This window comes from Abramis brama (assembly GCF_963993115.1).
Source record: "Abramis brama genome assembly, chromosome: 21".
NCBI lineage: Eukaryota > Metazoa > Chordata > Actinopteri > Cypriniformes > Leuciscidae > Abramis > Abramis brama.
In genome coordinates, this window is record NC_139983.1 from 29,919,968 (window position 1) to 29,992,056 (window position 72,089).

A 72,089-nucleotide genomic window follows, 5' to 3' on the forward strand; every position below is an offset into this window, starting at 1 on the left:
CGCATATTCAAACAAGAAAAAGAAGCCTATATCTTAACATGCTCTGACCACACCTAGTTTGTTCAAAAATTATTCCCTGCTTTGAATGAACATAACTCTGACATAGTGAAAGTGACAGAAGCTTTTCCCAATACATACATGTCTAGAAGACACGCATGTCTGGAGACTATGACGGTATCGTTTTCAAGTTTGCATTTTCAGGTCCCTAAACACTGCTGTCGTGTAAATGAAGGGCTAAAATGCATGAAAAGTTGTTCACTTTTAGTTGAAAACGGTGTCGTGAAAACACTAAAAACTAAATCTGTTCTTTGATAGAGAAATGTCCTTTATTTAAACATGCTTTTTCAAGCATACCATAGATTAGAGTGTGATTATGCAAAGACAACCATAATTACATGAACTACTTTTTAAATCACAACCCTGTTTCCAAGACTCACTTTTTTCTGCATCTGAAACCCAATTAAAAAATAAAATCATTAAGAACGGCCATAGCTAATAGCCTCAAGTGTATAAATGTTCAAGTGGACTGAACAGTTTTTTTTTTACACTATTAGTGTTCAAACACAGAAATGAAAACACTAAAGCTCTGTTGTGTAATGGTTTATTGTGCCTAATTTTGCTGAAATTTACAAATGCTTACACATGAATTGTCCTTGGAATTTGAAGAGACAAAAAAAAAGTTTCACAAAATCCTTTTTGACGTTTTAAACAGAAAAACATGTTGGGCTTTATTTTCGTTAATGCTACATGGAAGAGCCTCATATCAGCATCTTTGTTAATTAACAGTAGCTTTGCTTAAGTAAATACACTCCCCATTCCCAGTTCATTCTGCTTGTGATTTCACAATGATATGTTTCAAGAAAGCAAAACATCCGCTCTACAGAACATCCCTCTAAATGCATGTATAATCACACCACAACAACTGCCTGTATATCCAGACAAATATATAGAGACAACAGAACATTTCAATAATTCATTTACAAATAAAATCTACGGTGATTTTACAGTGTTCATATTGGGTCTGAAAGTAACAGAGTGTGGTAGGAATCTTGGGTTATTTAGCTAAAACAAGCAAGGCCAGAAGGTTTGAGCATTAATTAAAGAATATCTGACTAATGACTGTTCACAGGCTGAGCGTGGACGCAACACACACACACACACTTCAATGAATGTTGATCAAGCGGATACATTCATACAGACGCCTACCACACAGTAAAGTACATACCTGAATAAATATATTAGTATCTGTTTTAAAACAAACAAACTGTACATGGGCTTGTGTGTGTAGTAAAATACTTTTCAGTGAGTAAAAAGGCTCTTTAAATGCAAGAGTTTAAAAAAATACCCCTTCAGTGTGCCTAAAAAAAGCTTCTCGACACCCCTGTAAAAATGTCTTTAGGCATAAGAAACCATCTCTGTATAAATTTTAGGAAAATAGTAGAATAAGTCATTTTAATCTCATTACAAGCTTATAAAACAGTTGAAATGGGATGAATTTTGACCAATGAGAAATGGTTAGCAAGCGATCACGGTCTGTCTTATGTGGCTCCTGTACGTCATAAACCTCGACCATCATTGTTTTCAATCTCAATCTAATAATTTTCCACGTTTGAGAAGACTATAAGCTGATTGCAGAATAGTCCACAGTTTTCACATCTGCTTTGATTGTACATCAACATGTGGAAAATGAACAAGTGGCAAGCAATGAACAGCACCAAAATATATATATTTGGACACACTTTTCAAGGAACTATTCTTTTAGTTACAAACTTATCTGTTAAAAATATTTGGCAATATCCTTTGTCAATTTTGTTACCGGTATGAATAAAAATACCTTAAACATCAAAGCTTAAAATCTTCGACCATTGAGACAAAAAAAGAAAGAAAAATGTGTTAGTTTCCAAATACTTGAGCTCACTGAAGTAGGTGAACGTGGAGGACTAGGCTAATTACATCTGAAAATGAAGCTTCCACTGATCGGTATTCCTGCAGAATCCTTTAGGAGTGTTATTTTGGTAGCTCTTCATGATAAAAGGATAAAATAAAACAAACTAAACGGAATCACCCTTTTTTGTAATCTTTGGAAACCGCCATTTTAGCATTGCAGTTCCCAAAACACTGCCTCCAACAAAGTACATCCTGGTAGAAGCCCTCAGTGGAATTTGGGATATGGGATTCTGACCTCTGGGAGTTCCCACACATTGAAGTACTTAAAATAATGGATCCTGCTCATGGGGTTCCGGACCATCCTGCACAGTTGAGTTCCAACTCGACACACTAGAACCAGAAAGTCAAGTTCTTTGGACATCACTGATCATTAAAGCAACAAAACTCCACAGGATCACCAAGAACCAAACGAAGCACCTCGAGTCTAAAGCCAAGAAATGTCCTATATAGAAATGTATTAAATATCCTGAGTGATGTGGTAATGCTGGGTGTGAATTGACATCTTGTGGGCCGGTAGACAAAATAACAGTCAGGAAATCATGACGAACACCTCCTGTCATTCACCATGTGATCGGAGCAAACGCGTGCTCTCCTGCATTAGCATTTCAAGGGCAGCTTCACAGCTTGCGGTATGAATCAGTCCTTATACCAACTGTCCTTCAGCATACCTGATTCCACTTCAATTACATAATCCACGGTCCAGCAGTTCATTATAACCTCCTCTATGCTGTCAGTCTACAGGCCCCTGAAAGATCAGCTTGGCCCACTTTTGCATCAGATTGAGTTGGGTGGCACAGAAGGGGCAGGCTGCATGGAAAGCATGGGTGCCGTGCGGTAAAGGGATCTCCGCCCAATATCGGGCTGACTTTTCAGAGCACACGTGACCGCAAGGTACAAAGGCATACGTCGGTGCGCCAGTATCTACGTAAAAGGCCGGTTCGCATCCAAGCCAGAGCGGTACGTAGGGGCCCACGGTTCTGCACATGGGACACTCTCTTTGAGCGTTGGCGTCTCGATCGGAACGGTGGCCCCAGTCGTGGTAGCCGTGAACGTGGCCACAGGCAAGGTAGACCCAGGGCTGTTTGTCCTCCTGGGTGGGTCCGCTGGACAGGGCACGGCTGCAGCGTTGCATGCTGGGAAAGGCCAGGGTGTTGAGGCCCACGGGGCACTGAGGCCGGGCCGCGTTCAGCTCCTGCCGTAAGGCCTCCAGGTGCTTCTGAGTGGGGGTGTGGAAAAGGCCGTCGGCTGTGCGCCAGAGCAGCGTGGCTCCGCAGAGGTCAACCAGAGAGCCATCCTGCAGAACGTTACTCTCACTCTCCACCTGAGCGGCACATAAAGCAAACATCTGAGCAATGCATTCATTACAAGCATTCCATCCATTTTCCAAAAACGTTATCCTATGTAGGGTTGCGAGGAGACCAGAGCACCCGGAGGAAACCCACGCCAACACTGGGAAAACATGCAAAGTCCTCCTGTCTCAGCTGGGAGTCAAATCAAGGATTATAGATGTTCAGATTATAGAATTCTAACTAGTTAACTGCACCTATCGCAGGTCTGAGGCTTGTTCTCATGTCTGTCTTGACCTTTGAACCCAGTTTGCCTTACAACAAGAATACCTGAAGGGCAAAAAGACATTTTTCAGAAATGTTTTTCCAAATTGAGCTGGTCAGCAAATTTGGATACAGGTTATATAGTTTAGCCTACGGTTTGTAATAATCATTAGCAGCACGCAGCCAGTACTGTTTGAATACCTAATCAGTAATGAATTACACCGTTAGGCTTTACAACCATAACTCTAGTAAGTGTAGATGATAAATTCATGTGCGCCAGAGCCCGTTCTTAAGCAGCCCGTTTCCACAGACTTGAGAAACGAATGGTTACATGATTCTGATTTAGTCACTCGCGCACTGTTTTATATATTTAGACTTAAGGAGCAATGTAGTGCAAGTTCAACACTACATTTCTCAACCCCCAGCTCAGTTCAAGACCAGCAGGTTTTAGTTTTTAGTTGAATCGATCTTCTGACCCGCAACCCCTTTTTTATGCAACGGAAACACGGAACGGTTCGAGAATTGGGACAGACCCGGGAACCCACACCCGAACCATATCAGTGGAAAAGTGGCATCCGTGTGGAGTTTGCATGTTCTCCCAGTGTCCTCTTGGTGCTCCGGTTTTCCCCACAACTCAAAGACATGCAACATTCTCACGACCCGACTGAAGGCAAGCGGTTTGATGGATGAATAGATATTGTTTTTCAATTTCTGAATCAGATACTCTTAGTATATGCCTAATAAATAATCAGGCCTCTACTAAGAGTATAAAGTAATGTACAGTTTTATTTAAATTGTGTATTTGTGTTTGTTTGCTTGTAATTTGTTTCAGTTTTTCTTATTTCTCAAGTAAACAAAAGTGAACAGTCAATACTACATCAAACCTCACAGATGTGTGTCAATTACCTTTAGTAGTGTGTTCATTAGCAAAACTGTTTGTTGTGTTGAAATTGGTGCTATGGTAACAATGAAAGAGTGCAGAACCACATTTGTGCTCTAGGAGGAGCTAGAGGTTCAAATACTCAAAACATACTTTGGGGCTTTTATAGCATGGCTCTTAATAACTAAAAATCAACCAACATTTTTACACTCCATTAAAAAAAAACAAAGTCTTTAACCCCCAAAATTCAAACATAGCACATAATTAACTATGAATTTCTAAACGCTGAACACAGCCAAACAAACATTGTCTGAATGAGAATGAGCTAGAGTGTCCTAGTCAGGGCATGGTGATGGTGATGACCTCTTGAATACTCAGCTTAGAGGTCATCCGTAACATGACTGAACCAGTACACCTCACTGCTACACTAGTAGTGCACCAACTTTAAAGTCTGGAACCTCAACAAGAGTCAATTAACTTCCTGACTGATCTTGATCTGCAGTTTAGATAATCACGTCTAGATGATTGCTTAAGGATATTCTCATCGTTTAATGAGCTATAATCCATCTCTGAGTCCATAAACATCTGGGAAGGCATGAGAGGGTTAGTAAATGAGAGAATTTACATTTTTAAAGTGGGGTATTCCTTTAAATTTGAGTTTGGATTTTTCTAAAATCTCATCTGAAGAAAGTCATAAACATCTGGAAAGGCATGAGGGCGAGTAAATAAGATAATTTAAACTTTTAAGTGGGGCATTCCTTTAAATTTGAGTTTGAATTTATATCACAAGTGTAAAAACAATGGTGAGTGAACTGACGAGTGAAGGAGAATGGCTACATTGTACACTAAATTGAGCAGCTGACGCACTAACCAGTTTGCCTCGCGTTTGAGCAGACCGTGTTTCTCTCAGTGTGTAAACATCTCCACACACTGATATCTCCCTCCACACACCAGGCTTGGACTCCTCTGTGAACCCGCCCCGTGGGTGCATGACTAGCACACCATTGGTTGTCAGACCGTCCATGTGACCATCTGGATTCTTCCATTTGGCTGCTTTCTCCTACAGAGAGAGACTCAATTACTATACATGAACAAAAAATGTGTGCACTCAGTTTACACATGGGTGAGTCATTCCAGTTAGCCTGACACACCTATATTTACCAGGTAAGTTTAGATCAGTTCCACTGGATCAGCAGAAGTGGATACTTACCCAGACAGCACATACACAAGCATTTATAAATAAGAGCTTAATTAAGCTTCTTGTATCTCCGATGAGAAATGCATCCCACAGACAATTCCATTTCAAGACCAGACAAGAAAACACACTTACTCCGAGAAATATATTCTTGGAAGAATCAAAGCCTGCAGCGTAGATGCGCGCCGTGTATGGCGGGTTACGTTCACACACCACCCGGCAGGCGAAGCGGGAGATGGTGCTTTGAGTGATGGGTGTTTCCTCACCCTCCCCTCCACCCGACACAGTGTCAGTCACCACAAAGTCAATAGGGCCCTCCGTCGATCGTCCGATCTAAGATACAAAAGAAGAATTCAAGTTTCTACAACTTAAAATATTATGTTCTCATTACAAACAATTGTCTGATTAATTATATTCTAGGTCATGAGAGAAAGAACAATATTAGGGAAAACCAATTTTATTATATTATTAATAATTAGAATAAACACTAAATCCTATAAACACCAAACTTTTTGAGCGGTTATGTTTTTGATCATCTCTTATGCTACCAAAAACACAGCGGAAAAAATAGCAGTTTTCTATTTTAAGTCAACTTTTACTCTGTGATGGCAAAGGTGAATGAAGACAGGAACAATGTGTGTCACATGATTGTTTAAAAATCATTCTAATATGCTGATTTGGTGCGCAAGAAACATTCCTTAACACAGCTAAAAATAGTCATGTTGCTTAATATTTTTGTGGAAACATTTTTTACTTTCAGGATTATGAGATGAATAGAAAGTTCAAAAGTACAGCATCTATTTAAAATAGTCAAGACTTATACATGGTTACAAAAATGGTCCCTTTTGAACTAAAAATAACCACATTTCAGCTGAAGATTCTGTAAATCTCCAGGTGTTTGTTTTGTATGGTTTTGAGCTGAGTGACAATTGTCCCTACACTATTTTGTCTCAACAGTAAACAGGATGGTTAACATGTGCCAGGGCTTGTTTGAAGAGCTTATTTTAGTTTTAAAAGTGGGATGGAAATTCCCAAAAATAGAGGGGTGCTTATTGCACTAAATCCTGTTTATAAATACTTGTACTGAAATAAAGATGTGACTGTCTCCACTTTATTTCCTTTTTATAGAGAGTTTCTGTTTTGTCCCTGTTGCTAGTTCCTGTTTTCGCTTTTCTTCTATAGTCAATCTATATGACTCGATCCCTCGTGCGCAGACCAGACACCAAAAAAAACAACCACACATGCGCAACCCTGTATCCGAGCACGTGTCTTGGGGAGCTGATTTAACCGTGTCCCATATACAGATCATGATTAGCTTTGGTGGAGGTCAGACATATTAAAGTTGGAGAAACAGATTTGCCAACTCCCAGTCAACAGGCAGACACTGAACAGTGGAGGAGATATTTCAGGGTGTTTTTTGTTTTTGCAGAACAGTACCTGGAACATGTCTGTGTCTTTGTCATGGCTGTACTCCACCACCACCGTCTGGTTTCTGGACAGCGTGTAGGAGATGCTGTGCTGGCCCTTACAGTTCACTGCCTGTCACAACACAACACAACAAAAGCGTCTGTCAGGGAGGGTTTCCTGCTCATCTAATACAGTGGCACACAGTTTTCACTTTCTGAAAATGTAGTTTGTATATCACTGCATTGTTCAAACCTTTAACTTTAAAACCTTTACAGTTTCAAATATAGGTACTGAGAAAGTGTCAAAGGACAAGGAGGAAAAACGGCATAGTCTTTTTCTATTTAGAATTTTATGAAAACTTGCTATGAATCTTTTTGATGCATGTGGAGCAAAAGGGAAGTCTGCAATAATATTTGCTATGGCCTCACATGATCCCTCTATATGCCCTTTACCCTCTAAAACGGAAATGTGAAAAGGTTAGCAAGCAGCACTTCTAATAACTTTGGCCTTTTTAAAATGTTTAAAGTTGATCCAAAATACCACTGTAACCAGCATGTGGAATTTTTAGTGTTTTGTTGTGTGTATGTGAAACACACCCCATCAAACATTCATTACTGAGACAGCTGTCATATGCGGCTTGTTATAAATAAATCATACATTATTCAAGTCAAGAGTGTAAGAGGAGGCAAGCATCACATGACTAACAACATGAAAAAGTATGGTCTGAGATCTACTCTTTATCATTTCTACTTGAAAGTAAGAAAATTAGCCATCGCAGATATGCATGCATGATCTGAATTGAGTTCACTTCAAAGCAGAGTGTGTGTGAACATTATTCTGGTGGCTTGAGACAAACCACAGTGTTTAAACAACCAATTTCCCAGCGTGATTTTCTCTCGCTTCCTGATTCACCCTTTCTCTCCTCTAATCTGTGATTTCCAAATTACCCACATCTGTCACGTGTGCTCAAAAGGGAGTGGAAACTGGGTCATGTTACTATACTGTGCAACAATGGAAAAACACAGCCGAGAGAGGAAGGTGGTTTGTTTCTGTACAACACTATTTAATGCATTACTGTTTTTAAAACTCACTGTCCGCTCATATGCCAAGCACAGGATTGTGTGAGTGTGCATAACACTGTTCTCAATAACACTGGAGGTCACAAGCAGTTCACATATGCATACTAAAAGCCAAAATTTCACGCCCCACATATGCCCAGTAATATCCCAGACTAAATATGAATGCTGGCTGAGTCTATATATTTTCTAATCCCAAAAAAATGCTCAATTCAAATTGATTTTGTTCAGAGAGTTAAACATTAAAATCGAAGTCATGTAAATGCGCTTTATGCAACTTTAATAAAAAAAGAAAAGGGGTGGGGGAAAAAAGTGAAAGTTTGTGTTCACTCGTATCTCACAACTCACAAGTATAAGAGTTAAGGCAGATATTTTAGAGTTTTATTCCCTTCCGCAAATTCAGTTCTTTAATGAATAGTTTAAATCAATGTAGACAGGATCCGAAATACGTTTAAGCATATAAAACACTTTGCACGTAGAGATACTTTACCCAATGCATAACTTACATTTTACAGTAATATTCTGTAAATGTTATGAATTGAAAGGGCTGCACATATTTAAACTTTACAAACTGTTATTCTTAACAGCAAGCAAGTTTGATCAAATAAATTTCAGAGTGCGCACAAAGTGAGTATTGCTCAACCAGACGGAGCCCAACAGAGAAAGGTGTGCAATACTTGACAAATTATGCATTTTTGATCAAATTTGTAAGCAGTAAGCATGTAGTACACAACAGAAATTAGTTTTTTTTTCAGTATATATAATGGATTATTTAAATATTTCATAAATAATAAAACGTAACACTATAAGCAAGTTTAACAGAAACTTGTAAAGAATATAAAGCACCTATATAAAAAATAATATAATATAATATTATATTATATATATATATATATATATATATATATATATATATATATATATATATATATATATATATATATATAAAATTGGGCAGGAAGAAATCTGATAGGCTGGCAAGTTCTAGCTGCTTACTAATGTATTATACTGATGCATAAACACAAAATTGAATATCATTAGTATTATTTGCATTAATAGTTTATCTAACTGGCTGTGGTACTTAGTCGTCTGAACAATTATGGATTCTAAGACAATTTGCCTTTTTAGCCATTTCAGAACAAACACACGAGTACAGATATACTGAGCATTGTCAAAAGGGAAAATGTCAGAATATTGTTTATTTTTATCTAACCCACCCAGCCTCAGTCCAAAGCTCTATCAATTATGTTGTGACGGGACTCATAGTTTGGTGTGTGTTACCGGCTTCCAGTTTAAAATTTTGGCCGTTTGTTGTTGGTGGCACATTCGTGCCCATAGTAAAGTGGAACAAAGAGGCTTGAGGGTGAAACATTAGGCAGCTCTCCATGCTCACTGCCAGGTCACAACAGGGGGTCCATCCAGCTATCCATCCCCCACTGCTGTTTTACAGTGGGCCACAAAAGCTACGAAAACACCCCAAACAATAGAGCTAGTGGAGCCGCACCCGTTGGGCAACAGGGTATTTGAAGCAGCTCCATCTGTGAGACGCCGGAGCAGCTTGAGCCTCGCGTTTGTCGTAAACACATGATGAGATGCCGTGGCCACCAACCTCAAGCCACAGGATCCAATTCAACTGTACCCTCCATCAGCACTGGACAGCCCACAATGCAAGTGGCAACAACTCTAACCTCTGAAACAAACCTCCAAGACATCCGTGAACAATCACATATTGTTCCTGGAATAGTTTAGTGACATTTTGTGACCCATTATCTGAAAGGAGTTCGTTGGTGCACTGTGAGTAATCACAGAGCCTGTTCTTTGTTCAACTTTAACATTACAATGATGCAGCTGCACTTGTGTCACTGCCGGAGAACTGGCCTTTTTATAGTTAACCCTTTCAGAGCGACGCCTGAAGACATGGAAGGCCTTCCACCTCAGATCGCTGTGACCCCAAAGAACAGCGTGATTCACAGATGACTCTGCGCTGGGATATTTTCAGCTCTGACGAGGCACTGCGGACGGATAATAAGCAGCCAACAGTAACAAAACATCCCCAGAAATACAGCATGCCAGCGAGTTTCATGGCGAGAAGAAAACATTCCTTGCGTTCATGGGACTTTAATAATGGAGCCTGGGTCTGTGTATAAAACAAACAATCACAAATATATCACATTCTTCTTTTTTCTTTTTTTTAAATGACACCGAAAAAAGACCACTTAAAAGTAACTAAACAGGGCTCTACAATGCGACATTTGCTAAATTAATGTGTGCGACTGAAAAAATATTTAGGTGCACAAGTGTGAGTGTGACCGGCTAAAGAACTTTCACGTGGAAATCTTTTCCAGTTCATTTATCCGGTACAGACTGTCGAGGACAGACATCACTGAGTAAAAACATGAACACACAAGAGAGCTGCTTTATAGTAGAAAATTAAGTTGTACTTCTGATGAAATGAGACACTGACATGGTTTTTCATGTTTAATATGGTAAAGCTCCTTGATTTGAAGCAATCTATAGTATAAAGCGTTATATAAATAAACGTGATGTGACTTTACTACAGTGCTGAATTGCAGAGCTCGTTCAAACATATCCACGTTGCTATGATCAGATGGTTTTCTTATGCTTTATTTAAATAAAAAAAGTTGTGTTTTCTCAAATTTGTTGTGCGTTAATTTTGTTGAGAGGAAAGCGTGCAGCACATATTTACATATTCATCTAACCGTCGCTCTCAACAGTGTGGGCGGCATCGGATGTTCAATAACAGTATAATCGCTGCTCACGTGTTTCGAACTTCGTTTTACACCCAAGCAAAGAACTTTTAATGGGTTTTTAATGTTTCACACTACGATTGGCTGTTTTTCCACACCTTTATATAACTGATAAAGCATTGAAGAGTTGTGGTTCATGTGCTTATATGGTAAGAGGGGGCGATACTTTTATACCAGTGGATTTAACTTAATTTAAGTTTAAAAATAAATGCAAGACTGTGTTTTTAACCAGCACTAATATCCATTTGAACACTGATACTGGTGAGATAATTAAGATATCATAGCAATTCTACTGAGGACTAAACTTCAGAAAACTTGAGAGAGAAGCAGAGAGCCCTTCTAGAATCAGGCAGGTAAAGATTGAGGAGTTAAGAAGGATAATGGATGTAAGGTGGCACAATGCCATGGCTATTCTCAGCATGTGACATTACGTAGATGCTCTGTTGATCATGGACCAAACAAGCACAATGAACAATTGGCCACTTGTAGATGACCTCCTTCAAGTTGGTTATCCTCTGTAAACGTGTTTGAAAAGGTCACTAACTGGGAACGTTTACATTGCATTGTTATTTTAAACTTTTAAAAATTACATATTTTACTATGAATTATTCAAATAAAAATGCCATATTATGCCCTTTTACAAAGTCTATTCTAGTAGACGCCATTCCTGAATGGCAACACAATTTGATGACGTAAAACTGAAGAAAGTTGCCGCTGACGCCAATGTAAACCATATACAGATGAGGCTTTTGCACCACGTTCTGCTTTGTAAGTTTAACATTAGTGAGCCATAGTAGATCCATGTCTCGATTCAAACGAGCCCACACAAACTAACATCATGCGTAGATCTTGAGAAAATCCTCCCGGAGTGACATGACATGCTGCTTGGCTGAAGCTATACGACTTCCGGGATCCGATCGTGTGGTGATCAGGACGCAGTAAACTGGATCTCGGGTGTGGTGAGTAGAGACGATGTGTAGAAACCAATCGGACACAGTTTTACAGCTGGAGCGCACTTGGATTGGATCGATCGCGGAGATTGAAAAGTCTTGATTAATCGTGCGACATAGAATAGGAGCATCATATGGAAGATCATCACTCATCAACCAGGATCTTATTAGTTATTCTATATAATTATAAATATTTTTATGCTTTGTGACCTTTACACATGCAAGTAGTTCTGTTCAGTAAAACACTCAGATCACTTGTTTGGAGAGGTTTTTGGACTCTTGATAAAAAGGCTACTATGCTTCCAAATGCCATCTTTAAATTGCTTTGAGATAAACACAAAATTTGGCCCAGATCCAGTTGACATGATTGTGAACAAGCCCAAACTTGATTTTATAACCAGTCATATATTCTTTCTCCTAATCATGTCAGGCATGAATAATAACAAAATAATTGCATTGCTTTTTTGGGGGGGTTTTTCAGCAGTGTTTAACATAACCTCACCTCCAAACATGATCAAATTTTTGTTTATTTTTTTGTTTAAATTTAAAAGGTTTCTATCAAGACCATGTAATTGACGATACCTTGTTTTTTGTTTTGTTATAAGCCATTTCTTTTAAGTATGCCACTTGAAATCACGTGAAATTGTTAAAAATGCCTTCAGGGTGTAAGCGGTTAACAGTGACAGTCAACAGAGAGCTTACATATCACTTATATGAAGCTTGAATGATCGTGATCGGTATCATGACGACAAGAAATCACTAGGCAAGGCAAGTTTATTTATATAGCACATTTCATACACGATGGCAATTCAAAGTGCTTTACATAGAAAGGAATAAAAATAATCCCAAAATAAAGGCAAGGAAAATTAAAACACTTCGAAAGGAATTAAAATATCACACTATGGCAATTCAAAGTGCTTTGCATAGAAAATAATCCCAAAATAAAAGCAAGGGAAATTAAAACAGTTATAAAAGGAATTAAAAGATAAATGATACATCTATAAAATGAATTAGAGTAAAATGAATTATAGTAGTAAAAAGATGATACATAAAATAAACTTCTAAATAGAATAAACCGCATATTTTGCATATAGTTTTACTCTCACGTCTGTGGCGTTTATTCGGCGCGCCTAAGCTTTTAATTTTATGGAAAAATCGGGTCCATCGGAGATGTCAAATGGAATTGACGTCTCCGATGGACCCGATTTTTCCATAAAATCGGACAGGAGGAGCTCTAGGACTGACTCAAGGGGTAACCTCTGGTTCTGCCCCATCAGTCCGCACCCCAAAAAAAAACATTTGTTCAGAAGCTCTAGGAATGTTTGTTGGTACTTGTCAGTATCAGCTGCAAAAAATCCTGACCGGAACATCCCTAATCCCCATGCCTTGACATGCGGTCTGGTAGGACAGCTCACTAGGGTTTGGAACAGAACAATAGTTGCATGCTGTAATGAAGCGGCTCTCATCGAGAAAGATCTCCTGAGACAATGCCGACTGTTGGCAGTTTTCCTTCAGTTGACTGGAACAGCGGCAAAAAAGGCAGTCATCACAGAGGAGTCCCAACCTCAAGTTAAGTCACGATCAAAATACTACCACTGTAATACTACCATTGGAGTCAATACAATGTGGGCTAGACTTGAAAGTTGTGGTCTGGCTTCTCAAAGCATTCAAAACGATATCATGTCATAAAAAATAAATAAAAACTTTAAGTGTCAAGAGGGAATGATAGTCTCTGATCCAGCTCCATGCATTTCACAATAACATCTGGAGATGGCCAAGTATCAGCACGGATTTGTTTATCGGTAGAGGCTGCTCTGAATGAGAGTGAACAACTCAACCCCACCCATGTTTAGTAAATGTTCCCTGTAAATCTCTGAAGAATGTCCCAGTAGCAACCATTTAAAGGTGGGGTTAAATATGCTATCGCAGCCAGTGTTGGAGAAACTAAAAGTCACAATACTTCTTAACGAAACACTGCATTGCGCAGCTTCACAACTGGGCAATAATCCAACATACTCTACAACTTCTCTCTGCTATGTGGAGTTGGAAAGTCTTGGGAAAGAATTCATTTCAAATTCCATGTATTGCTATCTATCTCAAAGACGCTCTTCTGGAGCTTGTCAAGTCCAGAATCAAGTGTTGGTCATGCGCTTGCATGGATACAGCATGGTTTAACAAACACAAATCAGCCCCTAAGCTAACCTTTCTCCATGGCCCACAATCTAAAATGAGTTGACACACCCTTGCTGTAAAATATAAACTGAAAGGCAACACCTTCAAAAGGGCAAAGCATTTGGTTGTGCCATTAATGTCAGATTATTTATAATAGTATATTATAGGGGTGGGAGAGAGGGAAAACAAAAATTGCATTTGGTTTCATGGTCGAAGCGAAATACAAAAGACAGTCTCAGGCTTCATTGCACAGAATATGCATTGTGAGAAAAGGTATGTCAGTGTTTTCCTTTCTAGATGCTCAATAAAGTTCAGGTACTTAAAGTACTTTTTGTTTGCTGGTAATCGGGATGGAGAGTGAAGGTAGGACCCCAAAACTCAGGCATCCAGATGTTCTCCATCCCCACAATGATCTCAGGCTCATTCAAGTTCACACTCAGTAAGAATCCATTTCTGGGTCCATATGTATAAAGCCGCTCTTAGTAAAATTTTAGTCTTAAGTGTGTCAATTCTAAGGGCCAAATTTACTAACAGCTTGCACCAGCGCAAACCCTCTTTTGGCATTAAAATACTGTCAGGATTTACCAAAGACATGCAGTTAAAAATTAGCGCTGAAAAGACGTGGACCGGGTGATTTTTGCGACTGACCTTATTGCATATGCATTTGTAGGAGTTTCCCTTTCAGACCAAATTATAAGAGGAAAGTATTTAAATGAATCATGCAAAGTGATTTACTAAGGTTTGCGCTAGTCAATTTACTGGGATTTGCACCATTATTTAATGCCCCCCAAAAAAGCATTTCTTAAACCAGATGTAGTAGTAGCCAAAAGTGATGTCCATGAGGGGATATTTGTTTTTAAATGATCCAACAAGTTCACTTAAACCATCAAAATATGAGGAAAATATATATTTTTTAAATGTTAAATATGAGGGAAGATCAACACACTAAACTTGGTTAAGGTATTTATCTGACAAAATTATTTGGCAAAAAAAAGGCAGTACAGCTACATGTTTTATTTTACTATGCAAAGAAAAAGAAGGTAGCCTAGGTTTCACAGTTATGGATGATATGTGATTACCTTGCTGGCTTGTGGTGTGTTAAGGATGTGTACAGTGCTGGGTTTGACACCGTTGGCTTTGGCTCTCTTGTACAGGGCAAACCGGCTTTTCCTTCGCCCTCTGTCTCCATTGGGAAGTGTACCATTGTACCTGTTTAAGGAAAGAAAAAAATAATTAGACAACACCATATGAGTAACTAGGGAAATACCACTTTAAAAGGAGTCAAACACAGAATATAATTTTCCAGAGCACATGAGCAGACCAACTGAATCCGGAAAACCACACAGATTTCATATGAACTGGAATGCCAGTCATTCAAAACGCGCTGCATAATTAACCGTGCCCCTGAACAATTATCCTTTATTAAACTCATCAGTATATTTTTGGCCATCATTCGGACGGGGTCCTCTACAGCAGGCTTAATAGTGTATACAAGCAATGACACGCATGTTATACCCGTAATTAAACTAAACTATACCCGTTCCATCTCCATACAGCATATATTCTCTGACTCTGTAGGCGTTATTGTCCGACTCCAGGTCGAAATGAACAGTTACTGAGAGTTTCTGTTTTGATATTATCATCATTCCGTGAGATGAGATTGTTCTGACACTGAGCGCGAGCTCGTGAGGCTCCGCCCCCTGTGCCGTGCAGCAGCAGCTCATTTACATTTAAAGGGCACACACTAAACCGGCGTGTTTTTCTGAGCCCCAAAAAGTGATGTAAAAAATGGTCTGTCGGGTATTTTGAGCTAAAACTTCACATACACACTCTGGGGACATCAGAGACTTATTTTACGTCTTGTGAAAAGGGGCATAATAGGTCCCCTTTAAAGAGTAGTGATGGTGTTATACAATCAGCACACGAGGAGCTCGTGATACAGTGATTCCTGCAGCCTCAGAGGTTCGCCCACCCAAACTTCATCTCCATGCACGGCTCGCTTAAAACGAGCATTAAATGCACTTTATCTTCAAATTTGCAACAATTGAAAGGTTTTTGCCCACAAGTTATGATACAAATCTAATAAAAAGACACCCTTTGTGAAAAAAAATGTGAAGAGTGCAGCATTTCACATTTAAAATGAGGAACTTTAACACACAGGCTCAAATATCTTCCGTCAGTTCTCCAACAAAACATAAATTAATAAAAGTTCTGACTGGAACACTGCATGCATGGTCCAGGTACAATGTGAATGCAAAGAGAACAGTTCTTTCTCACTCTTTTCAACACTTTAAGATCAAATGAGGTCTGAGATGTGAACACTATTACAGCACTATTAACAGGGTTCCCACATCTTGGTTAACTTCAAATTCAAGGACCTTTCAAGAACTTTCCAGGTCCAATATCCTCAAATTCAAGGACTTAATGTGGGGACACATTTCAAGTGAGAGCAAGGTTACATCGTGTTACCTTGTAAGATACATTGTTACAGTTTGTCTCAAACACAACTATGCAAAAAAACTTTTTTTGGCCATATGACAGAGGTCAGATATTCTATTTGTCGTATATTTCTGATTTGCATAAAACTGAAGAATATTCGGTACATCCTATACTGTATTCTAAAATGATCTGATATTAACTTTTGCATGAAACGTTGAGGTACCATCGTTGTAGTTTGGTGCGAAAGAACTTAATTGGAAACACTTAACATAATGCAAAAATGCACGTAACTAACGTAAATCAAGCAAGCTAGTATGCATAGGCCATGAAGTGTTGGCGAAATAACACATTAGTGGACTTGAAGGAATAATATGGAATTTTTTCCAGAAAACTTAACACAAAATAAATTCAAGCACTTTCAAAGCCCTGTATCTATGCATGTTTATTTTCAAAAACTTTCCAGGGCGTTGACTTTTTTTTTTTTTTTTAGATTCACAAACTTTCAAGGATTTCAAGGACCCGTGGGAACCCTGTATTAAAGTTGTTTCTACTGCACAATGAGCAAAACAACACTTCATTTGGAGAGAAAAGGCATCGCACGCCATTCAGAGAGCTGCGGTTTCATAGTGATGTTATGCCATTTTTGTTACATCAGCCTTACAATTCAGCCACTATTCAAGTTGTAGTCAAATAGAGCCCTTGAATTTAAATTATATAAATGTTCCTGTCTAACAGCAGGTGTAGTTCCCACAGTTACTTCCCTTGGGTAGTAACATGTAATCGTCACTTATTCATAGAGAGGAGAAATGTGTGTCATAAAAAAATACACTCCTTTTATACTTTTAACTTTTATTCCTTATTAAATGTAGTGAGTTAAAAAAACAAAACAAGTTATAAGTTACTCATAGATAAACACACTGTGGTGTTTATAACAGACTAATTGCGGTCAATAAAAAGACTTCTTCCCATTGAGTCCAGCTCCTAATGTCATCCAGTCAGGTTTTTGTTCTGCTCCATAAGATTTTCCTGGTAGCATCCTGGACCTTTTCATACAGCATTTATGAGAACATGGATTCAGAGTAAAATGCTAATCTAAAATCGGCTGTCTAGAGTGTGCATGATGTCTCAGCACGCACTTACAAGAGGCCTCAACATCCTGTACTGTTGATGCTTATCACTAGACATGTTACACAATTTGAGAAAGTATCAAGGCATGTCTGAATCAAATAAATATGTAACATCCTGTCTACTGAGATGTCTTTATCCGGCCAGACTTTGAAGATGCATTCTTCTCTGCCTTTATCCCACGATTATGTGCGAGCAGTTCGTGGAAAGAATGGTATCTCAGTTAAAACTAAAAGTATGACTTCATTTTTAGCAAGAAATAGCCATTAAATGCGTGCTTGTGACCAAAGCTCATTTGAATTTGTTCTAGATCATTAGACATGATGGTGCCATGGGAGTCTGTCTGTAACCAGTTCTCTTAGAAGGTGCCGATATACATAAAAGCAAAGCAGCTACTTCAGCTTTCAGATGGAGACAGCATGATGTCACACTATGAAAAGTGGCCCATCACAGTTTGATGGCCATTTAAGGACGTGTTTATCTGAAATGGATAACACAATAACATGTCAGGTTTGGGGGGTAACATTCTACTGCATGTTACATAGAAAAACTATGGAAAAGCAGCGCAGGAATGAAAAAATAAACAAAATGTCACTTCCAGTGTAGACACAGTGTTAAGAGCCATTCACACAGAACAAGCAGTGGAATAGAAAAAAAAAAGCCAAGTATTGAGATGCGTTTTTGTAACTTAAAGGGGTGGTTGATTATGATTTCACTTTTCTAACTTTAGTTAGTGTGTAATGTTGCTGTTTGAGCATAAACAACATCTGCAAAGTTACAATGCTCAAAGTTCAAAGCAAAGGAAGATATTTGCTTTTAAAGAAATCACTTTTTAAGGACTACAACAAACAGCTGGAAAGGACTACACGACATTCCTCCCGGGTTAGTGACATCATGAACCCTAAAATATACATAAACCGATTTATAGATTATCAAGACAGAATATGCTAATCAATGACTAGAAGATAACTACACATCAGCTACATAAATTCATCAACTAACCATTCAGAAACGTCCTGTTGCTTTCTACATGTCACTTCTTGAGTCTCTCCATCATTGTCTGAATCCGGTTTGAACATAAAAGGCTAAAAGTTTTTTTCAGTCCATGTCTGTGTGAGTACAAGCTGTTGAAGCTCCGCCCCCTGTGCTGGGAGCAGCAGCTCATTTGCATTTAAAGAAAGAGACACAAAACGGTGCGTTTTTGTTCACCCTCAAAAATTGACAACTTTAACATGCTATATAAAAATATCTGTGGGGTATTTTGAGCTAAAACTGGGGACATCACAGACTCATTTTACATCTTGTGAAAAGGGCATTATACCAGCCCTTTAAGCCTCAAATTTTTAGAAAGCTTGTTATGCGCAAGACTCTGCAAAAGCAGCGAGTGCAGAAGTCAAACATGTTCATCGAAGCGCATGTTTACAAAGAAAAAGCTGCGCGGTGGAATGGAAAAACCTGTTCAATGTTAACGGCCCTTACCACGACACCGTTTTCATGCGTTTTAGACGTTCATTTACACAGCGACAGTGTTTTGGGGGCCTGAAAATGTAAACTTTTGAAAATGGGTTTCAAAGTGCAAGTTTTTGAAAACGATACTGTTATAATCTATGTAAACAACAAAAATGTGAATTTGTGAAAACGGTGATGTCATCCACATGCGTATTATGGGTTCAGTCTATAGGCGTAGAGTTTTTCCTTTACAAAGTGACTGTCAACTACTGGCCTGGCAGCAGAACAGCGTTTTTAAACGTTTATGGGGATCTGTTAGCCTGGTTGACACCAGACACTTCTCAGTTGTAACTGAGAGTGGGTCTGGGGAAGGTTAATTCACAGCCAATTTCCAAAGGGGCGTCACCAACGGACGGACGTCGCTCAAATGCCTCTGGGCACAATTGGATAGACCTAAAACCAATCAGAGCGACCGTCATCGTGTAAAGCCCGCCTCAACGTTTGTGATTGGTGCCTCGATTTGGAAAAATCAGAAATGGGCTTGAATGGGCTCTTGGCCAGACGGACTAGCAGAGCAAACCTCAAATTTGCCGGAAGTTCGTCAGGGTTTCCCCAGGCTATGAATCCGTGGGAAAACACACGGAAAACGCAAAAAAATAAAAAAATAAAAAAAATTCTGCTTTTATCGTTCTTGTTGTGTAAACGTACCCCTTAAAGGAGAACTCCGGTCAATTTTAACATTGAGCTCATTTTTTTGTAAATTTGGAGTGCTGTCAATACAGAGAACAACGACAAAAATCGGTGTTGCCTACACCGTGTTATCCTCTTTTTAAAAGTTGCACCCTGTTGACTTCAATGGGGCAAGTTTTAAACCTGCTTTTAGCCTCTTAACATCCTTGATGTGTCATTACAAGTGACTGCAGTAGATGTGAAAGATATGAATAAAAATGATGTTATTTCAGCCAGCGCTCATACCTGTATTTATATCCTGTTTTCGGTCGAAGTCCATAGTAATGGATTGTCGAGTTCACGCGCATAGGTTTAGTTACCTAAGATCACGCGCGTGAACTCGACAATCGATTACTATGGACTTCGACCGAAAACAGGATATAAATACAGGTATGTGCGCTGGCTGATATAACATCATTTTTATTCATATCTTTCACATCTACTGCAGTCAGATTCACCCGTGTTCACTCTAAAGGAATCACTCACAAAGGCTGTGCACTTGTAATGACACATCAAGGATGTTAAGAGGCTAAAAGCAGGTTTAAAACTTGCCCCATTGAAGTCAACAGGGTGCAAATTTTAAAAAGAGGATAACACGGTGTAGGCAACACCGATTTTTGTCGTTGTTCTCTGTATTGACAGCACTCCAAATTTACAAAAAAATGAGCTCAATGTTAAAATTGACCGGAGTTCTCCTTTAATGCACAGATCTATTCTGACATCTAGTCTCAACTTATGTGTCTACAAACTACGCTTTCTGTGCTGTTAGACAAGCTACCCCTATAAAACACATTCATCTTTACATATACACTAAGTGTAGCCTATCATTTGTTATCACCATGTTAAATCACTTAGATTTTAATTACATAAAAAAAACCTTTACAGTACATCTGAAATCCTTTAGGTTGATCACGTCTTCCTTTCAGAGATCAGAGTTTGAATGATAGTGATTGTAAGGCTCTCTCAGTGAGTTTGCAGAAACTTTAGAGTCAGCGAGATCCATCTCCCCACAGCTATCAGTCACGGAGGAAAGACAACATTACAAAAGGTGCATTTTCGAGGTTTGTCGTGTCCCACAAAGCCTTCTCAAAAAGCTCAGTCAGTCTAATGAGAACAATGAACAGAGAGAGGAGGACTGGAGGCTCAGATCTGCCTGTGCCCAGATCAATAATGCCCTCTTTCAGCCTCTGCTCTGTGTGTGCCAGCAGCCAATGCCAGGCAACCCCAATGAATCAGGCCAGCAGAAAGTTGGTAGGTTGATCTCCTTCTCTTTTTTTAAGGAATATGTGACCCTGGACCACAAAACTGGTGACTGGTTTTGTGATCCAAGGTCACATATATGCTACAATAGGTCTGTTTGGTTAATACACAGAAGGCTTCAAATTCTATGAATCAAACACTCCAAGAACAGCAAATATTTCACCATACCATGTGATTCATTTGTGTAATACAAGATTGTTCACTTTACATATAAAAAACAAAAACACACTCAACCACAAAAGTCTACTGATTAATTTTAACAGTTACATGCGATTTAAGTCATAAGATGTGTTACCTTTTATAAGATACTGAAATGATGCTGCCTTGAGTTAGGCATTTGTTATTACAATATGTCATGCATTCAAGTTGGAAACATAAAATGGAAGCAGCCTTAAGGCAAACAAATTATACAGTGAACGAAAAACAACATCAGATTGCATTAAGAAAATTATTCATTTATATAATTTCAAATGATTTAAAAAGTAAAATGTTAAAAAGCAAACTGTGAAAGTCAAGTGATTAACTTCCAAAATTATTATTTACTACAGACTTGCTATCCACTTACTGATCTCTATATAGCCTATAGATTATTGATATATTATATTATCTTTAAAATCAACATGCCACTTGTTCTGATGTTGGAAACTTGTGTATCATGTAGAATTCAGTTTATTCAGCTGGTCATTCACGTACTCAGAACTCGCAATTATGATATCTCCACTTGAAGGGCATATTATTCTCATAAAAGTGGTCATGTCAGGGTCATTTTTGACTATGCAATTATATTCTTCATAAAGACAAATAAAAACTGTACTTGCACTCTGAGAATTAGGCTCTCTCATAAAATGTAATGCAGACAGGTTGGCCTACAAATTGGAGACGGAAAGGTTTCGGTGCTTTTAAACAAGCTGCTCCACCAAAAACATGTGGACCTCAGGATTCAAGAACACACGGGTCCCTAGTGTATCAACTCTCATTGCTATATTATTCCTGTAAAAGTCTGAAAATAAGTTTTAAAAAAAAAGGTTTTTAAATGGAACAGTATTTTGAACCTTCAGAAAAAATGTTTGAAACCTCTAAAATAATTAGTTTTTTTGTTGAATATCATTTGATACATCAGGCTTTTAGGGCTCATATAGAATAATAAAGTGAGAATATGGACCTAATTTGAGGCCCAAACAGAGTAAAAATATGTAATTTGAGTAGTTGCTGATATTTGTATGGCCAAAAATGAAGATGAAATGTAATGTAAAGGAGATCATTATAACAGGATAGCAGACTACTTGCATCAAATGCATATGGTCTAAATATCAAGTTGTCACTTTATGGCTGTTTCATAATTCCAAGAACGGACTTGCGTTCTCGTGGAGAACTTGCCAGGTAATCTTGAAAGAACGAACTCTGAAGGACAAGAGGACACAGAACGCAACTTTGTGAGAGTTGAGATGTGCTGTTGATCTTGTTACTCAACTGACCTTCGACCTTCCCAGCACATTATTAGTAACATCCAATGCACAATCACATCACAAATGTATTGAAACATTTATTTCACATTATAACAGGCATTTCATATCTTGTTTTATATCATTTTATTTTGCTGTGTGTAATTGTAAAAATCAGTATATGTTTAATGTTATGCTTATGTCAATGTTAAGATTATTTTAAATATGCCAATATAAATACTGCAGGCTTTCTTCAAGTCACTTTATTAAAAGCAAAACAAACAGACGAATGTTTACTTTCACAAGCCGTCACGTATTTGCTAGCTTGCAGCGACAATCTCTTAAAGAATGAAAATTCTGCCATTAATTACTCACCCTCATTTCGTTCCAAACATCTTCGAGACACAATCTGAGAGATTTCTGTCCCTCCATAAACAGTTGCGCAACTACCACTTTGACGCTTCAAAAAGTTCATAAAGAGATCATTAAACTAGAGCGATATAGTCCAAAATTTTCTGAAGAGACTCGATCGCTTTATATGATGAAAATATTTAATTTAGGCTTTAATTCACATAAACACTTATCAGCAGACATAAACAGAAGCTCAAACGTGCTGCGTAACAAGAATGAACCTCATTGGTTCTCACACGTCAAGCGAACATGTTGTGTGAATAAACCATGAATGTTTATGTGAATAAAAGCCTAAATTCAATCTGTTCTTCATATAAAAGTGATCGTGTCTCTAAAAGATTTTGGACTAATCCGCTGAGTTCATATGGATTAGTTTTACGATCTCTTGATGAACTTTTTGAAGCGTCAAAGTGGTAGTTGCGTAGCTGTCAATGGAGAGACAGAAAGCTGTCGGATTTCATCAAAAAGATCTTCATTTGATGAAAGATGAAAAAGTCTTATGGGTGTGGAATGACATGAGGATGAGTAATTGATGACAATTTTATTTTGGGGTGAACTAACCCTTTAAGTAAGCAAGCTTACAGTCCTCCAACCGCAGCGTCTTCTGGGATTTCTAACGGTTCGATTCTCTCAAGTCTGCATTAGATGCATTCTCGATATCAAGAACACATCCGGGTACTTTCACGCGTCCTCTGTACTTGCGTTCTTGAGTACTGGAAGTGAACAGTTGATGACGTAGAACAAGAAAACAAGGACGCAAGATTGCTTATATTGAGAAACGGCCTAAACCTCTCAATAATATAACTTAAATGCTTAGTTTTATGATCAAAACTCTGCTGTTATTATTGTGAGGGGCAAAACATATAATGCAATGCAATGATGATTGAGAGATGTACACAAATTTCATGTCATTTAATAATCCAAATTTAAAATATTTGTTTAAAAAAAAAAAAAAGTTAAGTCTGGATAAATCAAGTAAATCTAAGTTGCTTCAGTCCAGTAAGTGTTCATATCTTGAAATATTACAAGTTATTCTTACATTTAGTTTATCAAAAAGACTTCAAATTAAAAGGTGAACCACAACCTAAAGGGGGTCGTTTTAAAATAATACTAAAAGATGTTTTACTTCCTAAAAAGTATAAACCATCATTGTGTACAACAGGTTTTTCAGCAAAGTTGAGATCGTGCTGATAATTTTGAGGCCTTAGAAATGTGCGTATTAAATGATACAGTAGGCTTTAGGTATAGGTTTAAAATCCCTTTTCAGTCACACTAACCACAAAATCTTTTATAGTACACCTGAGATCCTTGAAGTTAAACATCTTTTATTATGTGACACATCCAGATCAACACACAGAGCATCTTCTAATGAACTAATGATGCAGACATCCATCATATGCGGTTCTCCAGGAATGGTCTGAAACCCAAAGCTTTAGATCACTGAACATTTGTGATTTACAACCCAGCAGAGCTAGGAGGGGGTATTGTAAAACAGAGACAGGCTCTTTGACAAGGAGGGGGGGACCAATAACTTTAGTGGGCTGCTTCCGAATTCCTCCACCGCCCTTCATCTCGTTATGACTTCCCGTACAGATGATGAACGAGCACCATGAGAAAGCCCCATCAAGACCCGAACACTGGGGCTACAATAAGAGTCTGGGATCAAACCAACTCCCAGCCAAAACCATCCACGATGGAGTAAAATGCACATCATAGTCAATAATTGTGTTTCTACATCATCGACAAGATCACTTTAGATGGCGGCTTTCGTGCATAAAAATAATAATAGCCTAAATGTATTTATTTATCTGGCTCCCGTAAGCTTACAGAGGGACCGCACGTGTTTCATTTGTGCAGTAACGTGAGCGCGTGAATTTTAAGAGCTGGGAGGTCTCGCGCACTGCACACCAATATTAAGTGTGTAAACAAACTATTTCCGTACTCTCTAAAAACGCGGTTATCCACTAAATAGCGGCTCAAAAATATGCCAGAGAGTTTCTGAAGAGCCCTGTTGTGAGAGTATGTACGGCAAGTGAAAGTATGGAACTTGGAAACACAGCAAATAATACAGCTAAAGTCGGGTGAACTCGTCAATATTGGACACATTATGAGGGGAAAAAAAGCTGCGCGTATGGACTCACCCCAAAACCACCAGTTCGCCGTACTTCACTGGCTCTTTGGTGGGCGCACAGTGCTCCTCTTGACCCGTTGAAAACATGAGGCTTTTTCAAACAACACAGCGCCCCTCACTAAATTACACGATCAATCCAGCGACGAAACGGGAAAAGACTTCAAAGGACGGTCCTAACTGCCATATTACCCATTTACCTGCTCCCAATCTTGCGTTGTACTTTTCTGAGGAAAAATAATCAATGAAATCGTACATCCGACAGAAATTTTAAAATTAAAGCCTTGAGTCTCGGAGACATTTCATCATGGGAACAGCGAATAACTTAATGCTTCCATCCGCTGAAAGAAAAACAGTACTCGTAGGGGGTGGACCGTACCATTCACTTATAACGACTTTACGCGGGGCAGAGTGGGAAGAAACTTTCCAATGATTAAAGCGAATATTCTAACAGTCATCGTCGATCAGTGTATGCTTACATACTTTTGAGGCCTGTGTTTCGTTTGCATGAACTGTTATGGAAAGTTTGATCCTAAGATATTTCACCTTTCAATCTAAAAAAATGCGCCCCCTCTAACGGCACAATCCAACACAACGGCGGTCTGAGGCGGCACCTTCAATTATGTAAACAAAGACTGAAAGTTAGACATATTTAAAGTGGTACACTAAATTATGAGCCGTTTTTCATTTTAACCTTATCCAGTTTTATGCACTACGTAAATAATAATAAAAACAACAATTATAATACTGTATTTTCCATAAAGGTTATATCAATTTGAAAAAAATGATTTACATTTTTATTTTTTAAGTGTCACTCCTAATAACAGTAACCTGCATATCAGTTATCCGTTTCCATGCTCTGATTTAAAACAAACCTCCACAACACTTTTAAAAAAAAGTTGCTGCCTTAAATTTTTAAGTACAATCAACTTGGATGTTTAAGTTATTTCAACTTAAATTCGACTTGAAAAATGAGTTGAATCTTGTATAACTTAGGAAAACAATTAATGATTGCTTAAATTATTTTGATGAGTTAAAGCAATGTAAAAACATATGTTGTCAATATATGTTGTTTTTACAGTGAATGAAGTGAATCATAAAGGGACAGTTCACCTAAAAATGAAAAAATCTACTCACCCTTGTGTCACTTTAAAGTTGTATGACTTTCTTTTTTCTTTCAGAACACAAAAGAAGATATTTTGAAGAACATTGTGGTCCTAACAACTTTAGACCCCTTTGACTTTAATTGTTTGGGGAAAAAATCGGACTATCTTTGAAACTAATACTTTAATTTACATTTACACACAATTTGCAGTGATCATAAGCTTCTGTTATTTGATTATTTTTATATTCTTTTAGATATGCTGGATGGAATTTTTACGAACAAATGATTAGCAGCGATAACTATGTAAACTAGGCCTGAGAATATAAACTGTTGACTTACTCTGCTGTAAACCATGAGCGTGTTAAATGCCATCAGTTCCCTCAGACATCATGCTGTTCTAACAGCTCAGTCCACATGAATGGGCCATTTGCTAGGAGTTTGCTTTTCTTATACATGCCTCCACAGCAGCACTCAGATTCTGTTTAAGTTTGATAATTAGGATTGTTGATTTATTTTTCCGCTTAAAGGATTCGTTCACCCAAAAAGGAAAATTCTGGGATCATTTACTCATTCTCATGTCTTTTGCAAACTTGTATGACTTAGTTAATTTCTTGCATGGAACAACAAATGAGATGTGAGGTTGAGTAAAGATGACAGAATAGCCTAATAATTTGTGGAAATTTTTTTTTTAAAGTCGGCATGAAATGGAAGTTGTGATTTTCTTCCCTATTAAGACGTATATCTGAGTGAAGCAGCTTTTTGAATAAGAAAAAATGAAGGGCGGGACTTGATTTTGCCTATCGAGAATTGATTGGATGGTTGTGGTTTGCTATTGGTGGATCTCATGTGAGTGACAGGTTGATCCCGCCCTCACGCCAGTAAACACATCATCAGAGAAGAGAAGAGATGTTGCTGCAAGAGGGAGAGGAAGTTATTTTGATTAAAGATTAAAGGCACATGAATTAAAAAAAATAATGATGTGCATGGATAAATCATTTATAGTAAATACTATATATTCCATAAAAAACAAGAATCGTCCATTGTGATTTCATGCTCACTTTAATTTCAGTTTGGCCCACTGGAAGAAAGTTTATTAAAAGTTTATTACATAAAAGTCTATTTTTTTCCACTGACAAATCAGAATGTTCTTATTGGAGTGAATGTTGTCAGTTCTCTTTCTCTGGATAACTGAAGGCTGAAAGAGTTTCTTATTGATCACAGCGGGGCTCCACTTGAGTACTGTTGGCCAGTCCTCCCGATCAGCACTCCTCCACGTACTTTGACGGCTCGTCAGTCTTTCACACGTTCCTGCTGAATGTGTTACCTCCACACGTTTGTAAAGTATTGTAATGTGCCCACACTGTCACCACAATCTGTCCTGAGCAATTGGGTTTTTGGCGAGGGTTTCACCTCCCTCGTCCTTAAAAAAAAGAAGAAAAAAATCATTATATTGGAGAATTTCACAAAAACTAAAAAAGAAAAAGAATGAAGCCTACTTATACTGTAATATATAAACAGACACACAGTATGACAGGATTTGTCATACTGCATTAATGATTACAGTAATAATGGGAATGGGGGCAAAGTGCTTAAATGTCATGAAAATAATGTCACAAAGCAAAACATAGGTTAAAAATTGCCTTCATTTTGCAATATATAGTTTATGAATGCATGTATGTATGCTTTTATTTGTTTGTTTGTACCATGATAGTAGTTGAACAAACTCAAACCAATCCGATCAGGCTTTGTTGGTACCATGAACTCAGACTTTGACCCTGAGGTCATGGAGCGCGTGCACGTGTAAGTGTGACATCAGTAGCAAAAAGCCAATCATATGCCTTGAAACCGAGAAACTGCATAAACTAACTGATATAGCAAGATATTATCTTCTTGCTGCGTAAATGAATTCATATACTTCATATTCAGGGGGAGTGACTTTATTGCGTCAGACATGTTACACGTTGCCCACAGCTGATTGGCTGAATTTCAGTTTGAGATCTCTTACCTGAAACATAACCTGCCACGGAGCGCAAGTTACTGTGGCTATGAACAACTTTCATGGTGCCTAAAACCCAGGGTTGGCACAAACTAAACTGAAACACACGTGGCTAGCCACCTAAACCGACTTCATGGAACAGGCCCCAGGTCAAATGTTTATTTAGCACCATTAGAAACAGTATGAGTAAAGGAAAAGTTTCAAAGATGTTTTCATCTGTGGACTCAACCTGTGATAGTGGACAACCAGGAGCCTCATTGGCACATATGTTTTAGAATAAAATAAATACTTAACTAAAAACATTATCAAGCATTATGGGAAGACCTTTACATCCAGATCCAGTCCTGGCTCTCTTTGGAGTTTAACGATATTAAAGGGTCAACCTTCTGTGATTGTATTTGTTATGCTTCTTGCATGAAGACTGATCCTTCTTAATTGGAAAAAAAATGTTTGGCGTTACCATTTTGTTTGGTGTTATGCAATATCTCCAGATGTTATGCATGTTAAGATGTTATGCAATATCTCCAGTTGGGAAAAAATAGGTTTGCATTTGCAATGAAGGATAAATTTTATAAGTTCTATGACACTTGGAGATATTTCATTGATTATTTTAAAAGTGATATAGCATTGTTTTCATCCAATATTTAGTCAATCAGAAACAAAGGCTCTTATGACACCCTGTTCTGTTTTTTTTAGGGAAATTGTGGGTTTAAGATATTCTTAAACAATGTTGTATACACTGTAAAAAGTGAATAGTTGGATCAACTTAAAAAAATTACTTCAATTGGTAACACCTAAAGAAATTAAGTTTTCTCAACTTAAATTATCACGTTTTATCGTGAGAAAACTTAATTTCTTTAGGTGTTACCAATTGAAGTAATTTTTTTAAGTTGATCCAACTATTCACTTTTTACATGCACTTTGAATTCAGTTCTGTCTCTCTCCTCAAAAAGGGAATGTTGAAGAAAAAAAAGAGAGAAAGAAACAGCATGACTTGACCGGGAGTGTATATTTTAAAATGTTCTCAATTGTCTAAAGAACTTTTCCTCATTACCTCCCACTAATAAACAAACTTATAAACCAGATCAATACTCCCTATTTAAAAAAACAAACAAACAAAAAACATCAGATTCATTTTGAGAGAATTTTAATTAAACATCTATTTAGAACATTCCAGTTCTTGTAATTAATTACTGCAGCACTAATCAGCTTTTAATCTGTTGGTTGCACGACAGGCGTGTCCAGAAATGTGCTTTTAAAGTTCTTACATTAACGCCACTTCTGAGTAAACAAAAAACAAGAAACTTTCTGCTTGAGATGTTGATGAATAACAATAACGTGTCAATGACTTAAATATTTCTCAATTGCTCCCAGTTGCTGACAGCGTCCTATGACCACATGTGTGTTGCGTATATAGGCAGATTTTTTATGAGTCAGCCTACAGTCAAGCCGTACACCCCTCCACACACGTGCCTGGATGAAGGATCAAAGGCTTGGTCGCTCATTCCATCTTGATGGATAGCAGATGCAAAGAGCTGCTGCTCCTCAACGCCATGTCTGGTTTAGATTTTTGTACTATGACAATATAACTGCATGTAACCAACAAAGGAGAAATTAGTAGGCATGACGCATGACCAGACAGAATGATTGCGCAACAAAGATCTGTCCTGAATCATCATTTCTTTTCATTTCATATGAACGCAGGAAACATAAATATAACTCGGGATCGGAAGAAAATGTTGCAATGCTAGGTTATTTTGTGAGTGGTTGTCAGGGTGTTGTTATGCTGTGTTTTTAGTGCCCTAAGACTAAGATCCCTATCACATTGTTACCATGTTACATTTAGTTTAAAATAATTTGTATGACTCACAATGACTGTTTCTACAACAGTAGAGTAAGTTAATTATGTTGTTATTACTCAACCTTTGAATGTCTATGAGACTGTGAGCGCTTCATAAAGATCTTTGAGGACGTTGACTCATGTAAGTTATTGCTTCAGGTCACAGGAGTAATGTCACGCTCTCCGTATTTACACCACTTCCAAAATGGACACCTAAAGTAGGAAAACCCTGTTTAGCAGCCTCTGTACAATAATAATGGCTATGGAATATATTTCCATACTATCCTTACTATATCTGCAGTATAGGCTATAAACCCTTGTGAAAAAGAAGTACACTTTAGCATACTTTTTAAAAGTGACCTTCGGCCTATTATGGAAATAATATACAACAAAAGCGGCAACCCTTCAGACGTATATACTCGGTGTCCACAGTTTGTAGCTCCTGAGTTTGTGAATCTTTTTAATGATTCTTTAAAAGAACCGACTCTTAAGAGTCATTTCCCAGACAGCAACATAATGTCAGCCCAGATCATGCGGATGTGGACCGGATCCAGGCCGACACATGTTGCTCTCTGGCCTGTAAAACCGACTACAGATTGCAATGTTTAATTTTCATTCGATTATAACAGAATAACAATCAACAATAGGGAGAAGAAAGAAAAAGATTTACAATAATAATAAATAAATAAAATAAGAATAAAATCAAAAATACACAAAGAAAATACATATAGAAATAAAACCCATTACAGTAATGATCAAAAGTAAATAACAAAAATTAACAGTAAAAATAAAATAAATAAACGCTAATGGACAAATTTGATATGATAGTGATTTTTTCTAGATTTTGAATCTTCATATACAGGATATTTGTTTTTATGTGCAGAGCTAGGAGTGCCAGGAAACACTTCTTGTGGTGCTTCATGTCAGAAATATGTCAATACAAGTTATGGCAACAAACTTGTTATATATACAAATGTGACCAGATTAAGGGGTTATGTTGTGATCACTAAAACGGGAACCAAAAGAAAAAACTGCCTCATCCTATGGAAGTAGTATAGACATTTAATTTAATATTATACACTTAAAGTATAAATTGAAATGATATACAGGTTACAACAGTTATAAAGTCACACCAGGGTAAAATGCGCATTTGACTTAATTCTCTTTTATACCACTCAATGGCACAAATTCTGCTCAGCACTTTTTTTCATAAACGCTTTTGATGATGGACTTGGAAATTTGGCTGATCATTGACTTGATCAAAGTTGATTCTGTGCTAATTTAATCTACTATTTTATATATATTTTTTAATGTTTTAGACTTATGTAGCAATTTAAATACAAAGATCTCAAGAATCTTGTTTCTGTATTTTTAAAATGAAAATTATGACAGATAGCCTATATTTATTGAACAAACATTTATTATTTAATTTATCAAAATAACTCCAAAATTGTTATAAACTTTACTAAAGTGATTGGTTTGAACAAGTATCAACTTAGACATTATTAAAAGCATATTAATTTAGCTTAAGTATTTTTATCAATACTGTGTGTCTTACCATGCTGGTTTTACCCCGTGTGTACCTCCTTGCCACCTCATACATTAATAAGATTTTTAAACAAACCACCTTTCTGATTTATTTTCACACAAAATCTGTTGCTCCATAAATTTTCTGCTGAAAATATATTGTTCTGCAATCATACACTGGGAGTAGTGAAAACTAGAATTCTTGTTCAATCAAATTATTTAACCTGATCTAATCTAATATAAATAACACTAATAAATAAATCACGAATAAATAAATAACATTTTCTGTTGTTTGCAGATTTTGTAGACAAAAAAACAATGCCTTCACAAAATTAGAAGAACAGAGTGAGAAAGAGCAAAGACAAAGCCTATTCAACATGGCAAAAATTGAATCAAAGTTCTAGAAAGCCAGAGGGTAAATCATTATGTATAGAATATTTAGCAGACAGTTTTTCACACTTTAACTCCTGTAAATATATTTCCCATTATAATCAGTTGCCTTAGTTGATATAGTATCTATCTATAACATACATCATATTTATTATATTTTAATGAGACCATATTAACATTATACATAATAAAAAGGTAATATACTATATATTATCTAAATGTGTTCTAATCTAAATGAATAGTACCTTAGTATAGTAGGTTACAAGGTGGCTAACGGCACAAAACACATTTGCTTTTCTTCCAAGAACATGGATGTTGCACGAGTTGTAACTTGTTAGCACTATTTGAAGACCAGGAGCAAAACATTTTGCGACAGAAATACAAAAACATATTACCAAAATATTAATTTTGTGGATCGACTACTGTCTGTAATGTGGATTGTAATTTGTAATCGACCTGTGAATGGGACGAAATTCTATTCTGAAACTGTCGTCGGAGAGCGGGCACATGCTTGTCTACGAGTGATGCTGCGGAGCGGATTAGCGGAATCAGTGGATCTTTAGCGGAGCGATAACAGAACGTTTTTATGGGAATCTTCTGGAGGGTTAGGGAGGGGGGCGAGAGGGGCACCTCAGCTGATGAGGGCAGAAGGGCAGTGGCTCTAGCCACCGGGCCACCCCCCTGTGCACGGCCCTGCACGCAAGTATATTCAAGCAAAATACAGCATATCTTAGTTCTGTAAAACAGCAAAACCAACGTTACTCGTGTATCAAGAAGCAATAAAGCAACATCGGCGTCCGTTTTCGGTCTCTCCAGCGCTGGAAAGCTTCTCCAATATTAACGCAGGTCTTGCCTGATCGTAACCCTTATTTTTAAAGTTATATTCCCCTGGCATTTTCTCTGCCATATCTCTCTCTTTCTATATAGTTGCTCTCTCTCTCTCCTCCCCCATCATGAGTCTGTACGGCCCTTGCTGATTGGCTACAAGTGTGTTTTGGCGCTTGGTCTGATCCACTTTTCAATCGCGTTTTTCAAAAATCGCTTACTGCACCTTTAATCAAAATAACTTCCCCTCCCTCCAGCAGAAACACCCCAGTAGCAAACCACAACCATCCGATCAATTCCCAATAGACAAAATCAAGTCCCGCCCTACATTTTTTGTTTTTGTATGTCACAATAGGGAAGAAAAGTATAATGTCATGGACAGATGCAGGTCTGGGATCAGCTGATAGCAGTGTGATACAGGAGGGAATGGCTGGAATGTGCTGAGACTACATCAGAGCCACACAAAAGTCTTGTTGTTATCCTTTAACTTGTTCTTTGCCCTACAATAAAGTCTAAATCATTATATCCATGTGGGATCGAAGAAAAACTAAGGAAAGTGAAAATGTGTGATGTACTTTGATTCGGAAGCGTTGTGTGAACATTAACAATAAGCACAAGTGATTCATTTAAAGGGACAGTACCCCTAAAAAAACCCATCTAATCGCCCTCTCATGATTCTATCGGTCGCCAGCTTCTCTCAGAAAAGAGCAGCTCGTATATTCTACTAATGACTCATTTTGTGTTCCATAGGAAGAACAATCATAAATCTACTGGTGTGTGTTATGAGGGTGACTGAATAATTGCTAATTATAAATAATTAAAATAACTGCATTCCTTTGTTGTAATAGTCTGATTTAATCATATAGCTCTGTTTTCGTATTTCACAGAGAATGAGCAAATGTTCATCATGATAAATACTCTTGCAATCAGACCTATTATGAAATTGTGTGTTCTTGTACAATATCCCGTCCAAATGATGGATTACTAGTAAGGCATTTATTAAAAGATTACCGCCCCCTGCTGTAGTGTACGAGTCATTACATGTTCATTTTCTCAAAACTAAACATCTTCAAAACTATATTCTATACACTAGTGTTCAAAGGTTTGTCAGCAAGATAAAAAATCCACAAGAATGCATTAAATTGATCAAAAGTGACAGTAAAGACTTTACATTGGTTAGAAAATTATACTTTAAATAAATGCTTTTCTGGTGAATTTTCTATTCATCAAAGAATCCTAAAAATTTTAACTGTTTTCAACATTGATAATAAATGTTTCAAATCAGCATATTAAAATGATTTCTGAAGGATCATGTGACACTGAAGACTGGAGTATTGATGCTGAAAATTCAATTATATTAAATCATATTAAAATAGAAAAAGATATTCACAATATTACGTATTTTTGATCAAATAAACACAGCCTTAGTGAGCAGAAGAGACTTCAATCCCAAACTTTTGAACAGTAGTGTTTAATAATATTTTGTTTTAAAAATATATACCATAGGAGCAAAAATACATCCAAACTATCTATATTAAAATGATTAAAATGCACCCAAATGTGTAAGTGTAGTCTGGTTTAAAATAAACATTTTAGTTTCCCTGTAGCTTTCCAAGATAAGACTCTTTGTCATCACAATACAAAACACACACTGCATTTTTAAAACAAGCATCCCTTTTATTACAGGTCACCTGTTTTACAAAAAAGGAAATATCAGTGTTAATGAAATTAGCAACAATATAGAGTGTGATGAAAACAGATGAGGAGGATGCTTCTGTCTGAGCAGCACGTAAAGAATTGCTTGCAACTGAATTAACCCGTCTTTCACCAATGATCCCATTATATGCCCCTCATCACAACAGCCCGCCAGGAAAACAAATACTAAATTCAGCACAATTAGTCAGGAAAAGCATTTATTGGCTTAAACGGATCTCTTGCATGTGCCTCTGAGTTTAGGGTTTCAAAACAAGAGCTGAAAACACAAAGTCAGTAGATCCTAACAGTTATTTTTTTATATTTAAAACAACACAAACATCCTCAAATGTTCTTTATACGAGAGGATAAAAAAAAACTCTCTGGTCAAAGAGAGCTAACAAAAAATAGTATTCAAAGTATTCGGACTGGAAAAGGGTCAAATGAAACATCAACGAGTCTAACAGTCTCGTCTATCGGATGCTTTTACTCTTTAAGTCTACTGAATATGAGGAATGCCATGGTGGAGGAGGCGACACGGCATGAGGAAGGATCCGGTTCACTGAGTGCACGTCGTCAGGGTCCGTCAGCCCCTTCTGGGAGAACGGGACCCCAGGTTGGAGTGTGTAAGGATCGTGGGTTGCTTTAACTGGAGATGGCCAGTAGATCAGGTGTAGTAAACAGGGCTGGAATCTGACGGTGGGTTACTCTGGTTTGATGTCATGTGGCTTTATGAGAGCACGCTGAAGCCTTCCTCCATTTCATTACAGTTTATAATTAGAGTATAATTTATCCACCTGATCATCCTGAAAGAAAAAGGAGAATAAGACACTTGTTCACTATAATTGGGAGGAACAGAATTTACAGTAATCAGATGATAAATTCATTTTCTGTCATTTCTGTAAATGTTTATTTAACCCCTTGACGCCTGAATTTATTTACAATTAAATAAAAAAATGTATTATGTGTGTTTCTGGCTCCAAGCTGATGCTAGATTAAGTTGAGATTGTTAATTTGTCTATACCATATAGAATAGATATAAATTTAGGTATGTTGCAAATTAGTGACAACAGGCATTTAGGGTAATTTTTTTTACAAAATGGTAAAATTAATAAAACACATTTTCCCATCTCAGGTATGTAGATTTTATTCATGGCACAAAGTTGTTAGAACTTATAAACTTTAATTGACAAATTAATGAATCTTGACAACAGCAAGAAACAAAACACTCTCCTACTCCCTAACATTGACAGTAGTTTTTATACATTCCATGTTACACTCTGTTTAACTCTTTCCTTGTTTCTCCAGTGCATACATTATATATTCTTATAGTGTTATATCCTAACATGCTATTTTTTGTAAAAAAAAAAAAAAAATTTTTTGGTTGAAACCATCTAAATACAGCATTATTATAATATGTAGCCATTAGCCCAATCCAGCCGTTATGGACGAATGTCGCGAATTCGAACAGAAATCTACAAAGTACATAAAAAATATTCGTCACATGAAGTCTATATGAATAACATAGCTATAGAAGCAATCAATAAGCTGGTACATATTTTTATCTTAGCACAACTTAACTCATTTTGGGCAATTTCTCCACATTTGCGCCCTTGATATGCGGATTTTGCAAACCAAAATATTAGCTTCCGTGAACCGGATGTAGTTCCCACTCCGACCGCTCCTACGAGAAACCAGTGCGTGCAAAAGGTTCCTAGGTATGTATCGAATGTGCACAAACAGGCATTGGGGGAAAACAAACGCTATCTCGCCTGCAGTCTGAATGGAAGGGGTTTGTTGCGAATTCGCGGCAGTCGGCGTTGTACGCCACAAAATAAAATAAAGTATTTATATAGTATGTAATAACCCGGAAAAAGCCAAGTGTAAAATGTTTTGATAGAATATACCAATATTGGTATATTGTAATTTTTATGTTATTTTACTACAGTGAATTGGATCTGAGAGGCACAAGACTAGAATACAGTTCAAATTATTATTATTATGAATGGTTTAATTTAACTATGTGGAGACAGAGCTCGTAATAAAACAAGAATCAACATTAACATGGCTTTTCAGAGTTTTGAAATGTCATAAAAGTGACGCAGAGATGATGGTGTTTTTATTACTCAACAGGAGAGAGGTGTTTTATTGAACAGATAAAGAGCCATATGTAGCTCTATAACAGAGACCATTGTAAATCATTATCTATTGTGAAGGGTAATTTCATTATGGTTGTAGTGCTGGAATTTATTTTCATGTTTATTAATGGGTAAAGCTACAGTAATGTCTTCAGCTAGTCCGCTTGAGATCCTCTCCATCTAAACTGGTTATATCTCTTAAGCCTAGCAGTGAATCTTTTATGAGCATAGGATAATCTCTCTCTCTTTTTTTAGTTATGAGAAAGAACCATATTCCTCTGCAAAGTCACGCAGAGCCGAAGCACAACCAAAACAATGTTCTTCTGAAAAATCCATGCAGTTTTGTTTAACAGCTAGAGGGCCAAAAGTCACAGTGTACATTTAAGTCCAGTGAGCGTTGATGTTTTTTTGAGTGCTCATTAATGAAAACCACCGGTTTATGGTCAGTCATTTATATATGTAATAAAAAAATAAAATAAAGACCCTACCCTTTCATGTCCCTTGGTAAGCTGTCTGTTGACAGACTGAAGTAGTTCCTGTAGTTCCTGTACTGTCTGATTCAACCCTGCAGTCATCTTCTCCTTACGGTCAAGCTCCTCCTAAAAACATGTAAAAAAAAAGGCAGACATTTTTTAAATTTCACAATGACCACGCTTTCAAAATACAGAAGATCAAATCTGCTTTTTTTTTCAGATCTAACTTCACTTTTCTCAGCCATTTTGCAATAAACTAACCAATGTACAGTTCTGCTGTGTTTACTGATACTCGAAGGCAACAGTAATTTGCTATATATATATATATATATATATATATATATAAAATAAAATGTTCTCAATTTAATTGAATTTCAGGTTTAAATAAACTTCACAATTTATTTTTTATACAAATACTTTGTAATTTTACACAGCTATTATATTATTATTCTTAAAATAAACTCTATGACGTCTGTTCTCCTCAGCTCTTCACACAGGTGTCCTGGTAGAGTAACCACACTGGCATAGTTATGCTAACCCTGTCCCTAATCCACTAACATCAGACAACCAGAAAGTGTCCACATATCTGTGCTCTTTATGTTAAAGGCACACTATGCAAGATTTGTACCTTAATGTAACAGCTTCGAAATAGTTTTGATGGTAAACAAACTCGTAGTAGGGCGAATAATGCAAGTTTGAGAGGTGGCGCCCTGACAAATCGCGCGAGAATCACGACTTGCTTTACGGCACAACGTCACATACATCAACAACATATGAAGCAGCCTCTATGGAAGACACTAGCACGCGTTTCAGACGTGAATCATGGCAGAGTCGACGAAGTAAACGAAGAAAGCGCGGTCGGAAGAGTGCAGAGACGGCTCTGCATGAGTGGTATTTACGACAGTAACGTTAAATACAAGTACTCCACAGCGACTCTAGGGGTCACTGTTTGAGAAAAACGGAAACTGCATAGTGTGCCTTTAAACAGTATATAGTTTTGTAATCATTGTTACATCATTTAAAACCTAACACAGTTCTTACCGTTTGCGTGAGGCTGCTGGTCTCTATCAGGTCAGCTTGGTCTGCTTCTTTAACAATCTCTGCCTGAATCCGTTCCAGAGACAGCTGGGCCTGAAAGGAAATAACTTGATGGCAAACAAGCTTCTTAACCATTTAATTAACAGAAAGATCCTCGTGCATCAAGTTTTACCTTATAAAGGTCTCCAGCCACTTTCTGACGCTCAGCCTCCTCCTTCTCGAGCCTACACAACGTCTCGGTCAGCTGAGTCTTAAGCTGAATAAAAACCCAAGTCAAGAATCACTTTACTGACACAAGTCAAAGATGGAGCTCGTAAAGGGATAGTTCACCTAAAAATCAATTATTCACCAACTCTTTAAAAACCTGTATAAATTACTTTTTTCTGTGGAACACAAAAAGAGATCTTCAGACTGTGTGTCCACCAAAGCATTTATAGCTAGCTGAAAACGCCTAGCTATGTGCGCTTGAGAGCGTTTTGGCACAGCGAGTTGAGACGCTTTGCTGGTATGATACGGAATATCCGCGAAAGTGTTACTAGTATCTCATTTCACACATATTTTGTTTCTGTGTTGATTCTATATTAAAATGACGATACAAATGTAACGGATTTTCTCTGGCTCTTGTTTTAAATGATTTTGTTCCGTTATTATGCTTGTTGTCGTCTGTTGACGTTGTACAAGCAGAATGTGGCGGTTGGTCGGTGTGGTATTAGTCCCGCCCCTCCTCCACTGTGATTGGATGGTTGGGTAAAAAGTGACAGTGATGAGCGCTGCGTTTTACCCAAAGTTGAGCATTCTTCAACTCTCGGCGACCTGTAAAAAACGACGAACGCTTCAGCGTGAAAAAAAATGCTCATCTCCTCGTTACGCTCATGGCGTTTTAAAAACGCGGCGCTCCCATTGAAAACAATTGGAAAAAAAAAAACATGCCAGCCGCGTGAAAAAACTCTTTGGTGGACACACGGCCTTAGAGCAGAATGTCCAAGCTGCTCTTTTCCATAAAATAAAAGTAGAGCACAGCTGTCAGGGAAGATTTTCAGAGAATAAGGTCTAAAACTTCAGTTTGTTCCTAATACAAAGTTATCGTACGGCTTCAGAAGACATGGAATATAGCGCATGAATATAACAGACTATTTTAATGCTACTTTATGATGCTTTACAAGGCCTTTTTGAGCTGGACAGCCAAAAAGTCCAAACATCCACTTGAAAGTCCTCATTGCCTTTCACTGTGTGGAAGAGAGCAGCTCGGACATTCTGCTAAACCTCTCCTTTGGTGTTCCACAGAAGAAGGACAATTATACAGGTTTGGAATGACACGGGTAAATGGTGACAGAATTTGAAGAGAACTATCCATTTAAGAAATACTGTCAATGGTGTAGAAAGCGTGAGGAAACGAATTTAATTTTTCTCTACCACATGAATGTTTGTATTAAAGTTTTGGTTACAACTCTCTAAAAGCTTATTCAAGTGTCGGCTGACAGAGAAATGGACATTTAAATTGTGTAAATGTAAGTTTCCTTTACAAATGGGTAAAGCAGGTGATGTCAAGATGTCAAAAACACACAAACACTGAGGATTTGACACTAGCTCAGAGAATAAAGGGTTAAAATAAGAACAGACAATGGACAAATATTATACACTACAATAAAAAAACAAAAATATTAAAAAAAAACACCAAACTACCGTTCAAAAGTTTACGGTCGATATGATTTTTAATTTTTTTTACACATACTTTTGCTCACCAAAACTGCATTTATTTGATCAAAAATACAGTAAAACAATAATATTGTGAAATATTGCTATTTTTAAAATGACTACTCTATTTTAATACATTTTAAAATTTAACTTTCAGCAGTCTTCATTACTCCAGTCTTCAGTGTCTGTCACATGATTTTTCATTTTAACATGCTGATTTACTGCTCAAGAAACATCTCTTATCATGATAAATGCTGAAGACAGTTCTGCTTAATATTTTGTTTAATATCAGGTTTCTTTAAAGAGAAAGTTCAAAAGAACAGCGCTTATTTTAAATATATTATTCTGTAAATGTAATTGTCTTTACTGTCACTTTTGGTCAATTTAATGCACATCATTGCTGAATTAAAGCATTAAAATAATCTTGCTGACCCCAAACTTTTGAACAGTAGTGTACGTAACAGACAAGAGCTGAGCGTTAGGAGTGTGTGTTTGTGCCTGCAGGACCAAGTTTTAAGCAAAGGCGGCAGTAAGTCAAACTGACAGCAGAGTAAGGTTTTAGATGACAGATTAACACATCATAATCTTGGCAAGGTGTATCCGTCATCTCTAATGTTTCATATGACAGGGACTTAATCTTTTTTTCAAGAATGGCATTCATTGTTAAATAATTTCTGAAGCCATTTTTTCATTATTGAACCATGTCAGAGTCATTGTTGGGTTCCTTTAAGAATTCTAATTTACAGCAGAAGAAATTAGAGATAACAGATAGCAACCCCTTGCCGTAAAATTCCAGTCTCTTGAATCAAGTTCCCCCCACCCATGTGAGCTCGAGAGCAGAAAGGGAAAGCTACTTCAGTTTAACCATGAGGACAGCTTACCAAATTCAACTCCTCATTCTGCCTGACGGCCTCTGTGTACGAGCCGTCGAATTTGCTTTGCAACTCGGTCAAGAGATCTTTGAGCTGCAATGAAGTTTGAGATATTTGAGGAATGAGCGGGGCTGAAAAGCTGGGAGGGGGATTCGGATTTGGATTTGATACAAGAAATGTAGGACTTTCTATGTCATTTCCAACTTCTAACATTCTACTGAACAATTGAAAAGCTGGGTTTGGTGAACGTGCTATCCTACGGATTTACGAGATCAACACATGTAGGACATGTTCCAGGAGAAACATCCAGGTGAGTTTAACGGGACGTCACACCTGGAGGGCCATACCAGGTTTTCCTCCTTTGCCTGCCAGTTATTTTAGTACCAATGTACAAGACAGTGATATTTAAAGACCAAACTCAGTATTACTCCTTAGGGACGGGGTGTCCAAACCTGCTCCTGGAGAGCCACCGTCCTGCAGAGTTTAGCTCCAGCTTGCCTCAACACACCTGCCTGGAAGTTTCTGGTATCCTAGTAAGAGCTTGATCAGCTGGTTCAGGTGTGTGTAATTGGGGTTGGAGCTAAACTTTACAGGACAGTGGCCCTCCAGGAGCAGGATTGGACACCCCTTCTTAAGGCGTGCTCACACTTGTAGTTCAGTTCTCTTGGTTATTTTGGTCTTGACCAAAAAAATAAAATGAAACATTTAGTCCTAAGTTCACATTTTCATTTGTAACACCGAACGTAAAGATACAAAACAAAAAAACAGATTTTAATGACGTATATTTGGCTCACAAAGAGTATTAAATGTGTAAAGGAGTAAAAACAGCGGCAGAAATTCCTCCGTTGCGCACAAACGAAAATCTGCTGCAAGGAGACGCGGTTCGGACCCCTATACCAAACTGTAATGGCCAACATATAAGAACCAGGTATGCATACAAGAACCAGGTATGCATCTTGTGACATCACGTCCTTCACATGGAAGCGGACCGAGACTCAGTGTTTCAGGGGTCTTGGTCAGCTTGTTTGGTGCGCACCAAGGTTCGGATGACATGTTCACACTTAAAGGGATCGTTTACCCCAAAATTTTAATTGTCATCACTTACCTGCAGGTTGTTCCAAACCTGTGAGTTTCTTTCTTCTATTTAAACACAAGATATTTTGAAGAATGTTGGTAATCAAACAGCAAACGGCAGCCATTGACTTCCATAGTAGGAAAAAAAAAAACACTATAGTCAAGTCAATGGCTGCCGTTTGCTGTTTGATTACCAACATTCTTCAAAATATCTTCTTTTGTGTTCAACAGTTGTGGAACCACATGATGGTGAGTAAATGATGACAGAATGTTTATTTTTGGGTGAACTGTCCCTTTAAATTAAGAGAGCAATCACACCAGAGTTCGTTTTGCTAGCTTGTATATAGTGTGCATCATGAGTAAGGCGTATATTGAATTTGATCTATTAAAAATCAATTAATCGGGTGCTGAATATGGATCGCTAATGCTCAAAACTTTTAAATACTTTTAAACTTTTATTTACAAATAAATATTTATTTATAGCTTGAAATGGATGTGTTGCAGTTCTATGGATGTTTTACCCTCCAGGGCTCCACGGCAGTCATGTGACTGAAAACTATGAATTGATTACCAGAGAAAAGAATTTTAAATCCCTTACAATGGAAGTAAATGTGGCAATGTTAAAACCCTCTACTTCAAAAGAAGGAACAAGGTGAAATTTCTTTCTCTGGTAATCAACAACGTGCCATAAATGCATACAGCCTAATTTCTACTGAACCCGGAACATTCCTCTAAGACAGTTCTATCCTCAGTCCAAACAATAAAAGCTTTCTACAGAGTATTGAGAAGATCATGTGAAGTATGTCATAAATTAATTTATCGCTGATAGCTGCTACAGTTTGAACAGAGGATAGATAAGTAGACGCCAACCTTGAAAGCTATAAACAGATTTTTAGTTAAGCTGCCAAAACCCAACATGTTAGACATTTAAAAACGACAACCACAAGCAACAAACTAAAACAGAAAAAGAACGAGAGACAGAAGTATAAGCATCCATAAAGCTTTGGATTGGCCTTACCTCTCTGACCTCTGACACGTAGGTGGCGCTCTCACGCGCCGCTCTCTCCACTTCAGCCTCGAGCTGCTGTTTGGCTCTCTTTAGCTATGATATATATGCAGCAAAGCAGTATTCAAATGCATATTCTTCAGTTTAGAGCTATTTTGTTTTTTCAAATTTATGTGTAAATTGTATTGTGTAGAGCTGATAAAGAGCAGGATCAAACTGAAAGCAAACTCACACTCTCCACATCTCCATCTGAGCTCAGTCTGTCCACTTCCTGCTCCAGTGCAACTACTCTCTGAGTCATCTAAACACGACACAATAACATCTTTATTTTGCAGTCGAACTAGGTCAATCTCACAACAACACTAGGTAACAGGCTCCAGAAGCACACACACAAATAAATAAATAAATAAATAAATATGTATTTTGACTATTATTTTCATGATAATTAAGCACATTTTCTCTCCGAATTGCCATTACTACTATGTGTTTGGATAATTGTTTGTTTTGTTTGGTAAATCATTTTCTAAGTGGTTATCTACTTTATAATACAGAGGTTTTCTTTACTGTACTACTAAACTAAAATACTAATATAATAACAATAATACATAATACATTTTAAAATGTAAATATAATATGCTACCATTCAAAAGTTTGGGGTCAGTAAGATTAAGAAAGAAATTAATACATTTATTCAGCAAGTATGCATTAAAAATGGTTTTTCCCATTGATAATAATAATAATAATATGAAATATTTGATAATAATATGAAATATTTTTTGAGCACCAAATCAGCATATTAGAATGATTTCTGAAGGATCATGTGACCCTGAAGACTGGAGTAATGATGCTGAAAATTCAGCTGTGTCATAACAGGAATAAATTACATTACATATAAAAAAACCTTTATTTTAATAATATTTAATATATTTCACAATATTGCTGTTTGTTCTGTATTTTTGATCAATTAAATGCAGCTTTGGTGAGCATAAAAAACTAAATATCATACTGACCCAAACATTTGAACGGTAGTGTTTTACATATTATAATAACACACACACACATATATATATATATATATATATATATATATATATATATATATATATATATATATATATATATATATATATATATATATATATAGTGTACAGTGCATCAATTGCTGAATGTAATAACTGATTTACTAAAATAATACTTTTATATGATGCATTGGAGGATTTAGTAAAGAATCATAATTGCACTGAACCATTGCCAGTGCAAACCTTTACACCACTATAGTTTCAAGACTTCATTATTAAACCTGACTATTAATTGTCTAAGGACTGGTGTAGATGAGGAAAGCTGATGTGGTGTGTGTGTGTGTGTGTGTGTGTGTGTGTGTTTACAAACCTCTTTGAAATCAGCCTGTGACTGCTCCAGCTTCCCCCTCCAGCGCGTCTCCTCCAGCTCCACGCTGCTCTGTAGCCGCTGCAGGATCCCCTCCTGTGACCCAACACCAAAAAACCCTCAACATACACACCACTGTACAACTGTGATGCTGACATACCGTCAGCTGTCACACATTTTAGACAGATGCCATGAACACAACTCACCGTCTCTGCTAGCACTTTCTTGTACGTCTCACAATCTTTCTGTAGAACTTTCTGAGCCTCCTCAGCCTCCTTCAACTTCTCCGCCAAAGCCTGCCCAGAAAACAAACCTTGAAGTCTTCAATGTTTATGCACCCATTTGATTCGTTAGACATTGTCTCTGGATAGGGATGTTGAAATTAATCGTTGCATCGCAATGCATCGATGCAGTAATAGACCATAATCGATTATAGCTTACTGACGTGTCTCTGATGTTATTCGTTACATACCCTACTCGCGCTAGCGTCAAATAGCGGAGGGAGGCGAAACACAAAAGCGAGTAATAAAAAATGCACCCACTAGTTTAAAGTTTGTGTGTGAGCTCGAGTGTGTGCATGCATGAGTGTGTGCAAGGCTGCGAGCGTATGTGTGTGCACGTTACTGCAACTTAAGTACACTTAACAGTTTCATGCGCTTTTAGTACTAGTGTTCGTTCTAAATGGTCCTGTCATCTGCTGTGTTCAGACTTAAGTTTTGTTTGAGGTTTGCTACATTCAGGAAGTGTACTTTCTTGAAGCAAATACAATAAAAAGAGTTCATATTGACTGCTTGTATTCATTGATGAATATGTAAGCATGTGCAGTAATATTGAAAAGTGAGGATGCAACGCATCGTGATATATAATGATAATCGTAATCGAATTGAATCATGAGACCAGTGATGATTCACACTCATATCTCTGGATGATTTAAAATGCATCTATACCTGAGAGTCTCCAGGCCCTGAGGCGTGGACAGAAGACACCTCTCCAGCCGAACTCGCTCTCATGGACGTCTCAAACGTCTGCAGCCACTGCTGGTGGTTCTGCACAGTCACAATGTCAACATACATTAGAGGATTCTGAATGATATGATAATATCTTTGCCGTGCATGTGTGTGTGGTGTGTTAGGGCACCTGGTTGGTGGGCAGTGGCACGTGTGGCAGGAGTCTGTGCAGCAACTCTCTGCAATCCGCCTCCGCTGACTCGAGCAGCTTCTGATGCTCCTGTGCAGAAACACAGACCAAACACTCCATCAATCACACTGCTTACACTTCACACTTCAATTAAAGATCACTCCATAATCCACAACTGTGCGCAGATCAGTAGAAAACCAGAGGTGCTCCCCAGAGTCCCCACCAAAGAGTGAGATGAAAGAAAAACATCCTAAATAAAATAAACTCTGCTTTCTCAATTTACTCACCCCCACTATAAGCCATTAACTCAAATTTAACCACTCACATACGTATATGCACACAAATTTTGTCCTGGATAATATCCTAAATCAATCCCAGACTAAATTAGGTTATATCTTATTGGTCATTGAATTTTAAAATCAATGTAAACAATCAAAAAACAAAAACAAAAAAAAACAACAACAACAAAGCTGTCGTCAAATGAATATTTGCTTGTTGTATACAGGTCCACTTTTTCACCACAACTCGTTCTAAACCTCTATTTTCTATACACATACAAATAAAATAAATTACTAATCTTCTACTGTTATTTTAAGACAATTGTAACTCGCTATACATACAACAAAACATTACTATTTCACCTAGACAAAGGAAACAGACAAATTTTAGCCTTTGAAGTCATTTTATGTGTTGCATTTTATTTATAAACAAGAAAAACAGGATATTTAAAGGGATAGCTCAGCCAAAAACTTTAATTAGTCATCATTTACTCAACCTCATGTTTGTTCGTTCTTCTGCAGAACACAAAAGATGATATTCTGAAGACTTTTGGCAACCACTGGCTATTCTGTCATCCTTTACTAACCCTCCTCTCTTTCCTAACTTTATGACTTTCTTTTGTGAAACATAAAAGATATTTTGAGATTTTTTATTTATTTATTTATTTTGTCCATAGAATGGAAGTCAGTGGCTGTCAAAACTCTTTGGTTAACAACAGTCTTTACAAAAAAAATGTGTGTTCCACAGAGGAACGAACAACATGAAGGTGAGTAAATGATGACAATTTTCACTATTTTGGGGTGAATTATCCCCTTGAGAAAAAAAGTATGAGATTCTATACATTGGATTGCGATTAGTCAGCTTTAGCTACCAGAATGTATCCAGATTGAATAAAATTGCTAAAACAATGACTACCAAGCTATCACGTTTTGATTAAACATGTGAAAAATTTCACCAGTGCATGTTATTCCAAAATAAATAATTGGCTTGTTTTTCAATAGAAGATCTCGAACGTGCATTAATAAAAGAAAGAGTCTTCATTTTTATTGCAGGTTGGCTTTAAAGACCAAATAAAAAAACTACTTTTGTATTGTTTTTAGAATGTATTTAATGGAACTGAAGAGATCCACAGAAGAGCACAGAGGTCTGGCAAACGCTGAGTTTGTACAGCAGGTGCAGGCCTGGGATTCGTACAGCTGGAGATGACTAAGAGCAGATGTCGACAAACCGGACAGTTCATGCTTGACTACTGACGGCAGGCTGAGCCACAGTAGAATTACTCATGATGTAAGCAAGGCTAGTTATAGCTTCAGGACCGTTTATAGAGCCACTGGTTTCTCCATGCTGTGACGTAGGCGTTAACTCAATTGGCTCGCTACATTTAGATGACCGACCAACCCTGTAGGAGACGTCAAGCTAAAGGGGCAGGAGTTTCTTATTTCTGATTGGTCTACACATCTGGCAGGAGGAGAAAGATGGTGAGACCATAAAAGGTGTTGGGAAAGGGGAAAAACTGGATGGATGCAACCCAACTAATGGAGAACGAGATTTTAATCATTTTCTTCCTGATTTTGCTGTTGTCATGACATAAATAGTTCTTTGAATAGATTGTGATAAGATATAAATTGGTGCTGACTGAATAGTGGAAATCAGGTGGTGATCAGCATGCTTGGAAAGAAGAAATCAAGGGATGTCAAATGACAGGATGTTCGAATGTTCGATGATCAAATGAAACGTTGGGCATAAAATGATTCCTAATCTAATAAAATAAATAAATAAAAATAGCTGCAGACTCATTTCAGGTGTCTTGTTTAAAACAATTCTATACACACACACACACAGAATGGAGAATTTTAAAAAACAATCAGCAAGATCCAGCCAAAATTTCGAGATGGTCCTCACTGCAGAACATGAAATCCATGGGGAGGATAACTAATCCACCTGATCCCTAAACCCACCCCTAAACTTACCAATCTCCACCCCTTAATCCCTAAACCCACCCCTAAACCTACCAATCTCCACCCCTTAATCCCTAAACCCACCCCTAAACCTACCAATCTCCACCCCTTAATCCCTAAACCCACCCCTAAACCTACCAATCTCCACCACTTAATCCATAAACCCACCCCTAAACCTACCAATCTCCACCCCTTAAACCCTAAACCCACCCCTAAACCTACCAATCTCCACCCCTTATAGAGAGCCTAAGTCCCTCCCCTTCCAGTTGACCACCATGGGACCTTACTTCGGAAAAATCTCGGATCTCGTGTACTGCATTGAGGTGCTACAGAAAATTTCTGGGCAAATTTCAAAGCTTTTCGTTGGCAGGTTTGAAGATTTTTACAGCTCTCAGCATTCAACATAGCGCATTAGTAGCATGCAGCTGAGCAGTTCAGAGTTATGAAATGAGTATGCAGCCAGTCATGAGGAAGTTAATTAGGAATAAAAACTTCATTGGTCAATAAATGGCTTATTGGAGAGATGCTTTGATTTGACTCTAGAGTGAAGTAGTTTGGGAGTTGTGGTGCGAACCTTGGCGCTCTTGGTGAGTTTTCCCTGAAGTATGGTCTCGGTGGCTGACAGCGCCTCCATAGCGCTCCAGTTTTTCTCCCGTAGCTCCTAGTCAGTTTCAGAGAAACACCACTTTCAGTTCAGCCTAAACTCTTGCCAAACAAATGATTGTCCCATTCATGTATAGAACCATGTGTACGGTTCCAAGACCCAACCAAGGTACTTCCATGTACCATTGATTTACACAGACATTCAAAGACCACAAAAAGCGAGCAACGGCCTAAACATTTTGAATGGTTTATGAATGTTAATAAACAGTTTAAATTGCCTAACAGTGACTAAAATCATCCTGTAATTCAAGAATTACAAGGGGAAAAAGAAAATGTGCCATGAAGAATGTTTAGCTAAAAAGCGGTGGAAAATGCAGGATTTATTTAAACTGATAACATTATATCAAATCCAAAATAAATAAATAAATATCTATATAAAATAAAACTAAATGTATTGAGCTAATGTACACAAGTCTTTCTAGACCATCTAAACCTGTGGTTCTCAACTTTTTTGACTCAATGGCTTTTCCCATAACTTTTCCAGTTGTTCATGATTTAATGGATAAGGATTTTTACTCAATTTCCACTTGATGAAATATTTTAGATCAATGCACGACTACTTTAATACGATATTTATTCATGAAATGTATAAAAATGCCCATGGAGACTTTTATCAATTTACAAAACTTTTTCCTCATTGCAAAACATTGGGAACCCTGGTTCTTCAAAGGGAAAACAAGTTGTTAAGGGGGTGAATTAAATAAGAAATATCTTCTTTTTTCAGTTGTTTCATCTTATTTTAATACTTATTTTCTTTTAAGGACTTTATCTTGAGTCCCCTTTGAAGTTTGGACTGACTTCCCAATTATTCTCAATGTTTTTCTTTCATACTGATATCAGCTTTGGTGTGGAATTTTGTATGTAATGTTTTGCTAACAAGACAAACAGTTATATTTCTTGAAGGTGTATTTGGTCATTTTGTTTGTGTGGTCGATATGAGACGTTACACTGACACCTACTGGTGTGGATGTGGCATCACAAAGGCCAAAGTTGCCGATTTCAGAATACCCTATTAGCTGATCAATTTCTTTCTTCAACAAAAAGTGTCTGACAATGTGGGGACAATGTATCAAGATACAGTGAACAGCATTCAGCTTGGCATATCTAAATATGGCTGCCTCTACGATGGGGGACCACCCCTCTGTAAAAGCTTTTTTTAGGTCACTGGCATTAAAATTTCATGCAAGTGTACTGTATTTTCCAGGAAAAAGTCACACAGGGTAAAAAACACAAAGATAGGAGAATGAAAAGTTGCATCGGTGTATGAGTCGCATTTTCTTGTTACGCTGAGCAATATTTATTGTCATTTACTGAGACCTAAAAAGACATTTACTAGCAAAAAAGACAGGATTTAGGAAGAGAAGAAAGAGATTACACGTGTAGCCTGGAGGAATACTGCTAAAATCATGGAAAATCAGGTGAGCAAACAGACATTGATTGCAATGTCAAGTTAGGCAATGCCAGGACTGACGTGCTATGTGTGTGTATATTTATGTGTACTTTGTGTGTTTGACATTAATTGCATTACATAAGTCGCTTTGTAATATAAGTGACAGTATGTTTATGACCTTCTGGAAAATACTGAACACTTTAGTTTACATTTTAAATAATATAAAACACATATTATGCATATTTAAAGTATTTTTAATTTCTTATGGGGTTAAATTTACATAGTGCACACCTCTGATGCAGAAACTGGCACTACATTTCTTTCCAGGTCATAATTATCACAAACGCACTTCCAACAAGGTTCAGGGATGCACAGGATCTGGTCAATAGCTGCCATTCAAATTAAAGTCACCTGTTTTACATACTCAGTAGCATGTGCATTAGACAAGAAAAGCTAAAGCTCTTCTACAGGAGCTGCTCAGTAACACACACTAAAAAAAAAACTTACGTTGTTCTTCTTACGGTGAAGCTCCACCGATTCCCTCAACTGAAGCAGTTCTTCCTGAAGTTCAGATAGCCGCTTGTCCTTCTCTGACAGCCTGAGGACAGACACACAACAGGAGGTGTGTATTATGTCAGTGTGATGAGCCTTTATTATACTGGAACATGTTTGAGATCACCAACATATATCGTAACTAAAAGAACACGACTTACGCTGTTAATAATTCCTGGCTGGGAGCTGCTGAAACGGTTTGCTTTTGGGGAAAAAGACATGATTATATCAATGCAAATGCAAAGTGAATATCAAAATGTCAGCAAAGTTACTTGGAGTAAATCTAATGTGTTGCATTAACAGGTTGTTATAGTTGTTTCTGTGGCATCTGTTATGAATTTCTCATCATTCTCACCTGTTGCTGTTGCACTTCCTTCTCCAATTCTCTCTGCAGTCTCTCAACATCCTGATCCTTGGCCGTCAACCTATGATATACATATGCATTGTTGATCTGTCAGAGTTACATCCAGTGATTACAATATATACTAAATAATTCAACACCGATTTTTTTTCTGGGAAGTTCAAAAAGAAGAAAAATGTGTTTCAGATAAAAGCTATTATTGGCATCACAATTTCAGCAAAACGTTTTGTAAAATGTATATTCTCAAATATCATTTAAAGTGTTTTCAGTGTTTTCATTGTATTTTTCGTTTTAGCAAACGACTAATGGAACTGAACTTGATAACTTTGGGGGAAGTCTCTATTAGGGATTGGCAATATGGCCAAAAATATTACCATCATTTTTGTTCTACATCATTTGATATTGAAATGCATCATGGTATTCATTTCATACCATTGATAGGGAAGATAATACATTCTACATGTTTCTTAAACCTTGAGAATGAATGCAAAATTGTTTGTTTATAAGCAAACGCAACAGAATAAGCTACCTTTTAATACAGGGCCCCATGAAATCTACTACATTTTTTCAGAAACTGCTTTACGTTTGATTATTTCTTGATTCTGTTTTAATACAAATGTAATCACTAAAATGGTGTCTAATGAAATACATTTATAAAACTTGTGTGTATGTATGTATGTATGTATGTGTGTGTCTGTATGTACCGTATGTATGCATGTACACATACACACATATATACGTGTATGTATGCATGTATGTATGTATCAATATGTATCAACAAATTTATCGCAATACAATTTTGAGATTTTATTGGCCAGACCTAATCTCTACTTTTCTTTTTTGATATCAAAACGTTTTTCCCTCAATTTGACTTTAGGGCAGGACTTAGTAAATCATTTAAAGTAAACATGAAGCCCATGACACAAACTATAGTTCAGTCATGACAACTCTCGGGATAGTTTATAACACATTTTATTAATGTAAATGGAATGTACATAGGCTTGGTTTTGGTGGACTAGATCTGCTATGCTGATGCAGAACAAGTATACTAAATGCTCAGAGCATAAAATGAATGGAAACATGCTGTTGCTGCTAGATCCCTAATAGCAGATCTAGGAGGAGGAGGGCAGCTAGAATAAGAATTTGCATAGCCCGCCCAGTTATTGAATTTGTTTTGATGCGTTGCGGTTGTAAAGGGAAGTGGTAATTAATACGGAAATTTAATTGACTTAGCGTTACACTGAAACAACCAATCAGAACGCAAATAGAGTTTCATGGCTGAACTATCCATATAATCAAAAAAGTACTTTTAAAGGTACAACAAGTACTTTTAAAAAAGATGCCATTTGATTTTTCAATCTGGAATTGACTGACAATTAAAAAGGCACATGAGAGGAGAGATACATACTGAGCATGAAGCTCCTGAAGTTTGGCACTCAAGTCTGAGTTTGACTCCTGAGTCTCTCGGCTCTTCAGCTGAGCAAGTTCAGTGTTTAGAGTCTCGACCTGCTGTTGTAGATCCTGTGGACAAATTTGCATCAGTCTTTTATCCATTATTCAAATGGATGAGCACAGACTGCAGCAATGGAGCATCTAGATGAACAGAACATGCAGCACAGACTTACTTCTATTGCCTTCTTTCTCTCTGATTCTTTGTCCATTGCTGACTGCAAACTTCCCTCAACTGAACAAATTTTTTCATCCTTCTCTTGAATCCTGATAGAAACAGAAAGTTGACATTTTATCACTCAAGAAATTGTTGAGTGATGATAATCACTCAATAATCTCTAGTCGTGACTATGTAACTTACTTTTGCTGTAGCTCTTCTAGAGCCTTTTCTGATAATGTCTGGAAAAATGTGAGGGTATGAAACAGGAAGAATGTGAGTGGGCAGTTTTGGCAGGCATTTAACACAGTACAACTCTCTCCTCCACATATAATGTCTCTGTGTGGCTCGCTACCTGTTCTGTGGACTGTTTCTGGACTGCCTCCAGTTGCTGTTTCAAAGCTTCATACTCATTTATGACCGCCTGTTAAAAAAAATAAAAAATTAAAAAGGTACATTCAATACAACAAATTTAAATTGATAATTTAACTGCAGTTACATAAGAATTTACGGTGCTTTAGCTAGTTTAAAAAACAAAACAATGTGTATATATATATATAAACTATTAGAACTAATATAAACTAATGTAAATATAAACTATTTTCTTGTCTTGTTCACCTTTAGTTCCTCTTCCTTATTGGCCACCTGAATGAGACTGGACTCCAGTAAAGTCTCCACCGTTCTAATCTTCTCATCACGGTGCTGAAGGCTAAGGACACATAATATGACAAACATTTATTAATAATCTTTAATAAACAATGTGTCACCGTTTATATACTTAAAGATTACTGGCAGGAAGAACTTGCATATTTTAGTCCAATCTCCACACAAAGTTGTGTGTTCGAGAATAAAATCGGTTACAAACTTTACTAAAGTTACTTAGAAATGCAAAATAAACTTATTTCAGCTCAGAATTATACTTTCATTATGAATCTCCATTTCATAAGTGTGTCTATAAAAAAAATACAAAATTCCATGACGTGGATTTTCATATTGCATTCTACGTTATGTATTTTAATTTAGATACACTTGTAATAACACAAAGTAATCGTAAAGATAATAACATAAAAAAAATATTTCAATATTATTGATACAGATGGCCATAGACCATGGGTAATTTATAAAACTATTGTTTACTAAAAATCAATTACTGATAATCAATTTTTAATATTGGCCATAACATGAAAATAACTGGGCTACCGGTATTGGCCAGAACTGTATTATCAGTACAGCACTAGTGTGCACTATATAATGTTAATATTTCTAACCATCTGCTTATCAATGCACTCACCCCTGCTGAAGCTGATCCACAGTTACAACCTGGGGAAAGAGAAGACCCGACAGTGGTGTGCGTTAAAGTTCACATGTATAAGTGGGTTCGTGGAAAGAAAAGAAACTGAAGTCTAACCTGCTCAGAAATCTGTGCCTGCAGATTCTGGAGCTCAGCCTTCAATGTCAGATTCTCATTGTGCATGGCCTGCAGAGAGCAGAGAGAGACACAGGTTAATTACACAGTGGAAATCAAACTTCAGTTCAACCGGTGTGAGCTAAAACAATGGTGGTGACACTTGCCTGCATGTTGGTCTCCCTGCTGGCGCCGCTGCTCCTCTCAGCATTGAGAGAATCTTCTAGGCTCTTTCTCTGCAGCTCTTTTTCAGCCAGCCTAATGAGAGACACATGCAGGATAATGTATAATGAGGTTTAAGACAGCTGACCACCTTAAACTGTCCCAACCATGTGAGGTGTGATAAAGCGGCAAGTGATAAGTCCGTTCCATGTTAGGACTTTTGGCAGAAAGCAGGTCTAATTGGTCCAAATCCCACTCCACATAGCTGTGTAATAAACATCAAATACTGTACGATCTCATAAGCTGTGGTTTTAATGCGGCAGCAGCATCAGGCCTGTGTCACACTGCAGGCGTAATCATGCTTTCACTCAGTGACTTCTCAAAGTGAAGTCTTTGGTTCAATTCTTTGGTTAAATATTACTTATTACAGTGCGTTTTACTTTTATTTGCAGTTTTTTTATATAAATAAATAAATATATAATTAATTTCATTCCGATAGGATGCACTGAATTGATCAAAAGTGACAGTGAGGAAGACTTTAGCAGAAAACCTATTTCAAATAAATGCTGTTTTTTTCAAATTTCTATACATCAAAGAATCCTGAAATAAAAATGTATCATTTTGTATCATGTATCATGTTTGTATCATGTATCATTTTTTGTTTCCACAAAAATATTAAGCAGCACAACTGTTTTCAAAATTGATAAGAAGAAATGTTTCTTGAGTAGCAAATCATCATATTAGAATGATTTCTGAAGGATCATGTGACACTGAAGACTGGAGTAATGATGCTGAAAATTCAGCTTTGATCACAGGAATAAATTGCATTTTAAAATGTATAAAAATAAACAATTTTCAATTGTAAAAACATTTCACAATATTTTAGGGCTGTCGCCCGACTAAAGATTTTTCTAGTCAACTAGTAGTCGTTCATTTAAGCAATTAGTCGACTAATCACACATTTATACTAATTGAATCACTAAATACTAAACTATAATAAGGCATTAAAGTATAAAGACATAATGTAGGCCTACAGCCTATCCCACTATCAAGCGCACGCATAAAGCTTGCCACAAAGAACCAGCAAAAGTAATGATTATGAATGTGTTGAAAAAAGAAAATAGCAAAGGGAAATTAAATTATTTTTTAATAATCTAGTGTTTTCTGAATCAGTGTCTTCATCAAAGATGAAGTTGCCGATGCCGACTCGTCATCTCTGCAGTGGATGCACCTTTAGAGAGAAATGCACCTTTCATATGGATTGCATAATTAGAGAGTATTTGCTTTAAAAGTAGACATTTCAAGCTTTCTATAGATACATTTCTCATGTTTGTGAGGCAAACTTTGAATGGTAGTGTTAAATTTTACCTTTATGAGTAGCTTGTCAAGCTAAGCTAGTTTCAAAGAGCTTTCACAACTCTGTAACTGAAAACCAATTATCACAGGGTTTCACAGCATCTGATCAAGAACATTAAGCTAAACATTACACCAGTGCAGCAAGTTAGACAGCTACATATTACACACATTCTGCTGTCAGATAATGGCTAAAAATTAAATTATGTAATGGCTGCCCATGTTTGGCCACTGAGAATGATTACAAACTTGATTACTAATTTACATTTACATCCAAATGGTAATTAATCAACATGAATGGAATCTAAACCCCAAATTGTAGCTTCAAACTGCTTAAATCATTAGAATTCCCTCAGATTTACTGAATATGAAGTTCTTTATCTGTTTGTCACTGCAACAAGCTTCTTTTTATTAAATGGATGAGTAGATTAAGTTACTTCATAGATGCCCATATCATAAAAAAATATATATTTTCAATATTTTCTGCAGACATGTTTCTGCTATGCACCGCCAGTGTGAATACTGTAACGTAACTTGTTAAAATGGGTGGCAAAATATATATGAACTGCTTACATATGCAGTGTGAAACAGGCCTCTATGCGAAACTGAAAAACAAGTAAGCTTTGAGGCGATCACTTACAGTTTTTGAAGCTCATCGAAATGTGATGCTGTCGTAGCCTAAAAGAAAAAACGAAACGACTCAAACATTAACGTCCACCAACAAGCAGAGACAGATTCACCCTCATCCACTAGTCCACACACACATACCTGAGCACTGAGCTGAGTCTGAAGATTATCAATCTGAACTTTCAGCGTTTTGTTTTCATTAAGAAGATCCTGCAAACGACAATATTGTGTGTTGATCAGCACCGATATAACATGCAGACATGCTTCTTGAGTTTGAGGTGTACAGTGACTTGTAAGAAGTACCTGGACTTGTTCCTGTAGTTGGTCGTCAGGTTGCATGGTGTGCTTCGCTGCCTCCAGCAGTTGCCTGACCTTCTGCTCCAGCTGCATGACCTTCTGCTGCTCTTGCTCCTTGAAGAAGATGGAGTCTTTCAGGCTGCTGTGGAGATTCTGGATCTCCTTGCTTTTAGTGGTCATCTCACTCTCCACAGCCATCAGCTTATTCTGCAGCTCTGAGATGGACACAGGAGACACGTGTTGAGTGGCCAGTGCAGATCATTTGATGTCTTTAAGGTGGTGCACGTGTATTTCTACCTTGTTTAGCGACCTGGAGCTTTTCTCTCTCTGCACTCACGTTGTGTAAATAGTTCTGAAGATCTTCCCAACTACGTTTCGCATCCTGCAAAAAAAGATTAGCTAACTGAATGTAGGGACACTTAAACAGATGCTACATTTTTCAGACGTTAAACAGAAGCGCAGCTGTAGCTTTTTCTGTAACAAGCTAATTCTGACAACAAGTAGCAGTGTATGGAAAATTAAAATTAATGTTTGAAAAGGTAAATTCAAATCACAAGCCATAAAGTGAGCAGAGGCAATAATCAAAAACACCCTCCTTGAGATTCCTCTCTGTCTTTAGTACAGGAAAATCCAAGGGTGGCTTGTTTGACCAAATCAATTCATTTCATCAACACGTATAAAAATAAAAATAAAAAAAGGTACTTAAATGAGTAAATATTTAAACAAATAATAAATCAGATCTGCCAATTTGTCATTTGTTCAGGCTTATTTAACTGTTGTTGTCACTGTTTTTCTGTCGTGGCAAAATAAACAAAAAGTTGGTTAATTTAAAAATCACAATGATTTTGTTTCAATGGTTCATTTAGTTGATATTTGATGTTTAATTGTGTGAAATTTATTCAATTAAGTCAAGTTGACTAGACTGAACTGAATTAAGTCGACTGAATTGAATCCATTTAAATTTCACACAATACATTTCAATACATTTAAATTTCACACTGTTGTCAGAAAAAGTAAATTTTATTTTAAAATCTGATAAATATTCAAATCATTTTTTACTTTTTTTAACAAATATATGAAAAGGTACTATTCATTTCTTTGTGCAGTTCTGACAGCATCTTTAAATCATCAGTAGCTTGGCAAGCTACATTGGTTTCATATTAATTTCCAAAACTCAGGCCAATCAGCACATCTGATCATGAATGTTTTAAGTCACACTTCTAAATAGTACAATGTAATTAGCTATATATTGTACTTCACACATCATAAAACAGGGCTAACTGATTTTGTGAATGCCTTGTTTGGTGTTCTAATAATAGTGGGATTCAGTTCAAAGATGTGTATTGTGCAATGGCTTTGTGAGTGTGATGTGATCGGCACCTCCAGCTGAGACACATTCTGCTTGTAGTTGACTTCTAGACCCTTCCGCTGCAACTCTTCCTGCTGCAGCTTGTTTTTGGTTTCCGCTAGCTCTTTCATCAGGCCGTTGTATTCCGAACGCAGTTTATTCAGCTCTGATGACTGCCTGAAAACACACATTAAATGAAAACCATATAAGTTTGCAAAGATAGTGGAAATTTCCCAGTTTTTCCACCAATTCCAGTGCTTAAACTCAAGTGTCGACATACCGTATGAGCGCTCTAAAGTGGCCATATTAGGAGGAATTACATTTTCTTTAGTTTTTTGAGAGAAAATAGCTTGATGTTCTATGAGAATATAACGTAACTTTAAAAAGTTTATTTTTCACAAAGTCCCTGATCATTTTAGTCTGAGCTTAAATTGCCCAAATATTACCTTACATGCCGTGTGCAACATGGCGGTTTTTGAATGTAAAAGCTCTGCAAAGTGCACTACAAAAAAAGTTATTGTCGAAATGAGTTGTCAGCTATTCTGGATTCACTTTTGCTACATAGGTTTGTAACAAATTTGTATAATGCCAGCCTGTGGCCTTCACTGACAGCCCGCAAACTACGCCTACTTTGCCCCGCCCACAAACACTGTAGTTGCAGCTGAGGCCTGAAAGAGTTTAGCTTGTGTTGATGAAAAAGAAGATGAAAAATAAAGATCTTTTTGATGAAATCTGAGAGCTTTCTGTCCCTCCATTGACAGCTACACATCTACCACTTTGATGCTTCAAAAAATTCATCAAGAGATCGTAAAAGTAATCCATTTGAATTGAGCGTTTTATTCCAAATTTTCTAAAGAGACTCATTTTATATGATGAACAGATTTAATTTAGGCTTTTATTCACATATAAACATTGATCAGCGAACATAAACAGAAACTCAACAGAAACTTGCTTGATGCACGGGAATAAACCTCATTGGTTCTTGCTGAAGCTCAATCGTGCTGCGTAACACGAGAATGAACCTCATTGGTTCTAGCGTGTCAAGCGAACATGCTTGAGCTTCCGTTTACCACAACTGATGTGCGAGTTGATAAATGTTTATGTGTGGATAAAAACCTAAATTAAATCTGTTCATCATATAAAGTGATCGAGTCTCTTCAGAAAATTTGGACTAAACCGCTCAATCCATATGGATTAGTTTTACTATCATTTACTGTCAGATGCGTAGCTGTCAATAGAGAGACTCAGATTTCATCAAAAAGATTTCATTTGTGTTACGAAGATGAACAAAAGTCGTATGGGTTTGGAACGACAGGAGGGTGAGTAATTGATGACAGTTTTAATTTTGGGGTTAATTAACCCTTTAACAGTTTGTGTTGCACATTTCAGCAGAAAAGCCGGAAAATGTCTATAAAAAAAACCTCACTTGCTCTCCATCTGGTTGGTGGTGGAGCATCTCTCCACAGCATCTCTCAGGATGCCGTTCTCCTGCTGCAGCCGAGCGATCTGACTCTCCAGCTGTTCTCTGACCTGTTGGAACTGCAGAGAGAAAGTTCACTTGTCATTAGATGTTCTCACTAAGCGTACTTCATCAAGCACGCCGCCTCCTGCTCCTTCATGACATGCATGGCCCTCTGCATGACAGTCTTATCAGCCAATGCAACGAGATTGATTACCTTAATCTGCATCTCCTGGTAGCTCTGAGCTTTAGCCTGCATGATGTCTTTATCTCTGGCAACACGATGTTCATGCAGCACAGACTCCACTCGGCCTGTCTTCTGCTTCTCAGCCTGCAGTTCCTGAAGTCCCATTCAATAAATTACTACCATGGTCATCAAAACGAAGCAAAGCTGACACAGTTATATTTATGGCGTGCTTATAGCACAATTATGTGGCACTATGCAAAAGTCAGAAAACTGTCAGAAAATGTTAATTAGTCATTATTATTATTACAACAATTAATTACAATAGGTTATAATTGCTGTTAATAGCTAATTATTCAGAACCTTATTTCTTAGACATTTAAATTTAATATTATATGAGCAGGTTCATTTTGTATGAGGTTTGCAATTTCTGCCCTGATTTGTGTGATGTGGTTATTTTCTAGTGATAAACTTTAAAAAAATGTAATCAAATAATAACCAATAAATCAATGTAAATCAATGTTCTAATAATAGAGTAATGAGATTCTTTACTTGATATATCTGAAAAACGAATGTTTTATTTTAAGTGGGACATTAATTTGAACCCTGTTCATGGAAAGTGCCACATATATCCAAACCAGGAAGCCTGGTACTCACATCAGGAAACATAAGAGACATAAATGACTAACCTGGCTTAACTGTTTGACTTTGCCCTTGGCAATGGACGCCTCCTCCTGTAGCATGTTCAGAAGACGATCTTTCTCTGCGAGCTGCTGGGCCAAAGGCTCAAACTTAGCTGCAGACTAAGAAAACAAAACCAGAAGAATCATCAGAAATTTGACTACTCAAACTTCCACCCCTGAACATATTTCATTACGGCATGACGGCAAAAAACACTAAACAAAAAATAAAAGTGAACCTCATCCTCTAACCTTGTACCAGTTGTCCAAAGCATTGGGACTCTTGTCTCTGAGCAGCGAGACGAGACTGACCACATCAGTATCTGACAGCACCAGTCCACTCAGACTGGCCAGCAACTCCTTCAGCTTCACCTCAGAGTTCTCTGCACAAAAACAGACACGTATCAGCCACCTGTTCACACCGCAGGTCTTCAGGAAATTCATTTTAAAACCCTCCGTAGGCAGTATTTTATGCTGCCACCTATGCTGCCTTCAGGACAAATCCTAAGTAAAGAAGATTGCATGCATCTTTCGTGGAGAAGGCCATTCCATTATGCTTTGTACGAGGCTCAGTGGAACAAATATTCCAAGATGGTGGAGAATGTGGGCGAAATACTGATTATGAATATACTTAAAGGGATATTTCACTGCTGGAAAGATGAATGTGAATTTAAATTGGGTCATTTATGTAGTAGAAATGTGAAATTATTTTATAAGTTGGTGCCTTCTAGAGAGAGAAAAGCCAGAAAATGTATTTTTGGCTCATGTGGATGAAAGACAACAACTCCCAGAATGCACTTGCTTCGCTGCCCTACGAGGCCACTCCCAAGCCACGCCTACCGGTTACAGAGGGCAGTATCGGAAGAAATGATACAACTAGGCTACTAGTCGACTCAAAACTGAAAATACGCCGTTTTATTGTGAGATCCCCCTATGGGCGGCTTGAAAACATGCGGAACGAGCTCCTCCTACTGGCTGTAGTCTCTCGCCTCTGGACAAAAGAGCCTCCGATTGACGCAAAATGACGATATGACGGGTTTTTTTCCAGACACACAATACAGAAATCTCTCATCTCAGGGGGACATGAGGGAGGGAAGCACGGTCATTCGAAAATACTACCGGGTTTCTACTGATACAAAGCTTAATGCTAATCGGTGAAGTATCCCTTTAAGTATCAATAAAATGTATTTAAATTAGGGCTGTGACAAATAACGCGTTAAAAAAAATAACGCAGATTAATCCATTCCGTATTGACCTTTGAACCTGGAGCCGTTCTAGCCACCATTCGACTGTAAAATGAAGGAGGGAGACGAGAATGCGCTGGCGCTGCCTGGATCGTTGATTGGAACATTTACTTATAAAAAAACAGCCGGCATTTCAACGTTGACTCACCGGTGAACGTAAGGGACCAAGGTCGAATCAATGTTGGATTATGTTTCGATTGTGCAAAACGTTGTTTCACTGTTGATGTCGTGACGTTGTTTCACCGTCTCTTCTTTCAATATGGGTGAATAAAGATTGTATGTCGACGTTGAACCAATGTTGAATTATGCTTCGGTTTTGCAAAATTGAATCAACGTTGATATTGTGACGTTGTTTCACCGTCTTACCTTTCATCATGGGATAATACAATTGTACATTCAATTACAACCTAGTTTGCAGTTGGAACATGAGTCATGACAATGCTGACTGAATTTGTGATTAACTGTACACTAAAATATTGTTAACTGTCAAATTACTTGCAGCAATGGCTTAATTAAACACATTTAATAAAAATATAACACATGCTCAAGATTGTAAAACAAGTTTTATTCTGAAAAAACAAAAGTCAAAAAAATACTTTCTAAAACAGATGAAAAACATCTCAAAATTTAAATTGCAGCATTTTCGAAGTAATGTTAAAAACCTGTAAAGCAAGTGTAAATAATGTTTATAATTTAATGTTTAATATTAAATGTATAATTTAATAATGTTCAATAATTTAATAATGTTCAATTGTATTGTATTGATTATTTGCTAGGCACAATTATTTCAATGCTCACCCTTTGAACATTCGAACATTATTTCAATAACATGTTCAACACAATTATTTTTAATTGATTGACAGCCCTAATTTATATGCAATTAAAATGCGATTAATTTCGATTAATTAATTACAAAGCCTCTAATTAATTAGATTAATTTTTTTAATCGAGTCCCGGCCCTAATTTAAATAATTAAGATCCGACTATAATCACCACATATTATACCCATATACATTTATGTGTGCTACTGTAAAACATGCAGTAAAAGACGCCAAGTACCTTTGTTGGTTTCACTCTTCTGTTTCTTGCCATGTTTGGTGGGCGCAGGAGCAGGAGGCGGTGTCTCGTTGTTTTGGTTGCTCTGGTGGTTTGTCGGGGCAGCGGAGTCAGTCTGAGGGACTGGGGCAGAGGACTGGACATGTGCCTCGTCCACTGAAACAAATATGACCACAGGAGTCACTTAAGGAATAAGTTATGCAGAACTAAAATTGTGTCATCATTCATCTATAGAGAAGTTTAAAAGAATGTTCATGCCGCTCTTTTCCATACAGTATCAGTGAACGGGGACGAACACTTTAAAGCAAAAATAAAAGTCTTAAGGACATTTTTGTCATGAAAATATTTTTAAATATGCAGTTTAAATATGCATGAATGATTTACGAAAGCTTATAACATCTTTCCTGGTGCTTTTTTGCCGTTTTGGAGCTTGACAAACCCTCTACACACACAAAGGTAACAGAATCGCCATTGGCTAGTAAGTTTACTCTGGTGTCAGTATGATTTTATGTTTTTCACTGTCGACTCAACTGCGAATTTTATCCTCTCTAGTTTGTCTTATTTTGCTGTATTCCTACCTGTGACAACAGGTTCCACCTTCTGCTTCTTCTTTCGACGGCCACTCCCGCTGGAGGCATTAGGTGGCGCTGCTGCAGCAACAGGGGCGGGTCCATCCTGAACCTTTACCTCCATGATCACAGGCTCCTCCTTCACCACACGAGGAGACAGATCGAGCTTGACCTCAGGTGGATGCTCTTCTGTGTGAAAAGAGAGCTAGTTATCTTCAGAGAAGAACATAAGAAAAGAACTTGCAAAAATTATTGTGTGGCTCGCCAATGCAGAAATTGCCATAATTCTAGAGTGTGTTACCATGCAACATCATCCAAAATATTTAGCCCAAATTTTTCCATTTTGGAAATCATTGGCAAAAATCACTGACGTTTAATTAGCGCTTCCCTGATGATATGTTTTTAAGGTGTCAGTGTCTATATTGTGTAGAGTTGGGACAACTTTTAATTGACTTGTACTTTTGATGGATTTTTACTCTGACTTGAGTTGGACTTTAAGTCCAAGTTGAGTCCACAGCTATTGGTGAAATACATTCGGGACAGTTGAAATGAAACCTCATTTGCATGTGTTTTTAAGTCTTGCTAGTTTAAACGGTAGAGCGATTTTAGGTTGTTCAAGCGCAATAAGACGTGAAAGCCTAATATTCCTACTGTAACACAGAAAAATCACAAACCGCTCTTGACCACTTACATGGCATTTGCTTGACACACATTCACATTTGTAGGTACTCCACTCACCAGACTCACTCTTCTGCTTCTTGGCTTTCTTTTTGCTGGTAGTCTCAGCTGGGACAGGGGGCGTGGCCTGAGGTGAGCTGGACTGCTTGGTCAGCGGGATGGCTTGCTCTTTACGGACTGCAGGTTTTGAACCATTGACTTCCGGTTCTTCTGAGGCAGGAGGAGTAGTTGGGGTGGTGCGGGAGAGGGGTACAACCACTGGGGCAGGAGTTGGAGAAGTTTTTGGCTTCTTCTCTTTCTTCTTCCTCTCTCTTATCCCGGACGGAGGTTCTGCCAGGACCGGAGCAGCAACAGGTGGACTCATGGGTACCACCTCAGAATCCTCATCATTTGAGGCAGGGCTAGTGGCATCAGATGCATCGAAATCCCTCAGGTCTTCCTCCGACTCGCCGCCTCCACCTCCTTCTCCCACTCCACTTCCGCCGGCCTCCTTCTTCTTGTTCTTCTTTTTCTCGTTCTTCTTACGAGCCTCGGGCTTGGCGGGAGGCAGTTTGAGGTCTTTTTTCTGGCGGGCCAGAACCTCATCGTAGGAAGTCTCTTTCATGAAGAGCCAGAAAAAGAGGAACATGAGAGCGATTACCAGCGACGGTGCCAGGATGAGAAGGTACTGTGAGTCAGCCATGTCCAGCGCCATTCTTAAAGAACACAATAAAGAGCAGAAAGACAAGGTGAACACAAATGTTCACAGGGCCAAACAAACAACTGAATACTGCAATCTACAAAGAATCAACATTGTTTATGTCAGGCATGCAAAACTCAGTTCCTTGAGGGCCACAGCCTTAACACTGCAGTGTTTAGTTTCGAAACATGCTCCAACACACATACCCGTAGATCAGGATCAGGTGTGTTTATTTAGGGTTCAAGTAACAGTTTTGCACACCTGGTCTATTTGGACCTACTTTATAGTCCACTCAAAATTCAAGTTTCGTGGCTTTCAGTACAAATGTGTTAGTATTGAGGTTATCTATAAGCTAAGTGTGCTTGCTAACAATGACAAAATGCACATTTAGAAGATTAAATCTTGCTTTTGTAAATTTCTATGCTTTTCAGTTTCTCTCACCCACCGATTCAGATTTTGATGACAATTCTGCACTTCAGCTAAATGGCACATCGTATGAGTGTAGTGATTCTGTATAGGTTCTCAAAAACACTGTGTCGATATATATTTATTTGTTTTACTTCCAAGATTCGTGTCAGTGGCTTTGTGTTTGGTTTAACCCTGACCCCTATGTGGCAGTGTTATCTCAGAGCGTAAACTGTGACGTAGAGATGCACAAGGGTGTATCGCTAACGTTAGCATTAGCAAACCCAAGATGATATAATTATATGGTGTACAGCGCTGAAGCTGAATCCAAACACATTGAATCCAAGAGCTCGCTCAACATCCCGAAGCCATCTGCGTTGCATAGAGTGGCGTTTCGATTGAATATGTAAATATGTACTGTATGCTTTTCTCTCAATAACAAAATAAACACACAACAAAAATGACAGCAGTGAGAAAACAGCAGCAAGAAAGCATCTGACCATAGCGGTGTGGATATTTGCAATTCAGCACTCCAGTAAAGGCACTTTACACAATAGATGCAGATGCTTTAAAGCAAGCAGTAAATATAGTAAACATAAAAAACAGTGTCAAGCACTGGACTATGCACTTTCTGCTGTTAATACTGTGTGTGTGTGTGTGTGTGTGTGTGGGTGTGGGTGTGGGTGTGGGTGTAAAGAATCCTGCAAACACTTTACTATTTTCCCTTAACTTAGATTGAACAAAATAACGATTAGTGATATAAATGCAAATGCAGATCCCACTCTTTTGATTAAATAAAAGTTTTTGCTCAGATTTTATGCATATGGGTGTTCTAACATTAGATACTCTTCCTAAAATACAAAGAATATTGCAATACATTACCTCTCTTACAGTATTGCAGTATATTGTATTGTAACCCCTGTATCATGACCATATGGCCAGATTCTTGGCGATACACAGCCCTAGCACACAGATTCAAACGCTGATAATATGCTTCCTATTGGGGCGAATGAAGTCCAGTTTTGCATTTTGGACAGCACTAAAAAGAAGATATAACACTGGTGACATGTAGAAGCCTACATTGCAAGCTTTTCAAACTACATATCATCACTATTACTAAAACATATCACTGTTTTGCTGTTTCTTGATAAATATAAACTATTAACTTAATTTTTAATACAACTGTGGATGTCATAAGCTAAAAAAAAAGTATGACTTTTCAAGCCATTTCACTGGACTTTAAGGTGTTTTGACCCAAATATCTGGATATATAGAGCAGGGCCTAATTCTACACAACAAAACTACATGTATACCACATCAGATCACCCCTGAATTGAATCAATCTCATTATCATCTTAAACAACATGAGATAAAGATATGTAATTTCGTCAATTTGCTATTAGACTATGCCGCTACCACAGCCATTTGTTGTTTCACCAGTTGCCGTTTAAAGGCAGTGCACAACAGAACGCCTCAGGCAAAGCAAAATCAGCACACCTTCCTAAGAAAAAGAAAAAAAATCGAAATCATGGCACACTTATTCAGCAAATTGCATAAGATGTTCTAATATGGCCAACCAACAGTATTCATTGAAACGCCTCCTCTTTTATGTTTGACATCTACTTCTTTCTTTTACTCTAAAAAGCACACCTCCTCCATTTCTCCGGCTTGTCTGTTCCACCTCCACCCACTCACAGCGGTATGAGCCAATTAGTGTGTGTGCTGAGGGCAGCAATCTGGGTTTACTTACTGACACCGAGCTAAGTACCTGTTAGCAAGCGACACTCGCTCACACACGCCCGTTTTTCTCAGCATGAACCGACACTGTTTAGGAGTAATATGATCACTGAACTAAATAAGAACGCAGCTAAAACTGCCTCTAAATGAATAGTATTTCTTTATTGAACCGATGACACCGCGGAGCTATGCCAACCCAGAACGGTCATTCAAGACACCCTTGCTAACTCAATTGACATCCTAAACTCAAGTGCAGAGGGGCTTTGCAAGCAACAAAAATACCCAGCCGGGAAAATGTCACTCCAGTACGCTGACGCAGAGTGGTCTCAGATCTGAAAACGGCACTGACTCCCCCCTCAATGCTAATCTGTCCAAAGCTTAGCCATTTAAGGCCTCAGTGCAAAAAAAAAATCTGTTCAGGCTGAATGTCAATCTTGCGCCTGGTTGATATTAAAGAGAGGGGAAGGGAAAACAATGTTTTAATTTTAGTTCAAGTTTGAGTAATTTAGTGTTTGTCAATTTCATTGATTTTTTTGGTAACACTTTACAATAAGGTTCCTTTATTAAACATTAGTAAATGTATTAACTAACATGAACTAACAATGAGCAATACATTTACTACTGTTTTTGTTAATCTTTGTTAATGTTAGTTAATGAAAATAAAGCTGTTCATTGTTTGTTCATGTTAGTTCACAGTGCATTAACTAATGTTAACAAGATTTTAATAAAGTATTAGTAAATGTTGAAATTAACATTAACAAAGATGAACAAATGCTGTATAAGTGCAGTTCATTATTAGTTAATGTTAACTAATGTAGTTAACTAATGAACCTTATTGTAAAGTGTTACCATTTTTTTTATGTCTAGGCCTATATATAGTTTATATTAAGTTTTAGTTTAGGATATTTTAGTACTTACCATTGTTAACTAAACAAAAATGAGAAATGCTGCATTGGAAACTAGCTGAAATAAAATAAGTTTAGGTTTTTTTTATATTTTATATCTGTATAAAAACCCAGAGTTTGACAGACAAAAATGGTAACACTTTACAATAAGGTTTCTTTTGTTAACATTAAAGCATTTATTAATCTTAAAGTTCACTCTTTCCCCACCAGCGTTTATTTTATTTTATTTGTAACCAGCCACCACCAGCGTTTTTGGTCATTTTCACAAAAATTTCATTGCCCCCAGAATATTTTGTAGTATGAATATCTGAACATGCAATCCACCAAAAGAATAAATCATTAACAAAGATTAATAAATTATGTATTGCTCATTGTTATATCAAGTGTTATCAAAAAATTATTACCCAAGGAGGAAGAAGAAAAAAAATCAATGTTTCGTCTGATGTATAATTACGACTAGGCAACCAGGAATAGACAGCCTCCTGATGGAAGCCATAAAAGTGGACGTTTGGTTGAGCGCTTTCGTACAAAATCCGAAGCAAACAGAAACAGTGCCCTGTTGTGCTGGAAGACGCGCATGACTGAGTTCTGCCTTCAGGACAGTGAGGAAAACCAACAACAAGAAGCACCAGGTCCTGGAACAGCCTTTTGCTCTCTGTCTGAGAGCAAAAGCAAAAGTCTGTTCGGTTCAGCGTGTCCGAGAGATCCACTGTGCTGGGAATCTGGATAAGCCGATTACATTATGAATACATTTAGGAGCACCATTCTATTATAATTTCCCAGGAGTCCTTAAAGAGGCCATCAGTCTAACATTCTCCATTTTCCGGTCACATCTCACAATGTTACTTAGTGCACATAAGTAAAGAGTTCAGATGCATCTTTATTTCTTGGAAATAGTCTCTTGTTGGCTATGTCATACTCTTAACAAGCAATTAGTCCCAAGGCAGACAGAGAGAATTGGGGTGGAACTGGAATGCTTGTCATTTACAAAATTCTACTGTCCCGTTCATGCACATTAAATATTTTTTCTAATTCGATTATACTTTCAGCTACCAGAAAAAAAAAGAAAAAAAAACTGTACTATTGTCAGCATCTAAAACAATGTAAAATGTATTCTGCAGAATTTCTCAGATTTATTCATCATAATGATAATGATGCATAAAATAAGGAATATAACGATAATGAGCTTCTACCAATATTCATTTTACATAATTGGTATATTGATTATTGGGTCTACCAATACATTGGTATTGACCATGTGGTGTGTAGTGAGTGAGTACCTAAAACTGTATCCACCTCACGGGCAAAGTATCTTAATATACAACTTTAATATATTGCTTGGACAATTACACAACTTTTTTAAATGTTTAGTTAAAAAAAAATTCAATATAATATCAGATTTCAAAAAAAAGAAGAAGACAGACAGAAAAGACAAAGATAAAACTAAAGTTGTGACCATTAAAAACTGCATAAACAATGACATAAATGACAATTAGATTAATTATTAACAGTAAAATATTCAAAATTCATGTTTTATTTTTGATTTATGTGTATTTTAGCTGAGGGGGACTCTGATGTTGAATGACAATATAACAAAATTCATTCACTACACAGTTGAGTACATAATGTGCAAGTACATAGTGTGTTGTGCATCCTTTGGGACACAACTAATCATATCTGCGTACATGCATGGACAAGAGCCTAAACGTCTGGGGCTGCAGTTACCTTTCCTTTAATGAAGTAATGCAAGGCACTAATCTACAATAATCAGTAACTCCATTAAAGTATAAATATTGCATTGCATTGGTTCACATTTCATTATAGGTACATTTGAAACCAGCACTATCATGTTATCTTATTTTACTTAATACTTTTATTCAGCAAGAATGCATTAAATTGCTCAAGATTGATAAAGCCATTTGTAATGTTACAAAAATAAATGCTGTTCTTTTGAATGTTCTATTCATCAAATAATCCTGAAAAAAACGTATCATGGTTTTCCACAAAAATCTTAAGCAGCACAACACTAATAATAATAAAAAAGAGATGTTTAACAAATCAACATATTAGAATGATTTCTAAAGAATTGTGTGACACTGAAGATTAATAATAATGCTGAAAATGCAGCTTTGCGTCGCAGGAATTAATCATATTTTAACATATACAATCAATCTATAATCAACTATGATAATAAAAAAGCAAATACTTGTGTGAAAGCATACTGGACTAAGGGAAATGAAGGAAAGGAATTTTAGAAACATGCAAGCCGGGACAAGCAGCTGTTGAGGCGCAAGCCAAATCTGCTCATTGCCCTTACTTGCATATTCCTTGTTAAGTAAGTGGAAACACATTTCTTTGGCTTCACGTGTGTTGGATTCAGCCCTGTACATGGAGAACAAAGTGGAGATGGGTGTGGTGCGCTCACTTGCTCCGAACTGCGTGTGCTTTTCTTTGTCCTGCTGAGAGGAAGCGAAAACAAAGCTGAGAGTCACTGAGAAGCGGTGCGTCTGTGGATGCCGCCACAGGATGAGGCGTTTATGGCAGATCTGTGAGAGACTGATCTATGGTCTATGGACTGATCTATGATCTATAGCTCTATGAAGCACACTGGACCTGTGGCCTTGTATCTGGTCAACAGCATTATTATCCCCCGGTTTCACAGACAAGGCTTAAAGTTGTAACTGAAAGCAACTTGCTCTGACATATCTTAAAATATGTCTTTTTTTTTTACTAGCCATTATTATTAATCGAAGGAGATGCAAGCGTGTTTTCCAAGCATTAATGGTAAGGAACGACCCTTACACTGTGAGCGGCACATATGAGGTGTTTCTCTCTCATATCTGCTTCGACGTCTTGGTTGCGGCATTTATTTGAGGTTTAGAATCCATTATTCCTGTAATTCTTTTGTCTTTTATGAATTTAATAAAGAACTCTCTCTTATTCTGTCCAAACACACCACGTCATCCACGTCAGGTGACCTATAAGTGCGCAAAAACTGTTTCCATTGCAGTTTTGTGAAGCATTTCTTTTTCGAATTGCCTGAAAAACCACCTCCGTAAAATCTTTTGCGATAAATGGGAGTTTTTGCGAAAATTACGTGTTTCCATTGGGCGTATTTTCAATTCGCAATTTCAATTTGCGCAATTTGAAGGGTAACGGAAACGCGGCTAATTTCGCAAAAAAATGCCATTTATCGCAAAAAAGTTTTTACGCTCGCATGAGGTGGTTTTTCAGGCAATTCGAAAAAGAAATATTTGTAAAATTTCATAAAAGACAGAAGAATTACAGGAATACTAGATTCTAAACCTCAAAAAAACGCCACAATCAAGCAGATATGAGGGAGAAACACCTCATATGTGCCGCTCTCAAGTATAAGGGTCTTTCCTTGCCATTAATAATTGGATAACACACACGAGTGTCTTCTTTGATTAATAATAATGGCCAGTGCGGTGGCTGTGATATATATAAATCTACCAACGTCCGTTGCTTTGATTTTTGGAATGACTTATCACGAGAGGAAAAAATGAAGTTTTAGTCGCATAACATCAGTTAATGGAAACGCCGTCATTTTGCAATAGTTTGTCGACATTTAGAAAAAGAAAAGAAAAAAAAATCACAAATGTTTTGCGCAAATCTGTAATGGAAACGCGCCTATTGTTTTGTCAAGATGCACACCAATAATGTTTTTTTTAAGGCATGTTTATAAAAGCTACTAAATATCCTAATTGAACTAAGGCCTAATCCTGGCTTAATCTAAGCCCTGTCTGTGACACCAGGCCTATGCATCTCTCTAATCTGGATCCATAAACACTTCGTCTGGCTATGCTCAGAATGGCATAAGATCATATCACTATTTCTGCAATAGTACAGTATGCGAACTGTCTGCATGCATGGAATATCTGGTTGGCCTACATTTTCCAATGTGTAAACCAGATCTTAAGCCAGACTCAGATAACAGGAGTTTTTAAATATTAACCGAATGTGAAATCTGGTTGCATCACGCACAGAATCTGCACAGATTTTCTTCTCTTAAATCTCAAACCTGCACACACTACTAGATTTGAACTTACACTACAAGATATTCTTAAAGTCCCCCTGTGGTTTATATGTCTATGTGGTGTTTTTAATGTGCTTTAAGTCAAAGCATGTGCAGATTCATAAGTCGACACCATTGCTGAGTATTTTCTCCTTAAAACTGCAGTGAACCAAAGACAGTCTCAAAAACACGGTTTGAAATCACTTTGAAGTCACAAACTACCTTGTAACCAATCAGATCAATGTGTGATCGTCAATGAGTGGATCTCTGAGCTGAGTGAGTGAGTGGAGGCGGGGCTAATTTGCATATTCATAGAACCACGTATACTAAATAAGGGCAAGGATGTAGAGTTACATTTAAGGCTATTTTAAGGCATGAAGGAAAAAAAGTTTAAATATGTAATTTTGGTGAGGGGTAAAATTATTGACCACAGGGGGACTTTAAGATCATCATGCCAGATCACATGATCTCACGCGAAAGCGGAGGTAAACAAAATAGATACTGTGTCACGGCAGCGTGCCGTAGACATTATATGAGGAGACATTATAAAGGCAGTCGTGTTGTTGCAACATTTCGGCCATCTCCTATCTCTTTGAAAAGGGGAAACATCAAATTCTCTAAAACCGTTCGCCAAGCTTACGATTAAATTACATATTTTAAATCACCAATGAAATCTGACTACAACTGTCTCAAATTTTGTTTCTAAATGCTCGAATCAGGACAAAAAACCCTGAATTTTTTAGCCTGGACAAAGCTAAAGCGCATGTGCAGTCCTAAGCGAGCATCTCTGAACACTGCCTGTTTCTATATCAACCGGAGCTTCTGTGACACAATGACTTTACTAATCAACGATTGGCTCTTTCATTTACAAGGCGGGGCTTATTTGCTATATTGGGCGTTGCACATTCTCCCATTCATAAGTAATCAGAGTGCACCGTCTCCCTATATAAAATGTCTTTGTTTATTAGGCATTACAGAGTGAAGATGAAAAGCAAATGCCATTGAAACTTTTCTAAAGACAGTCGGTTCCCTCTTACATGTTCATAGAATTAATTCATACATTCTTTCATATAATTTCAGCACTTTGCCTTCCACACAAAACGAAACCTAAGCCTGCGTTAGACTGTTAGCTTAATGCTGAACAGTATTTACAGTGAGTATTTCAAATCGCGAAAATCAAATATGGTTTTAATGATAAGTAAAATATGAAACGGCAATATTAACCATCCGGATTTTTATCATGGTTTATCATCAAACTGGTAACTGTTTCATCGCTAGTTTAGTGGTTGACTGATAAATCGCCAAAGCCGATATTTGCCATTTTTTTAATTATC

The 72,089-nt window shown here is 37.4% G+C and overlaps 2 protein-coding genes across 9 annotated transcripts in view; both read right to left on the reverse strand.

The window, feature by feature from the left end:
* Positions 1-585: 585 nt before the first annotated feature.
* On the reverse strand, positions 586-25,289 carry peli2 (pellino E3 ubiquitin protein ligase family member 2). The gene is made up of 6 exons (XM_084097455.1): positions 24,942-25,289; positions 15,025-15,154; positions 7,010-7,111; positions 5,708-5,905; positions 5,249-5,437; positions 586-3,268 (listed from the first exon to the last, which is right to left on the reverse strand). The coding sequence occupies exons 1-6, from the start codon at positions 25,016-25,018 to the stop codon at positions 2,678-2,680; spliced, it is 1,287 nt and encodes a 428-aa protein (XP_083953581.1). The 5' UTR covers positions 25,019-25,289; the 3' UTR covers positions 586-2,677.
* An 8,974-nt stretch (positions 25,290-34,263) lies between these two features.
* Positions 34,264-72,089, reverse strand: part of ktn1 (kinectin 1) — a 41,597-nt gene continuing 3,771 nt past the window's right edge. Inside the window, exons 2-36 of one of the 8 annotated variants that reach the window (XM_084097432.1) lie at positions 63,054-63,688; positions 62,325-62,501; positions 61,750-61,902; positions 59,699-59,829; positions 59,456-59,569; positions 58,800-58,922; positions 58,550-58,662; positions 57,156-57,300; positions 56,073-56,157; positions 55,782-55,990; positions 55,620-55,688; positions 55,492-55,529; positions 53,504-53,594; positions 53,340-53,408; positions 53,223-53,251; positions 52,550-52,640; positions 52,287-52,355; positions 52,136-52,173; positions 51,951-52,041; positions 51,734-51,846; positions 50,320-50,389; positions 50,126-50,166; positions 49,920-50,010; positions 47,934-48,020; positions 45,123-45,212; positions 44,933-45,031; positions 44,192-44,281; positions 43,989-44,081; positions 42,832-42,900; positions 42,612-42,695; positions 40,529-40,612; positions 38,125-38,208; positions 37,956-38,045; positions 36,930-37,040; positions 34,264-35,109 (exon numbers count right to left, since the gene is read on the reverse strand). In XM_084097432.1, the coding sequence (XP_083953558.1) occupies positions 35,068-35,109; positions 36,930-37,040; positions 37,956-38,045; positions 38,125-38,208; positions 40,529-40,612; positions 42,612-42,695; positions 42,832-42,900; positions 43,989-44,081; positions 44,192-44,281; positions 44,933-45,031; positions 45,123-45,212; positions 47,934-48,020; positions 49,920-50,010; positions 50,126-50,166; positions 50,320-50,389; positions 51,734-51,846; positions 51,951-52,041; positions 52,136-52,173; positions 52,287-52,355; positions 52,550-52,640; positions 53,223-53,251; positions 53,340-53,408; positions 53,504-53,594; positions 55,492-55,529; positions 55,620-55,688; positions 55,782-55,990; positions 56,073-56,157; positions 57,156-57,300; positions 58,550-58,662; positions 58,800-58,922; positions 59,456-59,569; positions 59,699-59,829; positions 61,750-61,902; positions 62,325-62,501; positions 63,054-63,687 (3,807 nt within the window). In that variant the 5' untranslated portion in view covers position 63,688 and the 3' untranslated portion in view covers positions 34,264-35,067. Of the gene's footprint in view, positions 35,110-36,929; positions 37,041-37,955; positions 38,046-38,124; positions 38,209-40,528; positions 40,613-42,611; positions 42,696-42,831; positions 42,901-43,988; positions 44,082-44,191; positions 44,282-44,932; positions 45,032-45,122; positions 45,213-47,933; positions 48,021-49,919; positions 50,011-50,125; positions 50,167-50,319; positions 50,390-51,733; positions 51,847-51,950; positions 52,042-52,135; positions 52,174-52,286; positions 52,356-52,549; positions 52,641-53,222; positions 53,252-53,339; positions 53,409-53,503; positions 53,595-55,491; positions 55,530-55,619; positions 55,689-55,781; positions 55,991-56,072; positions 56,158-57,155; positions 57,301-58,549; positions 58,663-58,799; positions 58,923-59,455; positions 59,570-59,698; positions 59,830-61,749; positions 61,903-62,324; positions 62,505-63,053; positions 63,689-72,089 lie in introns of all 8 variants that reach the window. The other 7 variants (XM_084097431.1, XM_084097436.1, XM_084097434.1 and 4 more) reach the window with 7 other exon arrangements.

Bases quoted from the DNA above. Each gene is read 5' to 3' on its own strand.
- peli2 (XM_084097455.1), bottom strand. From the start codon at position 25,018: ATGTTTTCAACGGGTCAAGAGGAGCACTGTGCGCCCACCAAAGAGCCA. The intron at 7,112-15,024 runs GTAATCACATAT...GTGTTGTGACAG, and splicing joins ACACACCACAAGCCAGCAAG to GCAGTGAACTGTAAGGGCCA. The intron at 5,438-5,707 runs GTAAGTGTGTTT...CTCTCTCTGTAG, and splicing joins CCAAGAATATATTTCTCGGA to GAGAAAGCAGCCAAATGGAA.